The sequence below is a fragment of the Mobula birostris genome, chromosome 9 (assembly GCF_030028105.1).
Source record: "Mobula birostris isolate sMobBir1 chromosome 9, sMobBir1.hap1, whole genome shotgun sequence".
In the NCBI taxonomy this organism is placed as follows: domain Eukaryota; kingdom Metazoa; phylum Chordata; class Chondrichthyes; order Myliobatiformes; family Myliobatidae; genus Mobula; species Mobula birostris.
The window spans coordinates 113741492-113807417 of record NC_092378.1 but is presented as its reverse complement, the minus strand read 5'-3'; the positions used below and the strand labels follow the sequence as shown (position 1 = coordinate 113807417).

Below are 65926 nucleotides of genomic sequence, written 5' to 3'. Positions count from 1 at the left end.
ACCAGAGGATCTCTATCTCAAGTTCCAACCGCCCTCACTCCATTCCACCAGAAGTTCTACCACAACTAATCTCTTGCCAGCAGCCAAGAAAGAAAATGCTATGATCTGAAATAATTGCTCTATATAAAGGCAAGACAACTGTCAAATGCTCATGAAAAATGCTACTCATCAAGCTTGAGAGAAATAATTAGGGCAGCATTAGAAGCTAAGGATAAAAAATTCAGATTGGGAATTGAATTTATAAGGTGAACAGAGTTGCTCTTGAAGACAGAACAGAATTGTCTGAATAAGCAACCAATAGATCTGCTATTGACTTCCTTTGGATTTCTCGTACCTCAATACTTAATGCTCTTTCTGCTCGTCTTCCATCATCATTATTATTAAAAGTCATCTATAATGGACTTGATCCAGTTTTGTCCACTGCATGGAGGACGTTGTCCATTTCTCAGAGTGGTAGTCCTCTGAGTTTTAATTGAATTTCCTGGCATTGCAGAATAAAGACAAAGGTTCTGCTGAGTGATTTTGAGCAACTAGGGACTAAGTTAAAATGCAGAAACAAAAAGGTAATAATCCCTGGATTGTTACCTGAGTCACATGCAAATTGGCATAGGGTTAATAAGATTGGAAAGCTAAATGTGTGGATCAAAGATTGGCATAGGAGAAATGGATTTGAATTTGTGGTGCATTGGCACTCGTATTGGGGAAGGAGGGAGCTATTGTGATGGATCTAGCTAAACCATGCTGGGACTAGGGTCCTGGTGAATCACATAACTAGGGCTGTGGATAGGACTTTAAACTAAATAGTAAGGGGTTAGGTTCAACAGCTTGGAGAAGTATGGATAAAGTAAAAAGAAAAGAAAATACAGGAGATGTTACTGGAGTCTCGAGAATAAAGAATAAGGCAAAAAGTTTAGAAAGGGATAAGAACTTAACTTCAGATAGCGTGGAACCAAAATTGAAAAGAAGAATGGTGAATATAGGACTGAAGGTGTTACGCCACACAATGTATTTCATAAGGTATATTATCATGTAGCGCAGTTGGAAATTGGCAGATACAATGCTGCATGCATCACTGAGTCCTGGTTGAAAGATTATAGCTGGAAGCTTAACATCCAAGAATACACATGGTATTGAAAAGGCAGGCAGGTGGCGGCCAGAGTGGGGTGGTTCTGTTGGCAAAAAATGAAATCCAATCCTTAGAAAGAAACAACATAGGATCAAGAGATGTAGAATAATTTTGGGTAGAGTTAAGAAACTGCAAGAGCAAAAAGAAACTGATGGGAGTTAAATACAGATAAAATACAAAAAGAGATTAGAATCAGAATTGGGTTTAATATCACTGCCATATGTCGTGAAATCTGTTGTTCTGTGGCAGCAGCACAATGCAATGCATAATATTTTTAAACTATAAATTGCGATAAGAAATATAGGTAAAATGTTAAGTTGAATAAGTAGTGCAAAAAGGGAGCAAAAAAAGAAAAAAATAGAGGAAGTGTACATGGGTTCATTATTCTTTCAGAAATCTGATGATGGAGGGAAAAAATCAGTTCCTGAAACACTGTGTGTATGTGTGTGTGTGTGTGTGTGTGTGTGTGTGTTCAGGCTTCTGCACCTCCTCCTTGATGGTAGCAATGTGAAGAGGGCATGTTCTGGGTGATGGGGGTCCTTAATGATAAGATGTCCTCGATGCTGGAGAGGTCAGTGCCCATGATGGAGCTGGCTGAGTTTATAACCCTCTGCAGCTTTTCTGATCCTGTACAGAGATCCACCCCCCCCCCAACAATACCAGATGTTGATGCAATCAGTTAGAATGCTCTGCACGGTATATCTGTAGAAATTTGCGAAGAAATTCCTTTATTCCTCCAAAGAGAAAAGGTAGGATCACTAAGTGATGGTTTAAATAAATTGTTTCGCTAAATTAAACTAAGAAGGTTAAATTTTTTAAGATTAAAAATCTTACGAAACTGGTACCAAATTCGTAATGACTGCTTAATCATGGGATTTATATTTAAAATAGAAATTTTGGCTAGTTGTACAGGTAAAGAAGCTCCTAATAATGAACTTAAGTAAAATTGTTTCACAGCTTTCAATTCCAAGTCAACCCACGGTGGTCGTTCATTTTTATCAGTCCAAAATAACCAAGAACACGTATAGTGTATATTAACTGCCCAATAATACATTCTTAAATTAGGCAAAGCAAGACCTCCACCCTTTTTTAATTTTTGTAAATGACATTTGCCAATTCTTGGTCTTTTATTATTCCAAACAAAAGATGAAGTAATAGAATCAACCTGATCAAAAAAACTTCTTAGTTAAAAAAATAGGAATATTTTGAAATATTTATAAAAATTTTGGTAAGATCATCATTTTAACTGCATGAATTCGACCAACTAACAAAAGTGTAAGAGGATTCCATCTAGAAAATAATTGCTTCATAAAATCCACTAAGGGAACTGAATTAGGTCTACAAGGGTCTCCATAATTTTTAGTGATGGTAATACCTAAATATTTAAAAGAATCTATAACTTTAAAAGGAATATCATCATATATAAAAGTAGAATCATTTAAAGGAAATAATTCGCTTTTATGCAGATTTAATTTATATCCTGAAAACTTTCCAAATTCATTTAATAATTTCAATAAACTACGAATAGATTCTTCAGGATTTGAAATATAAACTAAGAGATCATCAGCATAAAGGGAAATCTTTTGAATACGTAATCCCATTTATGGAAATTCCTTGAATATCCTTAGCTTCACGTAGTGCAATAGCCAAAGGTTCCAGCACCAAATTAAATAACAAAGGACTTAACGGACATCCTTGTCTCGTACCCCGCGAAAGTCGAAAAAAGGGCGATCTACGGTTATTAGTAATCACAGTGGCAGTAGGCCTTTTATATATCATTCTAATCCACTTATTAAAATTAGTACCACAGCTAAATTTCTCTAAAACGTTAAATAAATATTTCCATTCAACTCTATCAAATGCCTTTTCAGCATCAAGAGGAACAACACGTTGGGGAGTTTTCGAAGGAACTTTTGATCCTCGGTTTGACTTTGAGAAAAGGTGGGGCTCTTTTGCCTGCTACTATCATTTGATTTGAGTTAATTAAGATGGTCTCCTTCTGATTCTTGGGTAAATAGATTTGGTTGGCGGATTGATGTCTTTTTTTTAATAGAAGCTTGTATAGCGTATAGCTCCAGGTTTGTACTCCAAATGGTCTTTTTTCCCTTGTGTTTTTTTTTTGTTAGCTGGGTTTTTTTTTTGTTTTAGTTAGTAAGGGCTTTTTTCCTTCTTTCTTTTTTCAAAAAAAATAACTTTAACATTTTGTTTTTTTTTAATTATTATTATTGATATACTGTTTAGTTTGGTTAATAGTTTGACTCTTATACATATTGATATATTGACTTGATTAGTTTAATGTTTTTTGTTGTCGATTTTCAATAATAATTAATAAAAAGATTTAAAAATGAAAATGAGAAATTTGCGAGAGTCTTGGTGACATACCAGGTATTCTCAAACTCCTAATAAAATTCTCTGGCCTTACTGACACTGAATGCAAGGTTGTTGTGGCAACACCCTTCAACCAGCAGATCTACCTCACTCCCGTACAGCTTCTCATCGCCATCTGAAATTCTGCTAACAATAGTTGTGTCATCGGCAGATTTGTGGACAGCACTTGAGCTGTGTGCCTAGCCACACAGTCATGTGTGTAGAGAGAAAAGCAGTGGGCTAGGCACGCATCCTTGAGGTCCACATTGTCTGTGTTTCCCAGTGAGGAAGTCAAGGATCCAGTTGCAGAGGGAGGTACAGAGGCCTAAGATTTGGAGCTTGTTGATTAGAACTGAAGGTATAACAGTGTTGAATGCTGAGCTGTAATTAATAAGCAGCAGCCTGACGTAGGTATTGCTATTGCCCAGGTGATCCAGGGCCGAGTGGAGAGCCAATGAGATTGCATCCACTATTGTGGTAAAAGGCAAATTGCAATGGGTCCAGGTGCTTGCCTGGGCAGGAGCTGATTCTGGCCATGACAAACCTCTCAAAGCACTTCATCACAGTAGATGTGAGTGCAATTGAGTGATATCAATGAGGCAGCTCACCCTGCTCTTCTTGGGTACTGGTATGATTGTTGCCCTTTTGAAGTAGGTGGGAAACTCCGACTGCAGGAGTGAGGGATTGACAATGTCCTTGAACACTCCTACAGTTGGTTGGCATACGCTTTCAGTCCCCTACCAGGTACATAAGATTAGTTTTATTTGTCAGATGTACATCAAAACATACAGTGAAATATGTCGTAATGCATCGTCATTTTTGCAATGTGCTTCTGGCACCAACATAGCACGCCTACAACACACTAAACTTAACCAGTTGTCTTAGGAATGTGGGAAGAAGCTGGAGCACCCGCAGGAAATTCACGTGGTTACAAGAAGAACATCCAGACTCCTTACTGACAGCAGTAGGAATTAACCATGATCAATGGTCACTGACACTGTAAAGCGACTGTGTTAATTGCTGTGCTACCTGCAAAAGGGGCAATGTTACAATGATCATGGGGGATATCAGTATATGAGTAGATTGGGAAAATCATATTGGTGCCGAATTCCAAGAGAAAGAACTTGTAGAATGCCTACAAGATGGCTTTATAGAGCAGCTTGTGGTTGAGCTCAAAAGGGAAAAAGCAATTCCAGATTGTGTGTGTGTGTGTGTGTGTGTGTGTGTGTGTAATCAACTAGATTTGCTTAGGGAGCTTAAGGTAAATGAACCCTTAGGAGACAGTAATCATAATATGTTAGAATTCACCCTGTTGCTTGAAAGGGTGAAGTTAAAATCAAATGTATTGGTATTATAGTGGAATTAAGGGAACTGCACAGGCATGAAAGAAGAACTGGCCAAAGTTGATTGAAAGGGGACACTAGCAGGGATAATGGTAGATAATCAATAGATGGAGTTTCTGGGAGTAATTCAGAGGATGCAGGATCAGTTTATCCCAAAGAAGATGCATTACAGAAGATTTTTTGGATTGAATCAATTTATTTTAGCAAACCCTATTGTATCCAACTTTCTTTTTCATCCCTCTTTATTGGATCAAGCCTAACTGGTCTGGAAAACAAAAGGTATAATACATTTTTCTGATTTATTTTTAGATAATTGTTTTATGTCTTTTGAACAATTATCTAATAAATATAATTTACCTAGATCCCATTCTTTTTCAGATATTTACAGATTAGAAACATTTTAAATACTATTCTTACTACCTTTCCGATTTCTTATTCTACTGATATAATGGAAAAAATTTTGGATTTAAATCTCTTTCAGAAAGGTTCAATAGCAATTATTTATAATATGATAATGAAAATAAATCCTAATGTTTCGAATACAATTAAGAATGATTGGGAAAGGGGACTTAAGCTTACCTTACCTACTGATAAATGGCAAAAAATTTATCAACTAGTTAACTCTTCCTCTATATGTGCTAAACATGCGTTGATACAGTTTAAAGTTGTACATAGGGCTCTTATGTCTAAGGATAAATTAGCTTGTTATTACTCTCATATAAACCCTATATGTGATAGATGTCATTCTGAGATAGTTTCACTAATTCATATGTTTTGGTCTTGTCCTTTATTGAAAAAATATTGGGACGATATTTTGATATTATTTCAACTGTCTTGAATATTGATTTACAACCTCATCCTATTACTGCCATCTTTGGCTTACCAATGATAGAAAGACATCATTTGACCTCTTCAGTTTGTCGGATGATCGCTTTTGTTACTCTAATGGCTAGAAGATCTATACTATTGAATTGGAAAGACATTAATCCTTCTACGACATTTCATTGGTTTTCTCAAACTATATCTTGTTTAAATCTAGAAAAAAATTAGAAGTGTCATTTATGACCCATCTATTAAATTTGATGAGACTTGGAGACCATTTATTCAATATTTCCACATGATGTAATTTGACCCTTGCCAAATCTATTTTGTGATTTCAATATATGGGGAGAGGAGCGGAAGTGGCGACACTATTAGTTCTATCTGAGGTATCATAATAGCCCTTTTCTTTTTCTTTTTCTTTTTCTTAGTCTTCTTTTAGTTTGGGTAGATTAGTTTTTTTAATGGGATATATTTTTTTTTCTTTTTCTGTCTTTTTATGATATTTTTGTATTTTTATGTATACTATTTATATACCCTATTGCTAATTTGTAAGATTTTGGGAGGTTTACTAACTATGTGTTACTTGACTGTACACTTGTATAACCTAATTATTATTAATTAATACAATCCCCATCGCTCTGTATTTATTTTTTGTAATGTGTATGATGTTGAAATTAATAAAAAGATTGAAAAAGAAAGAAGATGCATTTCAAAGGGAGGCTGAGGCAACTGTGGCTGATAAGGGAAGTCAATGACAGAATAAAAGCATAAGGATTTGAAAGCTTTTAAAACCAACAAAAGGTAACTTAAAAAAAACAATAAGAAGAGAAAAGATTAAAAATGAAGGTAAGCTAAACAATTTTTTCAGAAATATAAAGAGTTAATGAGAAGCTAGAGTGGACATTGGACCAACCAACACACACAAAATGCTGGAGGAACTCAGCAGACCAGACAGCATCTATGGAAAAGCGTACAGTCAATGTTTTGGGCTGAGTCCCTTCAGCAGGAGTGGAGGAAGAAAAGACAAGGAGTCAGAATTAGAAGGTGGGGGAGGGGAGGGGAGGGAGAAGCACAAGGTGATAGGTGAAACTGGGAGGAGGAGGGGTGAAGTAAAGCTGGGAGTTGATTGGTGAAAGAGCCTAAGGCCATGAATTGACATATCGGAATGGGAATAAGAAGTGGAATTAAAATGGGTGGCCATTGGGAGATCTTGCTTTTTCTAATGGATCGAGTGTGGGTGCTCGGCGAAGCGGTCTTCCAATCTATGCCAAATCTCACTGATGTACGAGAGGCCACACCAGGAGCACAGGATACATTAGATGATCCCAACTGACTCACAGGTGAAGTGTTGCCTCATCTGGAAGGACTGCTTGGGCCTTGAATGGTAGTGAAGGCAGAGGTGTAGGGGCAGGTGTAGCACTCGTTCTGCTTGCAAGGATAAGTGCCAGGAGGGAGATGAGTGGGGAGGTGAATCGTGCAGGGAGCGATCCCTACTGAATGCAGAAAGCGGGGGTAGGGAAAGATGTGTTTGATGGTGGGATCCCATTGGAGATGATGGAAGTTACGGAGAATTATGTGCCGGATACGGAGTCCGATGGGGTGGTAGGTGAACAAAAGAGGAACTCTATCCCTGCGGGGGTAGCGGGAGGATGGGGTAAGGGCAGATGTGCGTGAAATGGACATGAACTTTGGACTACCGGAAATTACGCTGGAGAAGTAGTAATGAGGAACAAGAAATGTCAGATGAACTGAATTAGTATCTTGCATCAGCCTTCACTGTGGAAGACACCAGCAGCATTCCAAAAATCTGAGTGTCAGGGGCAGAAGTGAAAGTAATTGCTCTCACAAAGGAGAAAGTGATTGGGAAGCTCAAAGATCTGAAGGTAGTTGTGTCACCTAGACTAGGTGGACTATATACCCCATCCTTAAGAATCACTAGATTCTGGAATGCTTCCAGAGGACTGGAAAATCACAAATGTCACTCCAGTATTTAGGAAGCTTAGGGAGGCAAAATACACTAAATTATAGACCATTTAGTCCAACTTCACACTTAGCAAGATATTAAGAGTCCATTATTAAGTCTGAGGTTTCTAGGTACTTGGAAACACATGATAAAAAGGCCAAAATCAGCATGGTTTCCTTCAGGGAAAACCTTCCCTGACAAATCTGTTGAAATTCTTTGAGGAAAGCACAGGCAGCATAGATAAAATAGAGCCATTACGTGGTATGTAGAACAAAGATGAGGAGGAATTTCTTTAGCCGGAGGGTGGTGAATCTGTAGAACCTGTGCCACAGGCAGCTACCCTATATCAGGGCAGGTCACTGGGTGCATTTAAGGTGGAGGTTGACGGGTTCTTGAGCAGTCGGGGCATGAAAGGTTACGGGGAGAAGGCAGAAGAATGCGGTTGAGAGGGAAATGGATCAGCCATGATGAAATGGAAGAGCAGACTTGATGGGCTGAATGGCCTGATTCTGCTCCTATGTCTTATGGTCTTACTTACTTGGAGTTTCAGAAAGCCTTTTACAAATTGCCACACATAAGACTGCTAAACAAGGTAAGAGCCCATGGTATTACCAGCATAGGCAGGAGATTGACTGGCTGGCAGATGGCAAAGAGTGGGAATAATGAAGACCTTTCCTGCTTAGCTGCCATTGACCAGTGGTGTTCTGCACAGTTCAGTGTTGGGTCTGCTATTTTTCACGTTAATATGTTAATGATCTGAATGTTGGAATTGACAGCTTTGCGGCCAAGTTTATAAATAGATACGTAGAGGGGCAGGTAGTGTTGAGAATGCAGGTAATCTGCAGAAGAACTTGGACAAATTTGGAGAATAGGCAGAGAATTGGCAGATGAAATACACTGAAGGGAAGTCTATGGTCATACACTTTGGTAGAAGGAATAAAGGAGTAGACTATTTTCTAAATGGGGGTGAATTCAGGAATCGGCAGTGCAAAGAAACTTGGGAGTCCTAATGCAGGATTTTCTAAATGTTAACTTGCAATTTGAGTCAGTAAGGCAACTGCAATGTTGGCATTTGTTTCCAGGGGGTTAGAATATAAGGAAAGGGTATAACGCTGAGGCTTTATATGGCATTGGTCAGTCTACATCCGGAGTATCGTCAGCAGTTTTGTACCTCATATCTAAGAAGGGATGTGCTGACCTTGGAGAGAATCCAGAGTAAAATTATGAGAATGATCGCAGGAATGTAAGGGTTATGTATGAGTACCAGTGATCGTAATCATAAATTAAAAAAGCAGAACTGGTTGGCTACATTGGACCTATGCTCACTGGACATAATTGTGCTGTTAAGAATGACAAGGAGCATCTGCCAGGCCTCAACACAGTGTTATAAAGTTTAGAATATTTTGGGCTCAGATCATGAGCAATAATGGCAATGGGCAGAGCAGCATGAGGTGGCTTTCCAAAGGGTAAAGGAGGTGGTGACATCAGACACTATACTCACACATTGTGATTCACATTGTCCAGTGCAGCTTGCCAAGCACTGTTCGAGATGCCAACACATCCGGAGGAAAAGCATCCAGAGCTGTCAGAAACACTTCCTTCAGTCACAGAGTCAACTCCTGTAATCACAACAGAGGAGGCCCCAGAACCAAGGATTGGTTCACAGCTGCAAGTCTCTCCTGCCAAGCAAAGTGAGTTACATTCTACACTGAGTTGGAGTTTATAGCTGAGCAGGGGGGAGTGTTGTGTATTTAATAATTTAGTAATATTGTAAATATATTGCTTGAGTAAGCATTCTTTATTTGTTTAAATCTTTCATTACAGATTATATGTAAAAACTGCTGGAAATTCTGAGAAACACACCCAAAATGCTGGAGGAACTCAGCAGGTCAGGTGATAGGCAGGTGATGAAAAGAGCTAAGAGGCCAGAGGAGGAAGTAGAAGAAGAGGTAAGAGGGAGGATAAAACATTACTGGAGGGTAATTTCTTGTCTCCTGTAACCTACCGATTCTCACAGCTATCTTGACTATGCCTCTTCTCACCCTATCTCCTGTTTCTCAGTTCCTTCATCTCCACTGCATCTGTTCCCAGGATAAGGCTTTCCTTTCCAGGGCCTCAGCGATGTCTTCTTTCAGAGAATGGGGCTTCCCTTCCTCCACCATTGTTGCTGTCCCCACCCACATCTCCTCCATTTCCCGGAAATCCACACTCACCCTATCTTCCTGCTGCCTTAACGGGAATAGAGTTTCTCTTGTCCTCACCTACCACCCCATTAGCCTCTGTATCCCACACATTATTCTCCACAACTTCCACAGCTTCAAGGGGATCCTGCCACCAATCATGTCTTTACCGAGTCTCCGTGATTCCCTTGTCCATTCATCCCTTCCCCCAGTCTCCCTCCTGACACATACCCTGCAAGCCACAGAAGTGCTACACCTGCCCATTCATCTGCAAGTCTGAGAATCTGTTAGGTTATCTATTGTATCTGGTGCTCATGATATGGCCTCCTCAACATTGTTGAGACCTGGCGTAAATTAGAATCAGAATCAGGTTTATTATCACTGACATGTGTTGTGAAATTTGTTAACTTAACAGCAGCAGTTCAATGCAATGCATAATATAGAAGAAATGGAAAAATAATAAATAAATAAACCAATAAATTAATTACAGTATATGTATGTTGACTAGATTAAAAATTATGCAAATATATATTAATAATATATATTTAAAAATTGGGGTAATGACCATTTAAGAATCAGATGGCAGAGGGGAAGAAGCTGCTCCTGAATCGCTGAGTGTGTGCCTTCAGGCTTCTGCATCTCCTACCTGATGGTAACAGTGAGAAAAGGGCATGCCTCGAGTGCTGGGGGTCCTTAATAATGGACGCTGTCTTTCTGAGACACCACTCCTTGAAGATACCCTGGGTACTTTGTAGGCTAATACCCAAGATGGAGATGATTAAATTTACAATCCACTGCAGCTTCTTTCAGTCCTGTGTAGTAGAACCTCCCCACCCCCCGCTGCCCCCATAACCAGACAGTGATGCAGCCTATCAAAATGCTCTCTACGGTACATCTATAGAAGGTTTTGTGTGTTTTTGTTGACATACCAAATCTCTACAACTCCTAATGAAGTATAGTTGCTGTCTTGCCTTCTTTATAACTGCATCCATATGTTGGGACCAGGTTAGATCCTCAGAGATCTTGACACCCAGGAACTTGAAACTGCTCACTCTCTCCACTTCTGATCCCTCTGTGAGGATTGGTTTGTGTCCCCTCGTCTTACCCTTCCTGAAGTCCACAATCAGCTCTTTCATCTTACTGATGTTGAGTGCAAGGTTGTTGCTGTGGCACCACTCCACTAGTTGGTATATCTCACTCCTGTACGCCCCCTCATCTCCATCTGAGATTCTACCAAACAATGGTTGTATTATCAGCAAATTTATAGATGATATTTGAGCTATGCCTAGCCATACAGTCATCAGCATAGAGAGAGCAAAGCAGTGGGCTAAGCACACACTCCTGAGGTGCACTAGTGTTGATAGTCAGTGAAGAGGAGATATTTTTACCAATCCGCACAGATTGTAGTCTTCTGGTTAGGAAATCGAGGATCCAGTTGCAGAGGGAGGTACAGAGGCCCAGGTTCTGTAACTCCTCAATCAGGATTGTGGAAATGATAGTGTTAAATACAGAGCTATAGTCAATGAACAGCATCCTGACATAGGTGGTTCTATCGTCCAGGTGGTCTAAGGCCATGTGAAGAGCCATTGAGATTGTGTCTGCTGTTGACCTATTGTGGTGATAGGTAAATTGCAATGGGTCCAGGTCCTTGCTGAGGCAGGAGTTCAGTCTAGTCATGACCAACCTCTCAAAGCATTTCATCACTGTCGATGTGAGTGCTACCGGGCGATAGTCATTAAGGCAGCTCACGTTATTCTTCTTAGGCACTGGTATAATTGTTGCCTTTTTGAAGCAAGTGGGAACTTCCACCCATAGTAGTGAGAGGTTGAAAATGTCCTTGAATACTCCCACCAGTTGGTTGGCACAAGTTTTCAGAGCCTTACCAGGTACTTCGTCAGGGCCTCTCACCTTGCGAGTGTTCACCCTCTTTAAAGGCAGCCCAACATTGGCCTCCGAGACAGAGTTCACAGGGTCACTGGGTGCAGCAGGGTCTTCACAGCTGTAGTTATATTCTCCCTCTCAAAGCGGGCATAGAAGGTGTAGAGTTTCATCTGATAGTGAAGCATCACTGCTGTTCATGCTATGTATTGGGTTTCACTTTGTAGGAAGTAATGTCTTGCAAACCCTGCCAGAGTTGTCATATATCCGATGTCGCCTCCAACCTCGATCAAAATTGTCTCTTTGCCCTAGAAATAGCCCTCTACAAGTCATACCTGGTTTTCTTGTGCAGGTCTGGGTCGCCAGCCTTAAATGCCACAGATCTAGCCTTCAACAGGTGATGTACCTCTTGGTTCATCCACAGCTTTTGGTTTGGGAATGTACAGCAAGTCTTTGTGGGCACACACTCATCCAAAATTAGGGGACTGCTTTGACAAGCACCTCTGCTCCATTCACCCAAAGTGGATTTTTCTGATGGCCAACTTTTTAAATTCCTGTCCTCATTCTGACATGTTAGTCTATGGCCTCACCTTTGTCCACTATGAGACCACTCTTAGGGTGGAGGTGCAACACCATCTAGCTAGCCTCCAACCTGTTGGCATGAACATCGATTTCTCCTTCCGGTAATTTTTTTCCTGCCCCTTTCATCTTCTTGTGTTCTCCACTCTGGCCCCTCCTCACTTGCCTATCATACCCCAAAGTGTCCCTCCTTCTTCCCTTGCTTCCATGGCCCACTGTCCTCGGCTATCAGATTCCTTCTTCTTGAGACCATTACCTTTACTTTTCCCACCCACCTGTCTTCACCTATCACCTTCAAGCTCATCCTTCCCCTCCGCACCCCTCGCACCACACCACCCCCCCGGCCACTTTTTTATTCAGGTGTCCTCCTCTTTCCTTTCCAGTCCTGAAAAAGGGTCTCAGCCTGAAACGTATTCTTTTGATCTTAATAACATAAGATCAGCAGGAAGTTCATACTAACGACAATTGTGATTCTTTCTTCTTCTTCTTCTTCTATTTCCGACAGTTTAGACGCATCTAGGCATATTACTGCCCTCCACAGGATGTATAATTAATTATAGAACTTCAGGGAACTCAAATTCTCGAACGTAGCCTAGTCTCACGTATAAACCGAATAATAAACTCTTCAATCAGATGTTGGTTCTCTTCATGGCCAAACAAAGATTTAATAGAAAACCAAAATACATTTAAGCCAGATAGCCTCTTGAACAACATGCTTCTTTCAAACTTGTATCAATTACAGCTCAGCAAAACACGCTGGACTGTCTCTGGACTACCACAGTCACATAATCCAGTAGGATGCTTTCCTATTATCTTTAAATAATAGTTTAGCTCACAATGCCCCAACCTAAGTCTTGTTAATTTTACCATATCTCTACAATTTAAAAGGTAACAATCTGGGACCTTTTTAACTAGTGGGTGACTAGATAAATAATGCCTGCCCTTTAATTCATTTTTCTAATCCTCCTGCCACTTCTTCTCTATACCTTTTTTAATCCTACTTCTCAATTCTGCTCTGCCTAGGGGAACTCTAATTTCTACTTGCCTGCTCTGTAAGGAAGACTTTGTAATGCCATCCACAATTTCATTTCCCTCCACCCCAGCAAGCCCTGGTATCCATGAAAATCTAACTGCACAACCCATCTTCCCTACGCTAAACAACACTAAGAGAATCTCAATAGCTATGTCAGGACGAGCTTTTGATGTACTCCTTTTATAGACTCTAAGGCAGTGGCAGAATCCAAACAGATGATAACCCTGCATGGTCGAGAGTCTTCTATCCACCATAAGGCCCAGAGGATTGCTAATAATTTTGTTGCAAAGACAGAAACCCCATCTGAAACCCTGTGACCAATCTTAACTCCAAGTTGAGACACATACATCCCAAATCCTGCCCTACTGCTCTCTGGGTCCACTGAGCCATCAGTAAAAATCTTCAGATAAGATCCCCATCTATTATTTAAATATTCATTTGTGATCAACGCTGATGAAATTGCTCTGCTTCCTTGAAGTTGAAAAAGGAGGAATAGGTCTACTTCTGGTTCCTGCAAGAGCCAAAAAGGGACAGGTGGCAAGCAAATTTGGTCAACTATTTCTTCCTCAGTCACTTTCAATTTCACAGCCCAGTTAGTAACCAAATCTAAAAATAGATATCTCTTAATTTTACTTTGGCGCTCCGACTTCCCCTGCAAAAGACACTTTAGCGGACAGCTGTGATTGAATCCATTTAGTTTTGCTCAATACTGCAGGCCCAACTGAACTCGTCTTAAATATAGAGGCACTTCTCCCATCTCCACACATAATGCCGGGACTGATGTTGTTCTAAAAGCTCCACAACAGAGTCTAAGTGCTTTGGACTGCACAGTGTCTAGTTTTCCAAGCACTGCCGTAGCAGTGGAACCATAAGCAATACAACCATAATCAGTAACTGATGTAATCATAGCTAGATATATTAAGTACATAGTTTCTCGCCCTGCTCCCCAGTCGCATCCAGCAATACTTCTCATAACATTTAAAATTTTCTCACACTTTCCAATTGTTTTATCTATATGAACCCTCCAAGTACGTCCTTCATCAAACCAGACACCTAAAGACTTGAATACCTTGACCTTTTCTAGTGGAGAATCATATGGATACAATTCACAATCAGGAATCTTTCTTCTAAAGCCAAAAATCATATATTTGGACTTAAGAAGCAGAAATCCTGAAACCCCATTTATCAGTGATTCTTTCTTTGTTTCGGAATGCAGAGCTTCAGGTCTACAACTAAACTGGGAAAATGCCAGTGAGACCAGGCTAACTAATGTATTTCAGGTGACATTTCAGAGAGTGGTTCCAATTTGATTTAATGTAATCAATAGAAAACAACGTCAGATTAAGATAGTAAACACGAGGAATTCTGCAGATGCTGGAAATTCAAGCAACACACATCAAAGTTGCTGGTGAACGCAGCAGGCCAGGCAGCAACTTTGATGTGTGTTGTCAGATTAAGATTTTTATTTTTTTTAAATAGTTTATTATATGGGGCGATAATTATTTCAGGAAATCTGATGTATGGCTTTAGTGTTGGCCTGTGTATTAAAGCAGAAGGAATCGAGTTATATTTAATAGAGATGTAATGAAGATATAAATTGTTGAAACACTCAACAATTCAGCCTACATCTGTGGAGAAAGATACGTAAAATCCGTTAAAAGGGCGTAACATATCATTACGTGGAATATGCTCAGAAAAAAGTTGGCTTTGCCTCCATGCTCTGTGTGTCTTTGTGCACGAGTTGTGCCATGTTGTGTGTGTCTTTATTTACAAGTGACGCCATGTTGTGTGTGTCTCTGTGTACAAGTGGCGCCATGTTGTGTGTGTCTCTGTGTACAAGTGGCGCCATGTTGTGTGTGTCTCCGTGGCGTGAATAGCAATACGTAGTGCGTCCTTTCGCACGAGGGGCGCTCCATACGCCGGTGTAAGTGCGCCTGCGCGGTCTGGTCCTGGTTCATTTACCAAGGTACTGTAGCAGCAATGCCGGAAGATGGGGACAAGGACGTTTACAAACAGCCTGCCAGTCGGACTCCGGTAGTGGACAAGCAGACCGCCCTGCCCAATCCTGCATTTATTGCTAGCAAGCTTTTTTACTATGCGGTGGATTTACCGGTTACAACCTTCAGGGGTGAGTGAGGGTTGAATGTGGATGAGGCCGACTTCTGTCCTGGGCCAGGGATGCCCTTCACTGAGCAGAAGTGTTTGCAATGGCAAGTGCTTGCAGTCACAGCGAGTGTTAGCACCTAAAGCACACGCACCTTCAGTTTTAGTTCCAAAGCAGATGCTGGGTGTCTGTTCAAGCAGAAAACGTTAGAAAGACTCATCAGGTCAAACAGCATCTGGGAGAGAGGAAGAAAAAACAGTTAACTTTTCAGTTTTACGGTTCATTAGAATTCTAGCAATTTAATTTATAATGTGCATATATAAAAGAGGGTTAATCTGTATTTCTTGTCACATTGTAAATACCCTGTGCAACAGATGCTGGAGATTTCATTTCCTACTGTGAATTTCAAAAAATTGACATAAACCCATCTTGTCCTGTGAGAATCAGAAGAATGTTACATTTTTAAAAAGTCAACATTTGCTTCCTTTCAGGTTTGAGACTTGGGCTTTCTGGGTGTGGACTGCATTGTGCTTTTTATTCACTTGTCAGTTTGTGCTCCTCACCCACCTTTTTATTATGACTTCTGCCCTCTTTTTTTAAACCAGTGTTGAGGAAACATCCACTCTTCATTTTCCACCATATATGCTGATCTGCTTTGTTCTTCCAGCATTTTGTATGTGTCAATTGTTTTTTTTTGTATGTCTCATTTCCACACCCCCCCCCCATGTCTGATGGGTTTGTACAAACTGTGCAGTTTTCCTCAACTACGATGAGAAAACTCAAATGTCATTTATGATGAGTTTTAGCTGTACAACACTGAAGAGGCACATGTGCAGTAGGGTGTTCATATTTAGATCCAAGACAGAACTGCCTGTTCTACTGTTGTACTTGCTGGGAAGAAATGGACCTTCTCTCCAAGCTGTGGATGAAACATTCCTTTGGTTCCATCTTCTTGCAGTACTTAGTTCAAGGATACAAAACTATGGTTAAGTTCACTATGGCCAGATAATGATGGTATATTAGTTAATTCAATAGACTTGTTGAATAGCATTTGTAATTTGATGAGATTGCCTGAAAGAGGGTGCCACATTCTGGATCACTCTGTTTCTACTTACTTATTTTAGAGTAAAATTGATGAACTTAGTGGAAACTTGTTCACCGAATCACCTGTCAGGCCTATGGTAAGGGAGATTTAAAAATTAGGCAAGTGAAGAAATACTACTATAATTGTAAAGTTTGTACAACAACATGATGTCCAGTTATTGCCTACTGTTCACTATAGTCATTAACAAAAAAAAGCTTAATAATAGACCCTTTGAGATAGGAAGACAAAAGATGTAACCACTCACAAAACTCATAATTATACTCAGATAGAAAAAGCCTTTGAAACAATGCACTGTAATTTATTTAATATCAGTATTTGCTATCTCCACAGTAGAAAAATGTGTTAACTGTGTTTTTTAAGATTGTTTCTTTGGAATGTTGCTATTGCCTGATGCTAATTACCTGTGAAAAGGTGGTGATGAGTTATCTTCTCAAACCACTTGCAGATGGTAGGGCTAGGCTAGGCTTATGCTAACCCTAATGCAAGTAGTTGTGTAGTGATTTCAGCAATTAGACCTATTGACAATAATTCCAAGTCTGGGAGGAATGGTGTGCAAATTAAGGTGGGATGCTGCTCTTTGTAGTATGGGCCGGATTGGGAGACAATTGGAAGTGTCGTGGTGAGTGACTGCAGGGCATTTTGAAATTGGTTCACAATGAAGTCAGTATAGTGTTGGAGGGGGGAAACGCACAATCATGGTAGTGGCCCTGATAATATGGGGCATCTTGAAATTTTTGAACTGTATTCATCCAGGCACATGAAGAGCATCCCATTAGGCTTCTGACATATGCATTGAAGATGGTGAAAAAGCTGAAGTGGTTGAGGAGATGATGTAAGCAAGTTCCAACTGAAGTTTTAACTTGCTATTGTAGTTACAGTATTATGGAACTGGCCCAGTGGAGCTTCTGGGCAACAGTGACCTCCATGATGTTGCTAATAGTGGAGTTAAAAGTAGTAATCCCTTAGATTGTAAAGGTTATGTGAATATCAGAATATAGATGTAGGAGAGGACTTTTCATCTCCCTGTCCCTGCTGTGCCATTTAAGAAGATCATAAGTGACCTTTTTACCGCAGTGTCACTTTATCTTGTTGGAAATAGTTACGGCCTGGCAGTTCTGGGTTTTTGCTACTTTTCAATCCATGCCTACAACTTTTGTCTAAGTTTTGCTGCATGCAGGGAGACTGCAAGTTTGTCTATAATCCATAAAATAGGTAGTCTTTTGATCTATTGAATTATTTCACTGCATTTCAGATGTCCTTTGAGCACAATAGGAAGCCACTTAGAACTGAGAAAACAAACTTATTTAATTGGAGGTACAGTCGACATTTTGGGCTGAGACTCTTTGTCAGGACTCACTGAAAAAAGAGCTAGTAAGAGATTTGAAAGTGGGAGGGGGAAGGGGAGATCCAAAATGATAGGAGAAGACAGGAGCGGGAGGGATGGAGCCAAGAGCTGGACAGTTGATTGGCAAAAGGGATATGAGAGGATCATGGGACAGGAGGCCTAGGGAGAAAAAGGGGGGGGGGGGAGGAAAGCCCAGAGGATGGGCAAGGGGTATAGAGGGACAGAGGGAGAAGAAGGAGAGAGAAAAAGAATGTGTGTATATAAAGAAATAATGGGTGGGGTACGAGGGGGAGGTGGGGCATTAGCGGAAATTTGAGAAGTCAATGTTCATGCCATCAGGTTGGAGGCTACCCAGACGGAATATAAGGTGTTGTTCCTCCAACCTGAGTGTGGCTTCAGCTTTACAGTAGAGGAGGCCGTGGATAGACATATCAGAATGGGAGGTGGAGTTAAAATGTGTGGCCACTGGGAGATCCTGCTTTCTCTGGCGGACAGAGCGTAGGTGTTCAGCGAAATGATCTCCCAGTCTGCATCGGGTCTCGCCAATATGTAGAAGGCCACATTGGGAGCACCGGATGCAGTATATCACCCCAGCCAACTCACAGGTGAAGTGTTGCCTCACCTGGAAGGACTGTCTGGGTCCCTGAATGGTGGTAAGGGAGGAAATGTAAGGGCATGTGTTGTTCTTGTTCTGCTTACAAGGATAAGTGCCAGGAGAGAGATCGGTGGGGAGGGATGGGGGGGGACGAATGGACAAGGGAGTCGCGTAGGGAGCAATCCCTGTGGAAAGCAGAGAGGGTGGGGGAGGAAAAGATATGCTTAGTGTTGGGATCCCGTTGGAGGTGGTGGAAGTTACGAAGAATTATATGTTGGACCTGGAGGCTGGTGGGGTGGTAGGTGAAGACAAGGGGAACCCTATTTCTAGTGGGGTAGCGGGAGGATGGAGTGAGAGCAGATGTGCATGAAATGGGGGAGATGCGTTTGAGAGCAGAGTTGATGGTGGAGGAAGGGAAGCCGCTTTCTTTTAAAAAAGGAGGATATCTCCCTTGTCCTGGAATGAAAAGCCTCATCCTGAGAGCAGATGCGACAGAGACGGAGGAATTACGAGAAGGGGATGGCATTTTTGCAAGAGACAGGGTGAGAAGAGGAATAGTCCAGATAGCTGTGAGAGTCAGTAGGCTTATAGTAGACATCAGTAGATAAACTGTCTCCAGAGACAGAGACAGAAAGATCTAGAAAAGGGAGGGAGGTGTCGGAAATGGACCAAGTAAACTTGAGGGCAGGGTGAAAGTTGGAGGCAAAATTAATGAAGTCAACGAGCTTAGCATGTGTGCAGGAAGCAGCGCCAATGCAGTCGTCGATGTAGAGAAGGAAAAGTGGGGGACAGATACCAGAATAGGTTTGGAACATGGATTGTTCCACAAAGCCAACAAAAAGGCAGGCATAGCTAGGACCCATACAGGTGCCCATAGTTACACCTTTAGTTTGGAGGAAGTGGGAGGAGCCAAAGGAGAAATGATTAAGAGTAAGGACTAATTCCGCTAGACGGAGCAGAGTGGTAGTAGAGGGGAACTGATTAGGTCTGGAATCCAAAAAGAAGCGTAGAGCTTTGAGACCTTCCTGATGGGGGGTGGAAGTATATAGGGACTGGACATCCATGGTGAAAATAAAACGGTGGGGGCCAGGGAACTTAAAATCATCAAAAAGTTTCAGCGTGAGAAGTGTCACGAACATAGGTAGGAAGGGATTGAACAAAGGGGGATAAAACTGTGTCGAGGTATGCAGAAATTAGTTCGGTGGGGCAGTAGAACACCTACGCTCTGTCCGCCAGGGAAAGCAGGATTTCCCAGTGGCCACACATTTTAATTCCACGTCCCATTCCCATTCTGATGTGTTTATCCACGGCCTCCTCTACTGTAAAGATGAAGCCACACTCAGGTTGGAGGAACAACACCTTATATTCCGTCTGGGTAGCCTCCAACCTGATGGCATGAACATCGACTTCTCAAACTTCCGCTAATGCCCCACCTCCCCCTCGTACCCCATCCGTTATTTATTTTTATACACACATTCTCTCTATCCCCCTCCCCCTCTCCCCTTTTTCTCCCTCTCACTATACCCCTTGCCCATCCTCTGGGTTCCCCCCCCCCCCCCGTCTTTCTTCCCGGACCTCCTGTCCCATGATCCTCTCGTATCCCCTTTTGCCTATCACCTGTCCAGCTCTTGGCTCCATCCCACCCCCTCCTGTCTTCTCCTATCATTTTGGATCTCCCCCTCCCCCTCCAACTTTCAAATCCCTTACTCACTCTTCCTTCAGTTAGTCCTGACGAGGGGTCTCGGCCTGAAACGTCTACTGCTCCTCTTCCTAGAGATGCTGCCTGGCCTGCTGCGTTCACCAGCAACTTTGTGTGTTGCTTGAAATTCCAGCATCTACAGATTTTCTCGTGTTTGAGTTTTTAAACTTCTTTAATTGGTGGTTTTGACTATTTGATTTAAATATTGAATGAGGTAGAAGATTTATCTGTGATTGAATTGATTGATAAAGTAGTCTCAGGAGCCATATCACTTGCTCCTGTAATTCCTTATGCCATTTCTCTCAACTGTGTGCTTAGGAAGTATGATTGTCCATCCCACTTTGATTATGGACTGAACAACTATAATCTCACCTGGCTTGAATCAAATATATTCCTTGTTTGTATCAGATGTTCCAGCATTTGAAATCCTTTCTACAAAAGAGGCTGTTGCTGTACTTCCATTATTAATGGAAGAGTTGTGTAGTTGTAGGTTGAACATTTTTGCATCCATGTTATATCTTCCTTTTCAACATGGGCAGTACTGCTTCGAGATTGTGAAACCAAACTTGACTCGTGTACAGTTGTCTAACACTTCATAGTAATGGTTGAAGCTCAACCAAAGATTCACATGGAAACAGTCACCTAAACTGCTAACTGTTTCATCCCCATGTATTCTGGTAAATACCAAAATCAACTGCAAATCCATTGGTTAAGAAAAAAGTTTCCTTGAGAAATTTTGAATATGGACTTGCTTACAAACTGAATGTAGTGTTTTTATTTTTGCAGAATGGGTGGAACGGCAACAACAAAAGAATAAATTTTACTACTACCATCAGAATTTCAGACGAGTGCCAGATTTGACTGACTGTCAACTGGGTGATTACCTGTGCTATTATGAGGCAGAGATGCAGTGGAGAAGGGATTAGTATGTACCTACTTCTTATTTTTAATTTTGAAAGTACTGTTTTGCTGGTGAGACAAACATGGTTGTTCTTATGGAATGGAGACAGACAATGATTTCAGTTAAGTTATTCAGGTTGGTTTCCTACTCACATACCAAAGTACATCAGGAACTAGAAAGTGTTTCCCTGAGCTATTTCCTTCATTCTTCTGGCATGGGGTAGCCAATCTTTTGAAGCCCAGCAGGAAGGAGAGAAAACTGTACACTAGCAAAATTACAAGCATTTTATCTAGGTAGATACTCATAATCTCTGTAATGTAGTGCCAGTAATTTTCAAGAAAGCCACTTCAAAAGGAATATTAGTGACTTTTTTTTCCAATAGTTTACATGAGATCTGATTCTCCTGTGCATTTCTCCCTTGGTTTTGTCTCCCTTTCACTTTTTTCAATAACTTGTACCTTCTGTCTTTCTTGACTTGGTTAAGGTACTGACTGGAGCAAAGCAGTAAACTAAACCAGGATACAGTTACACAAATCCTAAAAATGAGCAAGACTGTTTGTTTAATGTAGAAAAAGGAGAGTCGAAAAGCATAAAAAGCATATTAAATTTGTATTAAACTTCAACAGTTTGGGTTTCTTTTTTTTAGCCCTTTTCTCAGCCCTCATTATTTTGGACCTAATCTGTACTCTCCCTGAGCAGCATCTATTCAGCTAGAGGATTGGGGTTTTAGAGAATATACATGTTCTCAGACAAAGGGGGAAATCTATCACACCTTATAAAGGTCAGGCCTGTTGCTAGTTTCAGTTCTTCTTCATTGCTGTCTTTTGTAGGCAGGGTTATGTGTGATTTTTGTTGTATATTTAATGTACTTAGTTCATTGAAAGTCAAAGCAAACAAGTAATGAAGTCTAGGGTTAAGCCATGGATAGAGTTGTTGGAAATCGAATATTGAGTGATGGCTAAACCACATAGATCATACCAAACCAGTAAATCTTCTAAAATCAAGTAAAACTTTTCTTTGTTTTAAATAAACCTGCACCTTTTACTTCAGCAAAGTCGATCAAGAAATTATTAAAATTCTCCAGGAGCGTCTGAGGGCCTGCCAGCAACGGGAAGGTAACAGCTACGTACAGAACTGCGCCAAAGAACTGGACCAGTTCAAGGAAGCAGCTAAAGGCTACGAGTCAAGATGTAAGTAACTCTTACGGCGTAGTTATTTGAATGAAAATTCCATTTTCAATTTTGGCTCAGCTCGTTTCCTGAAATTTCCATTTCCATCAGCCCTTTCTTCCAAAGTAAAGTTTGTTGGGTACATAATATTTATGCACAGATGCAATGAAAATCCTACTTGCAGTGACATCAGGGGCATGTAGCATGAGGTACAGAACATCCTCAAGACACACATTATTCACTTGCCTCATTGGCTGTCCTCCCGTATTACAGTCAATGTTCATAAACTTGCTCATTGAAGCCTAATGTCCAAATCCTAACCCACACAGTTCTGTTCAGCTGTTAGATTGTCAAGATTGTCTCTGAAAATATTTTTAAAAATTAATTAAGAATAGAAAATACTGGGAAAACTCAACAAGCCAGGCAGTATCTGTGGAGAGAGGAAAAGGCGATGTTTCAGGTTTGTCACACTTCATCTGAACTTCTGCTCTGATCTGGCAATAAAATTATAAGACATAGCAGCAGAATTAAGGCATTTGTCCCATTAAGTGTCTTCTTCTGTTCCATCATGGCTGATTTATTATTCCTCTCAACCCCATTCTCCTGCTTCTCCCTGTAATCTTTGACACCCTTACTAATGAACCTATCAACCTCCACCTTAAATATACCCGATCACTTGACCTCCACAGCTGTCTGCGGCAATGAATTCCACAGATTCACTACCCTCTGGCTAAAGAAATTCCTCCTCATATTAGTTCTAAAAGGATGTTTTTCTATTCTGAGGCTGTGCCCTCTGGTTGTAGACTTCCCCACTATGGGAAACATCCTCTCCATGTCCCCTCTAACTAGGCCTTTAAATATTTGGTTTCAATGAGGTCTCTCCCCACCCCACCCCCATTCTTCTAAACTGCAGTGAGCTCAGGCTCAGCCATAAAACACTCCTCATACAATAACCATTTCATTCCTGGGATCTTCCTCGTGATCCTCCTCTGAACCCTCTCCAATGCCAACACATCATTCTTTGGGTAAGGAACCCAAAATTGCTTATCAATTTCGGTCTGACCAATGCCTTTGTGTAATAATTCTTGGTGTAAGAATTCTCTTTGCATATATAAATATGATGAAATGTCTTCAACTAATCTTGGAAGTAATTTGAGAATATTTCTGGTAGAATAAATTGATTCAAAGCTGAGAATGTATTCATATTTTCAAAAGACTTTTGATAGAGTACCACTTAGTCTGGTTAATGTATTGAATTGGGGCATGGTTTATAAACTGGTTACTTGACAGAAGCAAAAATTGGGAATAAACAGGTTTTTCCAGAATGGCAAGTAATTGAGTTACAGCAGAATTAGTGCTTGTAACAGTGATCTGCAAGAGAGAGTCATGTGTCATGTGCCCAATTTCCTGATGGTAACAAATTTGGCGGTATTGTTAATAATGAGAATGTTCAAAAGCTTAAGGAGGAGGAAGATGAGCTAATTGAGTGAGAACATGGCAGATAGAACATAATGTGGAAAAATATGAAGATTCCCTTTTGGTGCAGAGAACAAAGCATAATATTTTTAAATCGCAATATGCTACGAATTGTTCATTTTCAAAGAGATGTTCTTCTAAGTAATTGAAAGCTAACATACAGGTGTAACAATTAGTTAAGAGGGCCAATGGTATGTTAACTTTTATTGCAAGAGATTTTGAATAGGAATAAAAAGAATTCTATAATTATATAGGCCATTGGTGAGAAAGTACTGTGTATAGATTTGGTCTCTTTACATTAAAAAAAGATATATCTGCTTTAGAGTGATTACAGCAGAGAGTCTGGGAACCAGTTTAGCATCTAAAGGGTTTGCTGTATGAGGAGTCAGTGTGTAGAGAGCCAGTGTTCTCTTAATTTAGACTGGGAGAAGAGCTTATTGAAGCTTACAAAAATCAGACCGGGTTTGGCATGGCAGATACAGAGAGGATGTTTCTCTTGGTATGAGGAGTTTACAATTGGGTCATGGTTTCAGGCCAGTTTAAGCAGTTAAAATGGAGATGAGAAATGTCTTCAACCAGAGGATAATGAATGAATCTGTGGAATTCCCTGTGGTGGTTGGGGGGGGCGGGTGGCAGAGACTTTTATCATTGTGTTTATAGATTTCTGAATATTGTGAGAGTCAACGAGTATAGCGATAGTGCAGGAGAGTGGTATTGAGGTAGAAGATTGGTCATTATGTCGATGGAGGTACAGAAATTTGAAGGACCAAGTTACTTATTTCTTCCTCTAACTCTGACATCCTTATTTGAAGATAATTTCTCACTTTCTCACTGATGCTGCTCAACCTGCTTTGTAGTATTTTCATCTTTTTAAATGTTGCCCTTGTCTGTACATGACCTCGCTTCACATTTTTCGAGCCTCCTTTGTCTCAGTTAGTTTAGTCCTTGTCACCTGATACATCGAACATCTCTGTAAAGTAATTGTTTGAGATTTGGCTTTGCTAATTCTGACCTCGTGCTTACTCCTGATTTTTTTTTTAAATCCTTCCTATGTTGATGACCATAATTTCAATTGCATACTCCTGGTGTGGTGTCACCATTGGCCTGTACAATTACAGTATGTTCATTCCCCTTCTCAAATTCTCTTAAAAGCTAGTGTAGTATTTGCTATCCTAGCTGATGATCATTGCACCTGGATATTGGCTTGCAACACAAAATCTTTCCATTAGCTTTAGGTCATTTATCTTAATGTCCTTTTATGGATCTGTATCAATATTTTTGAGAAAGCTCCAATTAAACATCTGATCTTTTACTGGATCTTAGAGTATTAGATCAGTTGTATAAAATAGTATTGAATCTTGTGTAGCAAAGTCTTTTTGAGCATCCAAGTTGTATACCCTGCTGAAATATATACGAACTTGCTCACATAATGCATTATAACTAGTTTGCAGTGGTATAGTGGACAGTACAGAAGGTTTCAATATTACAAAAGGATTTAAATGAACTAGAGAAACAGCATAAGGAATAACAGATGGAGTTTAAATTAGACAAGTTGAGATGTTGCATTTTGGGAAGTCCCACTAGAGCAGGACTTGCACAGTAAATGCTAGTCCCCTAGGGAGTGTTGTAGAATAGGTAGACCTGGGGTATAGGTACATAGTTTCCTGAAAGTGGTGCCACAAGTAGACAGATTAGTGAAGAAGGCAAACACACACGCACAAAATGCTGGAGGAACTCAATAGGTCAGGGTCATCTATGAAAATAATTAAACTGTCAATGTTTCTGGCCAAGACCCTTCTCATAAGGACTGGAATGGAAGTGAAAAAGGCCTTTATTGGTCATTATGTTGAGCACAGGATTGCAGTGGCTAGACATGTTTCCTTGGAGCGTTAAAGTCAGAGAGATAAGTACCTTAGAGATAAGTAAAATCTGAGAGGCACTGCAGGGGCATCTAAAACTATAAGTGAGAAGGAAAACATTTATAATGGACGTGAAGGGCAACTTTTTGTGCACATTGTGTGGTGGGTGTATGGAATGAGCTACCAGAAGAAGCTGTAGACGCAAGTTTGATTAGAGCTATTTAGAGATTTGGACAGGTGCGTGGATTTTAGAAATAAAGGTTTAGAGCAGGGGTTCCCAACCTGGGATCCATGGACCCCTCAGTCAATGGTAGGAGTCCATGGCACAACATTGGTTGGGGTGCCCTGATTTAGAGGGATATATAGACTAAATTCAGGCAAATAGGACTAGCTTAGATTGACATTCTGCATGGCATGGATGAGTTGGGCTGAACAGTCTGTTTCCATGGTGTATGACACTAGCAGCCTTTTCTAGTTTGAAATCATACATACACTTTACTAAAAGATTTCAAAGTTGAAAATGAAGAGTGTAATTTATTGGAAGAATTCCTTGCAGTAGGTAACTGGATGTGCCATGTTTCTTTTCCACTTTTTCCCCCTTGAGATGCATATAAATAGTTGAGTAGATGGAATTTTTTTTTAAATTGCATTCCCTTGCTGATGGTTTCCCCCTCTTCTTTTAGATGGTGATCTTGGGGCTTATGCTAGTTCCAAAAAATGTCTAATGAAGCAGAAACATCGAATGATTGAGGAAAGAAAAAAGGCAAAAGGTGAAGCATGAGAGCCCTTGCCAAACATGCCTGTGGTCATTTTTAAATGAAATGTGTGATAACCATCACTCGTGTATAGTCTGAATATGTTCAAATTGTGCAGAATGCTAAATTTCACATGAATGTGATTAAGATACATGGACCTTCTAAATAATAAATAATGTCTAATCTGTAACCTATGCTTGTCAATACTTTGGATGTTTTGGTCCTTGTGACCCTCGGAAAATGCAGGTAATATTTGCACTTTATAGATTAGAAAATTAGCTCTCACTTCAGTAGTGTTCATTTGGAAAAATTTTAGCTTCTCCACTCACAAGAGTTTACCAGTGTTTTGGTTAAACATATCCAGCACTACCTGACCTTCTCAATTATCCTGGTATTGCAAAGGTATTTTTGTGATTCAGTTAATGCTATGCCTAACAATTTCCAAAGTGTAAATGAATTTGGAACATCATCCTCAATTTTATTTGTATGAAGTTTGCAAGGGTAGGATATTTCCACAAAATCCTAATTTGTATTTGATATCACTGTGTATGTATATTGCACCTCAAAATTGGTTTAGAGTAACCTGATCAGCAAAGTAAATTATTACAATCTGTTAACTATGGTGGAAAGCTGCTAAATTGTAAACAGAGGTTGGATGGCCATATGCCATTTTTCTTTTGAGGTTTTTATCTTTATTCTATAAAAACTAAGTCAGTTGTTGAAACTTAATTTTCTTCAGCTACTGTCCACCTTGCATATTACTTTGTCCACCTTCCTTCTAGATACCAATGAGCGTGATTTTAAATTTGGTTTTGGAGAGAAAGGTATGGCTCTACAACTGGTATTTTAAATGTTAAATGAACAATTATTGGGCTAGACTCCATAATTAACTGAAGTAAACAAAGTTGGCATTCATCATTAAGGATCCCCACCACCCAGGATATGCCACCCTGAAAACAAGCACTCATTGTTTTAGAAACTTTCTTCCCCTCTACCATTTGTGAAAAGCCCATGAATTGATGAACAGTACCTCTCCTTTTTGCACTACTTTAATATTTTTGTAATTCATAGTATTTTAATATATTGCACTGCTGCTGCAAAGCAAGAGATTTCACAATGTATTCCAATGATAATAAATCTGATTCTGAGACGGTTTAGCAAATTGTGAGAACGCAGCAAACAAATGTGTAGGGAAAATTGGGTCATCAACATTGGTGGAAAAGTTAAAAACTTAAAGTTAAAACAAGGGAGATTACAACTTTCAGTAGTAGAAAGGGGGGGGAAGGGATGAAATAAAGATTGGTATGAAGTTATTGAAGTAAATAGGATGTTAAGAGGGGTGTTAGTATATCTTGCAAAGGGAAGTTTTTATACAATTCTAAACAGTGCTGGTGAAACCACAGTTCAAGTATGTTTTTTTTAAAAGCACAAACAGGAATTCTGCAGATGCTGGAAATTCAAGCAACACACATCAAAGTTGCTGGTGAACGCAGCAGGCTAGGCAGCATCTGTAGGAAGAGGTGCAGTCGACGTTTCAGGCCGACGAAGGGTCTCAGCCTGAAACGTCGACTGCACCTCTTCCTACAGATGCTGCCTGGCCTGCTGCGTTCACCAGCAACTTTGATGTGTGTTGCTTCAAGTATGTTTTTGTTGTCTTAAAAGGAAGGATAAATTTGCATTGGAGAAGGTTCACTTGACTAATTCCTGGGTTGAAAGGGTTAAGAATTGGAGGTTCAACATATTGGATTCACTAGAGTTCAGAAAAATTGTGATTTTATTGAAACATACAAGATCTTGGTTATTGACAGAAGCTGGCTTTGAATATATTCGAGACCATAAGACATAGCAGAATTGGGCCATTTATCCCATCAAGTCAGGTCCGCCATTGCATCATGGTTGAACCCAGATCCCACTGCAAGACCGTAAAACATAGAAACAGAATTAGGCTAGGTAGACTAACGTTTATTCTGTGAGGAAGTCAAGGGCCAAGGGGATAGAGTAGAAAATTGATAGTAGTTGGATGCATTCTTTTCATATACCACCTTCCAAACACTGCACCAATATTTCCAGATGCCATTTTTAAAAATTGTTAAAATACTACTATTTCTTCTGGACCTGCATTCCAGTTGCCAGTGTCCTACACATTCACAATATCCTTTGGCACCTGCCTCACAACTACCTTCCCACCCTGCTCTGTACAGTTTTTTATCTCAGTATACTAATAGACTTATCGCTAACACAAGATTCTGCAGATACTAAAAATCCAGAACAATACTCCCACAAAATACTGGAGCAATTCAGCAGGTCAGGTAGCATCTATGGAAATGTTGACTATTTATTTCCATAGGTGCTGCTTAACCTGCTGAGTTCCTCCAGCATTTGATTGTTTTATTGTATTTTGTAAATTAAAATCATCACATATAGGGACTAATGGACCTCATTACTTAGTGGCACACAAAGGTTTGGGCACCCCTGGTCAAAATTCCTGTTACTATGAATAGTTGAGTAGAAGATGAACTGATTTCCAAAAGTCATAAAGTTAAAGATGAAACATTCTTTTCAACATTTTAAGCAAGATTTTGTACAATTTTAGGGTGGAAAAAAAGGAAAGGAACAATTGCAAAAGTTTGGTGTTTCCTCCTATCGTCCAAAGACATACCATTTGCTGGGTTGATTGGTCCTGTGAATTGTCCTGTGATTAGGTTATGATTGGGGGGGGGGGTGATAGTGGGCAGTTTGGCTTGACATTGTACGTCAATAAATATCAATTGAATATATTGAATTCTACATTGCACAATAAAGATGAACATACATAAGCCAAGGAACGTATGGATCCATTAAGAATGCTGATGCAGGGCACCTGGTCATGGATCTATTATAAAATACAATCTATAAAATAATAATGGCTTATTATTAAAGATTTGCAAATTCAGTAACTGCCATTCAACTAAAATAAATGTAATCACGTGAAAATTCACAGCACAAAAACCATGGAGCAATGTAAATAGGAATTTTCTGAAGCAAAGGCAGGATCTAAGGAACAGCCAATAGACTAGTCAGGAAAGGGAGAACAGATTTGTGGACAGGAAATAGTTTTTATTTAGCAGGCCCTTAAAGCTATGCCACCCAATTAACCCTAACCTATTTACAGGACAACTTACAATGACTAGTTAACCTACCCAGTACGTCTATGGACTGTGGGAGGAAACTGGAGCACCTGGAAGAAACCCATACATTCCACAGGGTGGACATACAAACTCCTTAGAGGATGCCAGGATTGAATGCTGAGCTGTAATAGTGCCACCCAAAAAGCAGTAAAGAAAAATAATACAAGAATGAATAGACCCCCTATCCCACTGCACTTTACAGTATGTTAACTTCTTGTGACTATGTACCCTCTGTATACCTAGTATGTTCATAATTATTCTGGAGGGGGTTGTGGTGACTGATTACAACTGAGCCACAAAGCAGCTATAACTGGGAAATGCAGCAAACCTCAAGAAGAACAAGAGATCAGAAGAATCCAAGAAACTTCCTGTTTTACACTTCAATTAACTAGTTTTGATTAATATCATCTAAACATTTTGAATATACTCAAATTAATACAGTATTGCATATGTAAATAAAACATGGTAGAAGGTAGCACATCCCAGCTAGCAGAACCCCTTCAAAGGACACACACCCAAAATACATCCTTTTGTTAGTATTGCAGGAGGCTCCATGAATATACAACTGACTAGCTTAAGTAACTGAGTCTTTGTGTAGTTTCACATTGATTCTATTGTCTCTGTTCTACTGTGAATGGCTGCTAGAAAATGAAACTCAAGGTAATATACGATGACTTATACATGGATAATAAATTTAACTATGCCTTGGGTAACTGAAACAGCTTTAACAGTGGGCTAGTAGTGGAAACATTCATTTTAGAAACACATACATAATGCTGAAGGAACTCAGCCCAGAACACCTTTCCCATAGATGTTGCCTGGCCTGCTGAGACCCTTCATTAGGACTGGAGAAAAAAGATAAGTCAGAGTAAGGTGAGGGGAGGAGAGCAAGTAGTACATGGTAGTAGATGATGAGTGAAACCATAAGGGGAGGGATGAAGAGCTGGGAAGTCAATTGCTGAAGGAGATAAAAGGCTGGAGGAGGCATCTGATAGAACTCAGGACAGGGAAGAGGAGCATGGACTGTCAGTCCATGGCCTCTATTGCTATGACGATGCCACATTCAGGTTGGAGGAGCAACACATTTCACCTGGGTGGGTAGCCTCCAACCTGATAGCTTGAACACTAATTTCTCAAACTTGATAATTCCACCCCCACCATTCCCCTCTCTCATCTCATCTGCCCATCACCACCCTCTGGTGCACTCCCCCCATTTCCCTTTCTTCCATGGCCTTCTGTTTATCAAGGTTCCCCCTTCTTCAGCCCTTTAATCTCCTTCACTCTTCCCCTTCTCCCAGTTTCACCAATCCCCTACTTGGCTTTCCAACATCTGCAGGTTTTCTCTTCTGATTGGAACCAGTCATCTGTTGTCTTTCCCTATGAGCTTTCAGTGGGACAGAGTATCCCACACCCAATTGATTTCACAAACCACAAAGTATCAGTTGGAAGTTAAATTGTGTACAATTATTATTTCCTAAAGATTGGTTATCATTTTTAATTCACTACTATTTTATTTTAGTGATACAAAGTAGGCCCTTGGCGTCACACCACCCCAGCAACCACCAAGAAACCCAAATAACCCTAACCCAATCATGGAACAATTTACATACCAATTAACCAGTCCGACAACCCAATAGATCTTTGGTCTGTGGGAGGAAACTAGAGAAAACCCATACATTCCACAGGGAGGACAGACTCCTTTCACAACTCCTGATCAATACCTAAAATTATATCAAACTTGGTATCAAATGCATTTGCATTTGATATTACCTATACACCCATGCCATATAAAAAATAATTTGGCAAACAATTTATACTTCATTCAAAACCTATGTCATCATAACAGAACACAGTAACACAAGATCATGAGAAAATGATTTGATTTTATTTCATTCTTTCATAAATGCTTATGTTGCTGGAGCAACAGCAGACTGGGACCTCTGAACAGACACACGGGTGTGAGTTTTGGCCAGGTGATCAGTGAATTCCTGAAAAGGAAAAACAAATATTTGAAAGCTGGCAACACTGACGAACAAAACAGATACCAGCACTAAATACAAACTAAAGTGTATTACGTAGAAGTTAATTTATTATAGATAGTTCAATTTAGTACTGGCATTGAAGTTAAAATGACTGAATTAAAATCATTTGCAAATCATTTCACTTTTATAATCAGAATCCAAATAAATTGACTGGTTACCTGGTAAGGAGCCTTGGTAAATACAGTCTCTTTCCAAAGATCTGGGGTCAGATAGCTGTAAGTCTTAGAGATGGCATCAAAGGTAGCTTTAGCTGTAAATAAGCAAAACAAATTATGCCAATTCAGTTTCAAAAATGAAACTTGAAATTCAGTGTTCACCTTAAAAAAAACACCCATTTTTTTTCCCATTTACCTCTCTATTACATACCAGCAGGTTAAATTATGCAGAACAGAGAACAAAAAAAATACTTTATACTGAGCACAACTAAGTTATAAAGTCACATAATTTATACTGGCCTCCAACTAACTAACTTTGGTATCAGTAAACAAATAATTTCATATTGTTCTAGCTTCAAACAATTACACAACTCCAATTCCAAGTGATTCACAACTTTTCCCACAAAAGTTACACATAAAAGTAAGCAGAAAGGCTTCTGCCAAAATCAGGATTCTGACTTACCAAAGTTGCCCAGTGTAGCTGTGCAGCCTCTGGCTGAGGTGTAGCAATCATCAATACCAGCCATCTGGAGTAGTTTCTTGGGTACTGGTGCTGAGACTATACCAGTACCACGTGGGGCAGGGATCAGGCGGACTAAAACTGAACCACATCTGCCTGTCACCTGTATAGAATACATTTTCAAAATGTAAATGGTACACTAAATTTTTTTTAATCTAACACTTAATTTTACAAGATACTCAATGAAAAATGGACAGTTCAATTCTCAATGACAAAAACAGAAATCATTTTTATAATACAAAATGCTTGTTCAAGTTAGTGGGCTCCAGAAAATTTATGCAGCATTGTGTAAAAGTTTAATATCACAAACAAAAATGGGTAATTTGGCCAAACTGCACTGAGCAAGATTGCTCCAAGTAACCCTGCTCAGTACTAGTATCTTTGGCCTTGACATCAGTGACGCTGTAGAGTTGGAGACCTGACAACTTTGCAAATAAATGCAAGATCAGAATAGGGTTTATCAAACAATCTGAAGAACTCAGCAGTATTGGTGGGGAAAGAGAATTGTCAATGTTTCAGGTCAAAGTTGTACATGAGGAGAATCAAGTTTATAACCCAAAACATCAACAATTCCTCCCCAACCCCCATACATGCTGCTCAACCCAGTAAATTCTTCCAGCAGATTATTACCACAGATTCAGAATCTGCAATCCCTTATGTCCTTCAGAAACTGTTTAGTCTGATTAATGACACACCCCGGGGAGATGGGAGCTTCTAAGGAGGAAATAAAAAATTAAGGGGGTGGTGAGTATGTGCTTGGTAGCAAGGGAGCAACTGAAGGATTACAGGCTTATTTAAGAAGTGAATGACTTGAATATATTTGATCTTCAGTGCCCCAATTGATTACAATGAATGTGCAATCACCCAATCTCCTGCTAACCCACCATTCTCTTAAGACTTCGGTCAAAGCACTTTACAGTTAAAAAAGGTGTAAATGATAAATAAACTCTTATTCAGGGATGAAGATGGCAGAGTTTGCCATCAAAACATTGGTTATAATCAATACATGTCTCCAGCTGAAAGTCCAAGAAGAGTTTATTCACATTATAGTTGAAAAACAATGCGACTCTTCAGTATTTGACATCATGAGGAATCCGGTCTGAAGATATTATCTTTTTCCAGGCCTGGCCCATGCTTTCTTACTGTTCACTACTGTACTACAGTACAATATTTGAGGTTCCTTAAGGCTGTCATAGCAGTTTGGGGGGGGGGGGGGGGAGAGAGAGGAGAGAAGAGATAAAACTATTGAATCTTTCCAATGGAGTGTCTTCAATAGCCTCTGATAACCAAGTCCAGTTCCCAGCCTTCATGTGTGGCTTCGCTACTAAGCTTGGCAAAACCATTTCTACTGAAAGGGCAAAGGCAGGGTACTAGCATCTTAAAAAGTAACTGGGCAGATAGAGCTCATCAGCCATGGCTGGTAGCTCATTTAGAAGGATAACATTGGATCTCAAACCACTGCTGCCTTGCGTTTATATCCACTCATGAGGTTTTAGGAATACATTCCAAGGAAAATCTCAGGCAGTCCTGTGTTGAGTTCAATGCCAATTGGCAACTCCTATATCGCTGCTGGTGCCAAACTGTATGGGTCTCTGCATTCCATTGGATTCATCAGCTTGCTCGCCAGATCATACTGCCCTGGCTTGGGTTATCGAATATAGATAGCTAGGATTTCCATGGTTGACCTTGACTAGCAGAAGCGCCAGAACAAATTGATTTGAATTATTGCAATTATTTGCCACTGCTTTGAATTTTCTTCCACTGTATCATAAATAAAAATACTTTATAGTATTTACATGATGTCCAGAAAGGGAGAAGAAAACACTGGGGATGTGGTCTGGGAGCAAGGAGCTGGCAACCCAAAAAGATTTGGGAACCACTGATCTAGAGGAAGAGAAAGAACCTTGGCTGAACTGTTTTAAATTGCTGGTTTATCAAATATATTGAGGCTCTTGGAGTGAGGAAAAGGAAGCATGGTATGACAATTTGAGAAGCTTTCATAATTACAGTATCTTGTCAACAGATCTGAAAGTCCCATTCACTATACCTTTTTACAAGTAGACCAAAGACATAGGAGCAGATGAAGCCATTCAGCCCATCAATTCTACTTCACCATTCCGTAATGGCTGATTTACTATCCCTTTCAACGCCATTCTCTGCCTTTCCCCGTAACCTTTGATGCTCTGACCACCAAGAACCTATCAATCACTACTTTAAATATACTCAATGACTTGGCCTCCACAGCTGTCTGTGGCATAGCATTCCACCACCCTCTGGCTATAGAAATCCTCTTCTGCATCCTTCTATTCTGATGCTCTACCCACAAGTCCTAACTCACTCACAAGAGGAAACATGCTGTCCACATCCACTCTATCTAGGCCTTTCAATATTCACTAGGGTCTAACAATAACCTGCAGTTCTAAACTCAAGCAAGTACAGGCCCAGAGCCAAACATTCCTCATATATTAACCTTTCATTCACAGAATCATTCTTGTGAACCTCTTCTGCACCCTCTCCAATGCCAACCCATCTAAGGAGCCCAAAACTGCCCACAGTACTCCAAGTGCTGTCTGATCAATACCTTATAAAGCCTCAGCATCACATCCCTGCTCTTATATTCTAGTCCTCTGTACATTGCATTTGCCTCTCTTCACTGACTCAACCTGCAAATCCTGCATGCAAACTCTCAAGTCCTTTTGAACCTGATTTTTGAATTTTCTCCCCATTTTATGCCTTTATTCCTTCTACCAAAGTGCATGACTATACACTACCCTGCACAATATTCCATCTACCACTTCTTTGCCCAATCTCCCTATCTGCTCAAGTCCTTCTGCAGACTTCCTGCTTCCTCAGCACTAGAAGCCCCTCCGTCTATCTATGTATCATCTGCAAACTTGGGCACAAAGCCATCAATTCCATCTAAATCACTGAAATACAAGGTAAAAAGTGACCCCTGTGGAACGCTAATCTCCTGCAGCAAACCAGAATAGCCCCTATGTTCTAACTCTTTGGCTCCTGCCAGCCAATCTTCTATCCATGCTCATGTCTTTCCTATAAAACCATGTCAAAGGCCTTCTGAAAAAGTAAGCAACACCACAAACTCTTTGTCGACCGTGCCTGTTATTTCCTCAAATTCCAACAGATTTGTCAGACCACCAGCATGGAAAATTTCCCCTCAAGGAAACCATGCTGACTTTGGCATGGCATGTTATCATACCTCATTGTACCCCAAAATCTGATGCTAAATAATGAACTCCAACATCCTCCCAACCACTGAAGTCAGGCTAACTGGCCTCTAATTTCCTTTCTTCTGCCTACCTCCCTTCTTAAAGAGTAGAGTGACATTTTCAACTTTCCAGTCCTTTGGAAACATTCTAGAATCTAGTGCTTCTTGACAGATCATTAATAATGCCTCCAAAACCTCTTCAGCTACCTCTTTAAGAATCCTGAGGTATAGTCCTTACAGACCTCTCAAGCTTCCCAAGTACCTTCCCCTTAGTATTAGCAACTACACTGTTCTGCCCCGACACTCAAATTTCTCACATACTGCTCATCTTCCATAGTGAAGGGTGACACAAAATACTTATCTGCCACTTCTTTGTCCCCTGTAACAACTTCTCCAGCATCATTTTCCAGCAATCCAATATGCACTCTTGCCTTTATATATCGGAAGAAACTTTTGCTATCCTCTTTTGATATTATTGACTAGTTTACCTTTATATTTCTTGTTTTTTCTCCTTGTTTTTAGTTGCCTTCTGTTGGGTTTTTAAAAGCTTCCCTATGTTCCTAGTTCCCACTAATTTTTGCTATATTACATGCTCTCGTTTGCTTTAATGCTGTCTTTGACTTCCCTTGTCAGCCATGGTGCTCATTCTCCTTTTAGAATATTTCTTCATTTTTGGGACATACCCTGTGGCTTCCAAATTGTCTCTAGAAACTCCACCCATCATCCATTAGTGTCCCCTTCTAAACAAATTTGGCAAACTCCCCTCTCATGCCTCTTCAATTCTCTGTACTCCATCAAAACATTAACTGTAGGGTAAACTGCAAACTGCAGGATGAATTCTATATTATAATCACTGACTCCTAAAGGTTCCTTTACCTTCAGCTTTCTAATCAAATCTAGCTCATTACACAACACCAAATCTAGAATCAGTTTTCCCCTAGTGGGCTGCTCTGGCGTCAGCATATGGAATAGTTCAAGCCATGTAGAAAGTACATTTGTTTGGAAAGACGCAGTTGTTATTACTTTGGACGTGAGGACCTACATTTTACAACAGACTTTTGAGATTTTGCCTATATTTTGTTAACCACTGCCACATGGCAACTAGCATTTGGGATAAGCAGATGAATAAATGACTAAGAAACATTGTGACACTGGCCTTCATTCTGGAACAGGCAGAAAGTGCACCACAAAAACAGGTTCCACACAAATTGGACTCAATTTGGTGCAATTCGCACCAGGGCCACAGCAAGACAGATACTGTTTGAAAACATGCAACTTCTACAGACTAAAGGCTGATTTATATTTGTGCGACCAACGGATGCCATAACCTACGCAAGTGGCCTACGTGCGTTATGAGCATTTATACTTGTGCGTTGGTGTGTCTGCATCACTGCTTTGCAATTCGGGCACGTCGCGCATGCGCACACACCTGCCCGTGCAAGGCTTCATGATCATGGTAGTCTTTCCTGGGGTAAACAAGTTTAAAGCAAGCGTCTTTTATCGTAAAAGCAAAATGTGTCCTCCATAATTTCAGAGGTCTGTAAAGCTTTATGGAAAGCATTGCAGCCAGAGCTCCTTCCCTGCCCTTCAGTCGCCAATGGGAAGCTATTGCAGTGTAGGAGGAAATGCGATGCTACCAAGCAGACCAATCGCAGTTGTTGCGGTCTGTGTTGCCATGTGTAGTTACATTTTGGGAGAGGTGCGCGTCAGACTATAGCGTAGGGGTCCGTGTAGGCCCTGCGTAGGGTTCGTGGCTACGCCGTACCTACGGCATCAATTTGATGCATTAGTATAAATCAGCCTTAAGAGTCCTTGTCAGAAGACAGCACTTTTATATGCAGGACCAATGCAAGTGACACACCAGAAATAAAACCACAAAATACTCCCGTAAGGCTGCATACGTGGCAAGAGCAAAAAGGTTAACATTCAGGGAAAAGTTCCTTCATCGGAACAGACTGCAGAAGGCAACCACTAAGGAACTGGAAAGGGCAGAAGTCGTCCATTTTAAAATGGACTTTTAACATGCATACACATTAAAATGTTGGTAGGGACTGAATCAAACAAAGCCAGAGAACCTAAGGAACTAGCATTAAGCAAAGTTATACAAAGTTCTGTTCAGAATACAATGAAAATGGTGAGCAATATATTTGCCTGTAATATGGAGTACAAAAGATCCAATGGCTTTGGACAGAGTGCTGCATAAAAATAATATGCAGCTTAACATTACATTATCAGACATGGAAAACCTATTATCTTTCCATACTAGAATGCCTTTCCCTTTCTCTGTCCTAAAGGGACAAAGTACATGCAACTCTCAATGGCAGAACGACTTGGATCCATACATACCCCTTTATTTGCCCCTATACATACACTTATTCATCTTAATACAGCCAAAATACCCAACAATTGTCTGAATTATTTATGTTGTGCCAGCTATTTGCTATATCACTGTCTTCACAGAACCACAAATATAACTGAAACCTTACCACATTAAATGAAGAATTAAATCAGTATGTGAACTTGCCTTGCAAGGTACAGTGTGTGGTTTTCCAATTTTGTTACCCCAATAACCACGTCGCACAGGAATGATAGACAGTTTTGCCAGAATGATAGCTCCTCGAATGGCAGTGGCTACTTCTTTTGAACATTTGACACCCAATCCAACATGGCCATTATAATCTCCAATAGCAACAAAAGCCTGAAAATTTTAAAAAGGAAATTTAAAATTTACTTTTCAAACAAGTAACAAAGTAACACTCTGTACAATGGTGATCTAGAGACAAAAGCCCTGACCTTGAACCTTGTGCGCTGGCCAGCACGGGTTTGCTTCTGCACAGGCATGATCTTGAGAACTTCATCCTTCAAAGCTGAACCCAGGAAGAAGTCAATGATTTCAGACTCCTATACAAAAACAAGCTTCAAACTCAGGACAATGTTTCACATGAGTAATTATAAAAATGTGTCATAGTAAGAATATAAAATTGTCAGGACTTTGCCTTAATAGGAAGGGAGAAAAGGTAAATTTCTTCCAGAGTCTTGATCTTCATATCTTTTACCAAGCGCCCAAGCTTTGTTACTGGTACCCACTGCGGAGATTTAAGGAACACATTTCAGAACTAACCCCACAACAAGTTTGTGCATATACACAAAAAAGTCAAGAACTATTTCATTTACTCAATTGTGAATCTTACTTCTTTATCCTCAGCTTTACCACCACGTGCACCCCGGCCTCGACCACGACCCCTACCGCGGCCTCGACCACGCCCACGGCCGCCAGAACCAAACCCACCACGAAATCCTCCTCTACCACCGGCGTCGTCCGCCATTTGCTGTAAAGCAAAAAATAAATCAGTGTGTAGTAGCAACACATTCAGATTTCAAAAGCAGAGTAAAATCTACATTCTAGACAGATCTAAATCAATAATTGCCCACAGCAGTAAAACAATAAATATGCATCATTACATAAATGAAATTGTTCTTGTATAGCATCCCCTGATTTTATTATAAATCACATCCTGGTACCTCACTATCCAATCATCACCCACTATTACAAAACTCTAGTTACTATTCCTTCTTTTTTATGTTTCTCACTAAAGAAACAGATTCAAACCTCCCAGATGCTAAGGGAGGGTCTCTACAGTTGGTGTACAGTAAAAAAATACAAGGGGTTGGAATTTTCAGTCACCAAGGGATGAAGTACTGCCCTACTCTTAATGGACCTCAAAGAATTTAATGAAATAACTTTTAAAATTATTTGCCTGTCACTATCATTGACAACAGCAGCCAATTTACTTACTGAAAATTCCGACTCATTACAATAAATACACAACCAAGCTGGGGTTGCACCATCAATAACACGGAGGGCTAAACATCGAGCATGACACCAATACCAATTCCACCTGTAATCACTGCACTTTGTACTCGAATACGCTGTTGTATTTTTAAACAAAATGCTAACTGCAAAAGTATAAAGCGTCGTCTCATCACACTTCCTGAATATGTTAATAAAGGCGTGGATGTGAAGTCGATTCAAGTGAAAGCAAAGATTTTACAGCTTAATTTCCTTAGATGCATCTTTCTACCGAAGCCTAGTCACATAAATCTTACGTGAAATTTGATTCCCTTTAAGTTAGGGCTGTGAGCTATTTTTCATGCAAGAAAACCGATACAATCCACTACTGTACGGAAATCAACGCGGTTGCTCATCCAGTCCGGCTCTTGGCCTAACCGGGGTATAGAAGCCCCAGAACTCGGTCACTATTAAACACCTCACCATCAATTAGATCCTCATCGGACACGAAAAAGACTAACAAAATAAGTTTATTAATTGGAGAAGAATGCTTCCCAGCCTAGACAGGAAGCCTGAAGGGCAGATGGCTGGGATATGGCACCGATTACCGAGGCTCCCCCAACAACCCACTTACGTGATAATTTTCCACAGAAGGCCGAACTCCGGCCCGCGCGTCTATTAAAGCTTCCGAGATCTCGCGAGATTAACCAACAGATTATCAGGCCCAGACCGAGCATGGAGCAATTCATCGGCCTCAAACAAGCTTGTATTAATGTGTTATTCAGTGTTGGGGTGGGGAACGAGGTGTGGTGACGACGCTGTAGCGGTATAAATCGGTAGCTCGGCGGTGCTGCGGCCTCTTGTGTCGCAGTCTAAGGAAGGTGAGGTAAATGTCTGATAATTCACGGGATAAAACTACAAATTGTGGTTTTGCAGCAGTGCACCTCATTATCGAAAACGCTTATTTGCAGTATCAGGTGTTGCGCATACAAATATGTTTAACATGTTAGACTATAAAATAGATGGTGCAGAACGATATTGACGAGCGGTTCAAAATTTGATGGTGGGGGAGAATTTTTTTTCTAAATCATTTTTAAGGTTACAGTGTGAGCGTTTGCACCTGTTGAGCTTTAATTAAAATAATCTGTTCTCTTTGTTATCTATAATGTAGTTGTGAAAGCCATTTTACGGGAACAGTGTAGTTTAAAGGTACAGAGTGTTGTTCTGAACTACAAAATAGTACAGCACAAAACGAAGTTATATCCATGAATTTTGGATATCTGATAGTGTGGAGGGGGGAAGGGGGAGAGATTGTTTCTAATTGCTGAGTGTGGGCCTCTCCCCGATGGTAGAAATGAGAAGAGGGCACATCCCCAATGATGAGCCCTCATTAATTAGATCATTAATGATGGTCCTTAATGATCGATACCACCGCCTTCGGCAGCAATCTGTTGGAAGAGTGATAAAGGATCTTGAAGGGTGGTGGTTTCTTTTTTTCTCCCAGGCATTCTGCATGAACCGCTGAGTTCTTCCAGCATTTTGATTTAATATGAAGTACGTTAAATGGAGTGCTATCATTTGGTACCTTCCTGTTGGTGTTGCTTCCTTTTCACAAGGTAGTGTGTATATAGATACTTCAAAGTTTGTTTTGATATCGGCAGTGACTAAAAGGACAACAAGCAGTGTTTCATGGTGCTGTCATTGTTTACAGTTGAGTGGCTTACCAGTTTGAGTGTGGCATACTCTGAAAGTTACCAACAGCATTATCTATTGTTGTTGGTAAGATAAGTGTGCCAAAATTAACTGGTATGCTAAGCTTATTGTCCACTGTTCTTATTTGTGGCTGATAAAACCCGCATACCAATAAATGGACAGTAAGGAAGGATGTTGAAAGGTCAAAAAATGTTAAAATCCAAGTGATATCTTGATAGGAAAATGGCTTTAATGTTTTGGATTGATGACTTCTGTCAGAACTGACAACAAATGTTTTACATAATTGGCAGCACAGAAGCAGCCCTTTTGATCTATTGCTGATCAAATATTCTTCTTTCCATCTAAATTTCTGAACTTGCTGGACACTGTCCTGGTTGTGGGCCTAATTTTCTCTTGGTTGTCCAGCCCTGTTCTTGTCCCTCATACTGTTCTTTTGTGTACAGTCGCTTAGTTCCTGGCTTTCACAGCTGACAATGGCTGTAAGTCCTACAATCTTAGTGCCACCTTCTGAACTGGAGTGTGAGTCAGGATATCTAAATCCTATATGTTTATTTGAATCAAATTCTATATTTTTAAAAAAAACCTGTATTCTTTAAAAACTGCACTATATATTTAAAGCAATGATCCTGAGATCCTTTCTGCAAAATACTGTTAGTGTTCTATTCTGTAATAACTTTAAAATCAAGCATCCTGTTGATAATATTGATACTATTAGTACATACTTAACTGTTGATTACAGTACTTGCACCTGCCATTTGTTTATTAGAAACAACAGAAAACGCTGGAGCAACTCAGCAGGTCAGGCAGCATCCAAGGAAATAAACAGATAGTTGACATTTGACTATTCATTTCCATAGATCCTGCCTGACCAGAGCTCCTCCAGTATTTTGTGTGTTGCTTTGGATTTCCAGCCAATGCAGACTTTCTTGTGTTTCTTTATGCACCCAAACCTCAAGCTCAATATTAACCCCGTCCTGCATTTCTCAACCTTCCCACTACTTGATATTATAAAGATGTCTTTCTGTTCTCTTCATTCCTTTGTTTTATCTACTTATTTGTTTCACTTTTAATGATTTTTGTTTCACCTTTACTGTAATTTAGATATACACTTCTCATCTTGTTGCCTGCTTTGCTGTTTTATTGTCACGTTTGCTGCTTTGTAATGCCCTTGTAGGTTTGCCCGGTATGTTAATACAAACTGTGTTCTCTGTTCCAGAGGTGTGACTCTTCAATCCACCTGCATTACTACCAATAGTGTTGACCTTATTGCACTGTCCCACACCAGGATAGATTATCTGTTCACCTTTAAAATGTAATGGTTAATCCCCCACTTGGAAAAAAAATCACTATTTTGCAACTTGTGCTTTGTTCTTGCTGCCCTATTCATAGCTTCTGTGCTCTTTCTAACTGCACCTGTTAATTTGACTGGGTGGTCTCTTAGAATTTCAAAGACCTGAGCCTTGTACTATTAGAAACAAGGGTCTATTGCCCTTCCATCCTCTGTAACTTTATTTTCCCTTCCCAGAGTCATGTTAACTCTGTTCTGATTTTCCTTGACCTGCTGAGCACTTCTGTTGCAGTTTTTTATTCAGCAGTTTAAAGTGGTTTATTGTCACGTTTGCTGTTGGAGGCTATCTATACAGGCAAGTCCATGGCATAATTACATTAAATTAGTACAAGGGAAAAGCAATAACAGTACTGATTAGTGTTGTGATTACAAGGTGCAGTGCAGGTAAATAAAGTGCAAGGTTATAAGGTCATTTGAACTTGGGATTCCATTGTACATAAGGTCTGATTAATTGTTAAATTGTAATTTGAAGAGAAGTACTTACCTTTTTTCATTCTTGTTACAGGTCTGAAGTTTAATGGATTGAAGTGTGCCCATTGTTTTCACAAGAGCATGATCACACTCAGTGGCCACTTTGTTAGGTACAGTGGCATGCAAACATTTGAGCACCCCAAGAGATCTGAGCTCTCAGATAACTTTTACCAAGGTCTCAGACCTTTTAGCTTGTTAGGGCTATGGCTTGTTCACAGTCAGCGTTAGGAAAGGCCAGGTGATGCAAATTTCAAAGCTTTATAAATACCCTGACGCGTCAAGCCTTGTCCCATCAATCAGTGGCCATGGGCTCCTCTGAGCAGCTGCCTTCCACTCTGAAAATTAAAATAATTGATGCCCACAAAAAAGGAGAAGGCTATAAAAAGATAGCAAAGCGTTTTCATGTAGCAGTTTCCTCGGTTCGTAATGTGATTAAGAAATGGCAGTTAACAGGAACGGTGGAGGTCAAGTTGAGGTCTGGGAGACCAAGAAAACTTTCCGAGAGAACTGTTCGTATTATTGCTAGAAAGGCAAATGAAAACCCCCGTTTGACTGCAAAAGACCTTCAGGAAGATTTAGCAGACTCTGGAGTGGTAGTGCACTGTTCTACTGTGCAGCGACACCTGCACAAATATGACTCATGGAAGAGTCATCAGAAGAAAACCTTTCCTGCATCCTCGCCACAAAATTCAGTGTCAGAGGTTTGCAAAGGAACTTCTAAACAAGCCTGATGCATTTGGGGGGAGTCCTGTTTTGACCTGGGGTGCCCAAACTTTTGCATGCCATCGTACATCTTTTAATGGTCAAGAAGTACAGTTCTCACCAAACAGCAGCACGGAGAAGAAATGTGATCTCAGTGACTTTGAACGTGAAATTCTTATTGGTGCCAGGCTGAGTGGTCTGAGCATCTCAAAAACTGCTGACCTGGGGTTTTCATGCACAACAGTCTCTAGAGTTTATAAAGAGTGGTGTAAAAAAAACAGAAATCCTCCTTTGAGCGGCAGTTCTGTGGGTGAAAATGCCTTGTTAATTAGGTCTGGCGTTTGGCCAGACTAGTTCAAGCGGATGTAAAGGCAACAGTAACTGAAATAGCTGTTACAACAGTGATGTGCAGAAGGGATCTCTGAACATGCAACACACTGAATCTTGAAGTGGATGGGTTACAGCATCAGAAGACTACACTGGGTTCCACACCTGAGTGGATATTGAAACAGTATATTTACCATTCCTGAATTGTATAATGCTCTTAAAACTAAATTAGAGACTTGTACTGAGATTAGGTGAAATATGTTAGCTGTTAGAAGTGAAATAAAATAATAGTGGACATGTTGAATAGCTTGATGTTTTTGTCATTATTCTTTCAATTAAGCACTATCTTTTGACTACATTAGAAAACAACCTTGAATTAATACTTTCATTGCTGCTGGTTTTCTGACTAATGTGGGAAGGAATGATTGCACTTTGTCTTGATGATCCCTTTGTCGCTCTGTTCTGACTTTTTTTAATAATATAAAGAACTGCTCATAGTCTGAGAAAAGGTGTTTGTCGAGATGTCAGGTGTTTCAGATATAAATTGAGTGTTGCTTGACCATGATGTTTCTGATCATTTTCTGCTTAATTTCAAATATTGGGCACGTGAAGGTTTTTTTGCTTTGCACTAATGCAATGGAATGCTTGACAATCACGATGATTTTGCTATAGCTTGGGAATGAAATTAAACTTTGGTACTTGACAGTTGAAAGCCAGGTGTCTAAATCTGTTATTAGATCATGCAGAACTGGGGTGATGGAATAAATGGACTTCAGCCTCTGAAGTGCCTGTTGGATCTCTTTCCAAGTGTTCTAAACTTGTCAAACCACAAGTTTTATCGGTAATATCTTAAGTATTGATTCTTGAACAAGAATGTGAGATACAGATGTTCGGAAGTAGTGCTATAACACTTTAGAGCACCAGTCTTTTAGAGCTATTCATTGTGGTACATGAAACCAGCTTTCAAAATGTAGTTGGCATATACATGCTGTTCAGAAGTAATTCTATCACAATAGACGAGAAAATTAGTGGGCAGTGTGGCTAGAAGAGCCTGCTCCACATCGTAGGTCAATAAATAATTAAATGGAGCTTCAGTGGGTTTGCAGATCAATTCAATACACTGAATTCTACATTTTGCACAGTAAAGATGAATATACATAAACCAAGGAACTTATATGGATCATAAGGATGCTGATGCAGGGCACCTGGTCATGGATCTATTACAAAATACAATCTATAAAATTGTTTTATTAAAGTTTGCAAATTCAATAACTGCCATTCAACAAAAAGAAATATAATCACATGAAAATTGGATTTCTAACAATTTGTTTATTGATAATTACAGGATGCCTCTGGTGCTTCCCACTCTTTTCCCCTTTTCCCAACCATGATTCCCCTTTCCACTCAGTAGAAAAAAAGAGACCCATATCTGAATCAGGTTTATCATCACTTGGTCAGAGGGAGGGCAGAGACTCCTTTCACAACTCCTGATTGACACCCAACAGAGCCAAAGGGTATTATATAAAATGCAACTATATTTGATATTACCTGTATACCCATGCCATATAAAAATAATTTGGCAAGTAATTTATAACTTCCTACATACTTCATTCAAAATCTATTACTCATCATAACACAACGCAGTAACACAAGATCAGTTCTTTCATACATGCTTATGTTGCTTGAGCAACTGCAGACTGGTACCTCTGAACAGACACACGGGTGTGAGTTTTGGCCAGGTGATCAGTGAACTTCTAAAAAGGAAAAACAAATATTTGAAAGCTGGTAATGCTGACCAATGAAACAGATACCAACACTAAATACAAATGAAAGTGTATTACCTAGAAGTTAATTAAAAATGTAATTTATTATGCATGGTTCAATTTAGTACTGACATTGAAAAGTTAAATGACTGAATTTTTTTAAAAATTGCAAATCACTTTATTTTTATAATCATGTTCCACTACATTCAGTTTAAGTCAATAATACTAAAACAAACTTGTGACTTTATACACATATCAGAACCTCTCAAAGGTCTTTATAGATGACTTTGGTTACCTGGTAAGCAGCCTTGGTAAATACAGTCTCTTTCCAAAGATCTGGGGTTAGATAGCTGTAAGTCAGAGATGGCATCCAAGGTAGCTTTAGCTGTAAATAAGCAAAACAAATTTGGCCAATTCAGTTAGTTTCAAAAATGAAACTTGAAATTCAGTGTTCACCTTTTTTAAAAAAAACTTTTTTTTCCATTTCCCTCTCTCACTATTACAGACCAGCAGGTTAAATTATGTAGAACTGAGACACACAAAAAACATTTTATACCAAGCATAACTAAGTGATAAAGTCACATAATTTATAATGGTTTCCAACTACTACTAGCAGTGGTGTCAGTAAACAAATAATTTAGCAGAATTCCTGTTGTTTGCTTGCATTTCATATTGTTCTACCTTCAAACAATTACAACTCCAACATAAAGTGATTCACAACTTTTTCCACGAAAGTTACACATAAAAATAAGCAGAGATGCTTTTGCCAAGATCAGGATTCTGACTTACCAAAGTTGCCCGGCGTAGCTGTGCAGCCTCTGGCTGAGGTGTAGCAATCATCAGTACCAGCCATCTGGAGTAGTTTCTTGGGTACCAGTGCTGAGACTACAGGCATCTGGGTTATGAACGGACTGCTATAAAGCCTATTATATTAAAAATTTTAGTTAAATACAATGGTTCGTAACAATGAATGCACGCACTACTTTGTGATGCTCATGAAGACAATGTGTGGCTTCAGCAGTTCGTTGGCCTGAGGAAGGAGAAAGCCATCTGCTATTTTAAGTCAGATCATGTTGCCGTTAACACTGTGTTGAGTGTGTAACTTTGATTTGGCTTAATTTTTTCTCTTATTTACACTTGTGACCATGCTTCCAAAGCGTAAATCCGATGCAAGTGCTGGTGATGCAAAGAACAGGAAAACGATCACAATTGAAAATAAAGTGGAAATAATAAAGCGATCGGAAAGAGGTGAAACACCATCGGTCATTGGAAAAGCATCAGGCTACAGTCGGTCAATGATCGGAACAATTTTAAAGGATAAACTGTTGATAGCATCTGAGGAAGAAGACTGGACCTAAAAACTCCAGAACTGAAAAAGTTTTTGATAGCTGAAGCCTTTCGTCTCATTGAAGCAGGGATGGCAAAGTTAGAGGAGCAAGATCCTAATACAGAAAGGTTCACTAAAGTTTACCATACAGTTACTAAGGGCCTCAGCTGCTACAAGGCCATTTATGATGAGAAAAAGAAAAGCTCTGCATGGAATGGTAAAATACATACTATATACTAAGACAAACATTTGACTAACTGACGCTAATTAAGAACTGTATGTACCTGTTCCGACTTACCTACAAACTCAACAAAGACAGACTTAGAAACAGATCTCGTTCGTGACCCAGGGACTGCCTGTACACCAGTACCACATGGGGCAGGGATCAGGCGAACCAAAATTGAACCACATCGGCCTGTCACCTGTATAGAATACATTTAACAAGTAACATTTTATTTTCAAAATGTAAATGGAACACTAAATTTTTGTTTTTAAAAACACTAAACTCTAACACTTAATTTTACAAGATACTCAATGAAAAATTGACAGTTCACATATTAGTCAATTCTCAATGACAAAAACAGAAAACACTTTTATAGTGCAAAATGCTTGTTCAAGTTAGTGGGCTCCAAGAGATTTTATGCAGCATTGTGTAAAACTAAGTTTAATATCACAAACAAAAATTCGACTGAACTGCAGAGAGCAAAATTGCTCCAAGTGACCCTGCTCAGTACTAGCATCTTTGGCTTTGACATCAGTGATGCTGAAGAGTTTAATTGAGACCTGTCACACTTTGCAAATAAATGCAAGATCAGAATAGGGTTCATCAAACAATCTGAAGAACTCAGCAGCATTGGTGGGCAAAAAGAATTGTCAATGTTTCAGGTCAAAGTTGTACATGAGTAGAATCAAGTTTATAACCCAAAACATCAACAATTCCTCCCCAACCCCCATACATGCTGCTCAACCCACTAAGTTCTTCCAGCAGATAGTTTATTGCCACAGATTCAGCATCTGCGTCCCTTGTGTTCCTTCAGAAACAGTTTAGTCCGATTAATGATCTAGAGCAGTGGTTCCCAAAACAGGTGATGACACATCCCTGGGGGAGGTGGGAGCTTCTAAGAAGGCAATAAAAATTAAGGGGGTGGTGAGTGTGTGCTTGGTAGCAAGGGAGCAACTGAAGAATTACAGGCTTAATTTAAGAAGTGAATGACTTTAATATATTTGATCTTCAGTGCTTCTATTGATTACAATGAACGTGCAATCACCCAATCTCCTGCTAACCCACCATTCTCTTAAGACTTTGGTCAAAACACTTTACAGTTAAAAAAAGGTGTATATGACAAATAAACTCTTATTCAGGGATGAAGATGGCAGAGCTTGTCATCGAAACATTGATTATAATCAATAGCTGCCTCCGGCTGGAAGCCCAAGAAGAGTTTATTCACATTATAGTTGAAAAGCAATGCGACTTTTCAGTATTTGGCATATCACGAGAAACCTGGATTGAAGAGATTAGATTAGATTATGAGGACACTCAGTCCTCGTTTATTGTCATTTAGAAATGCATGCATTAAAAAATGATACAATGTTCCTCCAGAAAGATATCACAGAAACACAGGACAAACCAAGACTAAAACTGAAAAAACCACATAATTATAACATATATTTACAACAGTGCAAAGCAATACCATAATTTGATAAAGAGCAGACCATGGGCACGGTAAAAAAAAGTCTCAAGTCCCGATAGCCCCATCATCTCACGCAGACGGTAGAAGGGAGAAACTCTCCCTGCCATGAACCTCCAAGCGCCACAAACTTGCTGATGCATTGGAAGCATCCGACCACAGCCGACTCTGAGTCCGTCTGAAAACTTCGAGCTTCGGACACCGAGCACTGAGCACCATCTCTGCCGAACGCTTCAACCCCGTCCCGGCCGCCAAGCAACAAGCAAAGCCGAGGACTCGGGGCCTTCCCCTCCGGAGATTCTGGATCACACAGTAGCAGCGGCAGCGAAACAGGCATTTCAGAAGTTTCACCGGATGTTCCTCTGTGCTCTCACGGCTGTCTCCATCAAATCAAAATCATGCATGGCATCCTACTTGACAGATAACAGATGTCATTCACCGGGGTGGCCACTGCAAGCTGCGTTGCGCCGCCATCTTCTCCTCCCGACCTCCCGAGATCTGTCTTTTTCCAGGCCCAGCCCATGCTTTCTATCTGTTCACTACTGTAGTACAGTACAATATTTGAGGTTCCTTAAGCTGTCATAGCAGTGGAGGGAGATAAACTACTAAATGTTTCCAATGTAATGTATCTTAAATAGCCTCTGATAACCTAGTCCAGTTCCCGGCCTTCATGTGTGGCTTAGCTACTAAGCTTGGCAGAAGCGTTCCTACTGAAGGGGCAAAGGCAGGCTACTAGTGTCTTAAAAGCAGTCACTCTGGGCAGATAGAGCTCGTCAGCCATGGTTGGTAGCTCATCTAGAAGGAAAACACAGATCTCAAACCACTGCTACCTTGCATGTATATCCACTTAGATTTTTTAGATTAGATTAGATTATGAGGACACGCAGTCCTCTTTTATTGTCATTTAGTAATGCATGCATTAAGAAATGATACAATGTTCCTCCAGTATGATATCACAGAAACACAAGACAAACCAAGACTAAAAAAAACTGACAAAAACCATGTAATTATAACATATAGTTACAACAGTGCAAAGCAATACCATAATTTGAGAAACTCTCCCTGCCATGAACCTCCAGCACCGCAAACTTGCCGATGCAGCACCCTGGAAGCACCCAACCACAGCCGACTCTTGAGTCCGTCCGAAAACTTCAAGCCTTCGATACCGAGCACCGAGCGCTTCGACCCCGGCCCCGGCAACAGGCAATAGGCAAAGCCGAGGATTTGGGGCCTTCCCCTCTGGAGATTCTTGATCACACAGTAGCAGTGGCAGTGAAGCAGGCATTTCAGATGTTTCTCTAGATGTTCCTCCGTGCTTGTCACGTCTGTCTCCATCAAATCAGGATTGTGCACGGTACAAATACTGATATTATTTCGGAGCGGCCGCACAGGCTGTGTCGCGCCACCATCTTCTACTCCCCGTCCTTACTTGTGGTAAAAGTTTTGGGAATATATTCCAAGGAAAATCTGAGGCAGTCCTGCATTGAGTTCAATGCCAATTTGCAACTCCTATATCGCTGCTGGTGCCAAACTGTATGGGTCTCTGCATTCCATTGGATTCATCAGCTTGCTCGCCAGATCATACTGCCCTGGCTTGGGTTATCGAATGTAGATAGCTAGGATTTCCATGGTTCACCTTGACTAGCAGAGGCACCAAAACAAATTGATTTGATTATTTGTCACTACTTTGAATTTTCTTTCACTGTATCATAAACAAAAATATTTTATAGTATTTATATGATGTCCAGAAAGGGAGAAGAAAGCGCTGGGGATGTGGTCTGGGAGCAAGGAGCCGGCAACCCAAAAAGATCTGGGAACCACTGATCTAGAGGAAGAGAAAGAACCTTGGCTGAACTGTTTTAAAGTGCTGGTTTATCAAATATATTGAGGCTCTCGGAGTGAGGAAAAGGAAGCATGGTATGACAATTTGAGAAGCTTTCATAATTACAGTATCTTGTCAACAGATCTGAAAGTCCCATTCACTATACCTTTTTACAAGTAGACCAAAGACATAGGAGCAGATGAAGCCATTCAGCCCATCAATTCTACTTCACCATTCTGTAATGGCTGATTTACTATCCCTTTCAACGCCATTCTCTGCCTTTCCCCGTAACCTTTGATGCTCTGACCACCAAGAACCTATCAATCACTACTTTAAATACACTCCATGACTTGGCCTCCACAGCTGTCCGTGGCATAGCATTCCACCACCCTCTGGCTATAGAAATCCTCTTCTGCATCCTTCTATTCTGATGCTCTACCCACTAGTCCTAAACTCACCCACAAGAGGAAACATGCTGTCCATATCCACTCTATCCAGGCCTTTCAATATTCTCTCGGGTTTAAACAATAAGCCGTCATTCTAAACTCAAGCAAGTACAGGCCCAGAGCCAAATATTCCTCGTATATTAACCCTTTCATTCACAGAATCATTCTTGTGAACCTCTTTTGGACCCTCTCCAATGCCAACATATCTAAGGAGCCCAAAACTGCCCACAGTACTCCAAGTGCTATCTCATTAATGTCTTATAAAACCTCAGCATCACATCCCTGTTCTTATATTATTGTCCTCTGAAAATGGATGTTAACATTGCATTTGCCTTCCTTACCACTAACTCAACCTGCAAGTGAATCTTGTATGAGAACTTTCAAGTCCTTTTGAACCTGATTTTTGAATTTTCTCCCCATTTTATGCCTTTATTCCTTCTGCCAACGTGCATGACTATACACTTCCCTGCACAATATTCCATCTACCACTTCTTTGCCCAATCTCCCTATCTGCTCAAGTCCTTCTGCTTCCTCAACAATCCATGTATCATCTGCAAACTTGGCCACAAAGCCATCAATTCCATCTAAATCATTGAAATACAAGGTAAAAAGTGCTCCCAATATTGACCCCTGTGGAACACTAATCTTCCGCAGCAAACCAGAATAGGCCCCTTTGTTTTAACTCTTTGGCTCCTGCCAGTCAGCCAATCTTCTATCCATGCTCGTATCTTTCCTATAACACCATGTCAAAGGCCTTCTGAAAATCTAAGCAAGCAACATCTACAGACTCTCCTTTGTCCACCGTGCCTGTTATTTCCTCAAAGAATTCCAACAGATTTGTCAGACAAGATTTCCCCTCAAGGAAACCATGCTGACTTTGGCATGTTATATGCCTTCGAGTACCCCAAAATCTCAGCCCTAATAATGAACTCCAACATCTTCCCAACCACTGAAGTCAGGCTAACTGGCCTCTAATTTCCTTTCTTCTGCCTATCTCCCTTCTTAGAGTGGAGTGACATTTACAACTTTCCAGTCCTTTGGAAACATACCAGAATCTAGTGCTTCTTGAAAGATCATTAATAATGCCTCCAAGACCTCTTTAAGAACCATGGGGTGTAGTCCATATAGTCCAGGTGACTTACCTACTTACAGACCTTTCAAGCTTTCCAAATACCTTCTCCTTAGTAATAGCAACTACACTGTTGTGCCCCGACACTCAGATTTCTCACGTACTGCTTTTGTCTTCCATAGTGAAGACTGACACAAAGTACTTAAATTAATCTGCCATTTCTTTGTCCCCCATTACTACCTCTCCAGCATCATTTTCTAGCAATCAAATATGCACTGTTGCCTTTTATCCTTTATATATTCTTTATATAAAAAAAACTTTTGGTATCCTCTTTTGATATTATTGACTAGCTTACCTTTATATTTCTTGTTTTCTCTTAGTTGCCTTTTGTTGCGTTTTCAAAAGCCTCCTAATCTTCTAAATTCCCACTAATTTTTGCTATATTACATGCTGTCTCATTTGCTTTTATGCTGTCTTTGATTTCCCTTGTCAGCCATGGTGCTCATCCTCCTTTAGGATACTTCTTCATCTTTAGGATGTATCCTGTGGCTTCCAAATTGCCTCCAGAAACTCCACCCATCATCCCTTAGTGTCCCCTTCCAAACAAATTTAGCAAACTCCGCTCTCATGCCTCTGCAATTCTTTTTATTCCATTGAAGCATTAACTGTAGCTTCTCCCTTTCAAACTGCAGGGTGAATTCTATCATATTATAATCACTGACTCCTAAAGGTTGCTTTACCTTAAGCTTCCTAATCAAATCTAACTCATTACACAACACCCAATCTAGAATCACTTTTTCCCTAATGGACGACCATAAACTGCTCTAGTGTCAGCATATAGAATACTTCAAGCCATATAGAAAGTACATTTGATTGGAAAGACACAGTTGTCATTACTTTGGATGCGAGTTCCTACATTTTACAGCAGGCTTGAGATATTGCCTGCATTTTGTTAACCACTGCCACATGGCAACTAGCATTTGGGATAAGCAGATGAATAAATGGCTAAGAAACATTGTGACACTGGCATTCATTCTGGAACAGGCAGAAAGTGCACCACAAAAACAGGTTCCGCACAAATTGGACTCAATTTGGTGCAATTTGCACCAGGGCCACAGCAAGACAGATACTGTTTGAAAACATGCAACTTCTACAGACTAAGAATCATTGTCAGAAGTCAGCGCCTTTTATGTTTAGGAACAATGCAGGTGAACAGCCAGAGAGTGACACACCAGAAATAAAACCACAAAATAATCCTGTCAGGCTGCATGTGTGGCAAGAGCAAAAAGGTTAACATTTCAGGGAAAAGTTCCTTCATCGGAACAGACTGCAGAAGGCAACCACTAAGGAACTGAGAAGGGCAGAAAAAGTCCATTTTAAAATGGACTTTTAACATGCATACACATTAAAATATTGGCAGGGACTGAATCAAAAAAAAGCTCGAACTGCTGGCCTTTCTACCCAAAGACCTGGCATTAAACAAAGTTATGCAAAGTTTTGTTCAGACTACAATGAAAATGGTGAGCAATATGCCTGTAATATAGCGTGCAAAAGATACAATGGCTTTGTACAGAGGGCTATATAAAAATAATATGCGGGTAACACTGCTTAAAATTACATTATAATACATGTCATGTCAATTATTATCTTTCCATACCAGAGTATCATTCCTTTTCTCTGTCCTAAAGGGACAAAGTACATGCAACTCTCTTAATGGTAGAACAGCCACTTGGATCCATACACACCCCTTCATTAACCCTTATACATACACTTAATGCAGCCAAAATACCCAACAATTGTCTGAATTAATTATTTATGTTGTGTCAGGTATTTGCTAAATCACTGTCTTCACAGAACCACAAATATAACTGAAACTTTACCACATTAAATGAAGAATTAAATCAGTATGTGAACTTGCCTTGCAAGGTACAGTGTGTGGTTTTCCAATTTTGTTACCCCAATAACCACGTCGCACTGGAATGATAGACAGTTTTGCCAGAATGATAGCTCCTCGAATGGCAGTGGCTACTTCTTTTGAACATTTGACACCCAATCCAACATGGCCATTATAATCTCCAATAGCAACAAAAGCCTGAAAATTTTAAAATGGAAATTTAAAATTTACTTCTCAAATAAGTAACATAATTCACTTTGTACAATAGTAATCTAGAGACAAAAGCCCTGACCTTGAACCTTGTGCGCTGGCCAGCACGGGTTTGCTTCTGCACAGGCATGATCTTGAGAACTTCATCCTTCAAGGCTGAATCCAGGAAGAAGTCAATGATTTCAGACTCCTATACAGAAAAAAAGCTTTAAACTCAGGACAATGTTTCACATGAGTAATTATAAAAATGAGTCATAGTAAGAATATGAAATTGTCAGGACTTTACCTTAATAGAAAGGGAGAAAAGGTAAATTTCTTCCAGAGTCTTAATCTTCATATCTTTTACCAAGCGCCCAAGCTTTGTTACTGGTACCCACTGCGAAGATGTAAGGAACACATTTCAGAACTAACCCCACAATAAGAGTTTGTGCATGTACACAAAAAAAGTCAAGAATTATTTCATTTACTCAATTGTGAATCTTACTTCTTTATCTTCAGCTTTACCACCACGTGCACCCCGGCCTCGACCACGACCCCTACCGCGGCCTCGACCATGCCCACGGCCGCCAGAACCAAACCCACCATGAAATCCTCCTCTACCACTGGCGTCGTCCGCCATTTGCTGTAAAGCAAAAAATAAATCAGTGTGTAGCAACAACACATTCAGATTTCAAAAGCAGAGTAAAATCTACATTCTAGACAGATCTACATCAATAATTGCCCACGGTAATAAACCAATTAATATGCATCATCACATAAATAAAATTGTTCTAGTATAGCATTCCCTGATTTTATTATAAATCACATCCTGGTACCTCTCTATCAAATCATCACCACTATTACAAAACTCTGATTACTATTCCTTCTTTTTTATGTTTCTCACTAAAGAAACAGATTCAAAACTTCCAGACTCTAAGGGAGTGTCTCTATGGTTGGTGTACAGTAAAAAAATACAAGGGGTTAGAATTTTCAGTCACCAATGGATGTAGTACTGGCCTACTATCAATGGACCTCAAAGATTTTAATGAAATCACTTTAAAAACTATTTGCCTGTGTCACTATTCTATCATAGCAGTGGCGGCGCCAGAGGTTTCTTCTTGCTGGTGCTACGGAGGGGCTGAATTATTCAGTGATGGTGCTGAGGGATGCACTGTATGGTAATATGTATTCACAAGGCCAGATGCATGGCATTAAAAAGTCAGTTTCAAGTGTTATGTGCCTACTATAAATGCCTCTGTTGATTCACAAGCAACAGCAATTGATAGATCTAATACAGAAGTGAACTGTTACAGTGTCAACAGCATTGGAGACAACCTGGGCTACACGGAGCATAAACAAAAAAAAACAAACAGAGCATCCGAGCAACAGCGGACCACATGAATCACGCACCAATCCCGCAATCAGCGTCAAATGCGTGCTTTTCAACTGACAGACACAACACGAAGCCACTGCTATTCGCATTAACATAGACAGCAATGCCACAAGATACACCGTTATTAAAGTCAAATAAGGCAAGCAACAGATGCAAGGCTTTACCAGGAGTTGGTCAAATCATACTCTGACCATGCAATACCTCAATTAATTCGGCTACTGAATTTAAAACAAAAATCAACAGAATCACCGCTTGGAAGTCTAAGCAAAACCAGTAGGCTTAATAGCAGTAAACGTAATATTTTAGGATTTGCAGGAAACGTAAGGACTATGGGGTATCCAACACAAAATAATAATAATAATCAGCATTAGTCTTGGCCCAAATTTTAAAAAAATCAACTGCATTCACCATTAATGTTTTCAGAGAAGCACAATCTGTCTGTTGTTGTGATTGGTGGCGAAAGCATCAGTGATTTTCTGGATGTCAAGTGCCTTGGTCCTCCGGCTGTTTATGGCCAACACGGCCAACTTGCTGTTCCGAGCATCGCCGCTGCTATTTCTTAAGTAGTTTTTGACACGTCTGAGGCAAGAGAAACTCCGTTCGCATGAGGTAGATGTAACAGGCAGAGTCAATGATATGCAGATTAGTTTGTATAAATCTATAAATGCATCGTGGTAGGGTCTCATTAGAGCTAGAAATTCCACTGTGTCCTTGCTTTTGTTTTATTTCCAGCAGACGCCTAACCTGATGTAGCTCTGCAGTCAGGTTCACTTCAGTCACTCCATAGTATTGGGCCATTGGCCAAGGACAATTCTTGTCTAGGGAGAACTTGCGCTTGGGACTCAATGCTGAGACTCCAGTCAGAACACTCCCAGTCTCAACTGAGAACTGTCTTTTCATTTCAGTCAGAAGTCTGTCTATAACTTGATAGAAACAGTGGTTGCGAAGGTTATCAGAGGATGTGACAGGTGTGCGTTCAGTTTGGGCCTCAACAACAAAATCATGTAGGCGGCGGGGTGGCTGGGCCTGTTTCCTTTCATATGTTCTGCTCTGTATACCGGCCTTGACGCACAGGTCCCTAGCTCTTGACTGAATTTCACTCCATGATTCCTCTCCCCATTTTGCTGAGAGTGCATCGATAACAGACTGAGCCAAGTCCACAGCGGATGAAATTTCCAAACTGGGAAATTGTAGCTGGTCTGACATGAACTTGGTGACTCGGAATAAATCCTCAAACAGAGTGAGAGGTAAAGCAAACTGCTTGTCAATCAGTCCATTTACAGCTCTAGCCTCCGTTTTCCTCCATGCATTTGGTTGACCCATAATATCCGGTAGTGTAGCTAGATTAGCAGGGAGTGATTTCCTTATAGCCCACAAAGCTGTATACTGCCATGCCCAGCGTATATCTGACAATTTCTTCAACTCCACGGGTTGATTCCAGTTCTCTCTGTTTCTTCATGAAAAGTTCGTGGGCAACAGAGTTTGAAAAGAAGTGGTAAAGCAGCTGCACAGTTTCAAAAAACTCACCCGCTTGTGGTACATTGCTCAAAACATCCACTAAAACAAGGTTAAGTCTGTGAGCATGGCAGTGTGTATATAATGCCTGCGGGATGCGGGACCTCTTTCCTGAACCTCTCTTGTACCCCGTTATTGCACCCGGATATCACTGCTGCCTCGTCATAACACTGACCTATACACGCGTTCTTATCAATAACACACTGGGCGAGTGTCTGTTCAATGCTTTTAAGAAGCCACTCTGCGTCCAACCCTTCTGCTGGAGTGAAGTGCAAGAATTCTTCAAGCACTCTTTCGTTATTCAAATACTGCACCACCACTTATATTTGCTGCTTTTTACTCAAGTCTTTACTTTCATCCACCATGATGGCAAAATGTCCAGCCTCCCTGATTTCTGCACTTATTTGACGTCTGACCATATCTGCCATAATGCCCATAATTTCATTTTGGATATCGTGATGGGTGTTTTTTTGCATTTCCAGGATTGTCCTCTATTTTTTTTTTAGCTACAGTCTTATCAAATTTCCCAATTACACTGAGCAACTCAACAAAGTTTCCCCTATTGCCAGATCCATCATTCTCCCGGTGTCCTCGCTGGGCAATACCTTGGCACGCAGTATAGCGTAGAGACTTAACCACTGCTCTCATATACTCACGATTTTCTTGGACAATTTTTGCATGCCCTTAATCAAGCACATTTCCCAATCTTGAACTGTCTTGTTTTCTAAATCTGAATTCGGCCTATGCCTCCATAGCAAACTTATGAGCTGCACTTACATGGTGGGTTTTGAAAGCTGTTGTAGCTGTCTGCCAGTTGCGGTAACCGGTGACAGTGAAGGTAGACTCAGAATGGAACCCATGTCCTCCACACAGGAAATGCCTGCATGCGAAGCAGAATGTAGCATCTTTTGTGATTGAATATTCCAGCCAGGAGTACAGGTCAAACCGGCCACGCATACTCCTTTGCTGATTGCCAAACTGTTGCGAAGGGTACTTTTTCAATGCTGGCCGACAGGGTCCTTCCTCAGACTGCTGGCTAACATCGCTAACAGTATTCCCACTCGCACTAAGAGCAGCTTCATGCATGTTCTCTTCCGAATTCCGCTCCATTTCTTGTTCCTCTACTTCGCCCTCACACTCCTTCAATGAACTGCTGTCGTCCTCATCCCAACTTACTTCTTTCTGCATGTCACTTTCAATTAAGACAGGCTCAGGCTGAGACACCACTGATTCCTCTGGATGAGGTCGTTTTCTGACTAAAAATCGATCCATTTTTCACGCTGGCCAAAATAATGCACGTGCCAAGCCCACGCTCGCTTGTAAAAGCACAATGTGCGCGTGCGGCATCCGTTAGCCTCGCGAGACCATGGATCTGCGCCTGGATGTATACTATCAATCTCTCGCGTGAGTGAGAGTGAGTGACATCACCACCTTAAGTGATCTTAGATCAGCTTAACTGATCTGAGGACAGCAATGGCAAGACATTGACAACGAACGAATAAGCAGAAGTGTAGTGTGGATCTGACAGAGTTTATAACTTTATTGCTGCGTGGGTGCTATGGTAATTGGGGGGCGCTGTTTCACTAGATCAATTGGAGAAACAAGCTGTATTCAAAACTATACAGAGAAAGCAAAGCAGCTGCAGTTAATTTCTTGGTGGTGCTATGGTGGTGCCATTGCAATTTCTGCTGAGGCTGTAGCCCCAGCTAGCACCACCTTAGCGCCGCCCCTGTATCATAGACAACAGCAGCCAATTTACTCACTGAAAATTTACCCACTCATTACAATAAATACACAGCCAAGCTGGTTGCTCCATCAATTATCACGGAGGGTTAAACATCGAGCGCGACACCAATACCAATTCCACCTGTAATCACTGCACCTTGTACTCAAACACGCTGTTGTATATTTAAACAAAATTAGACAACCGGGTGACCCGTTGGGGCACCCTTTGAGAGAAAGGTAGTGCAGTCTGATGTGATGTGCTCTAGAAATTAAAGAAGAAAAACTCAGTTTATTAAAGAAGAAAGACGCGTAGCAAGACAAATATAGCTCCTCCTTGTTTAATGAAGGACACTTTTGATGACAACATTTCTGGTTGATCTGCCACCCTTCAAGAGTACTTGAATGTTTTCATTTCTTTTTCCCCGGCTTAAAGCCACATACAGCTGACCATGCTGGAATACTGGTTGCTCCAGATAAATCAACACATTCTCCATGGTTTGGCCTTGGGCCTTACGTATAGTCATTGCAAAGCATGACGGTATCCGGAACTGGCTCCGCTGAAGAGGGGCATCTTCCCCTTCTGATAAACTGAGAGTAATTCTTGGGATCATGACAATGTCTTTTTTGAACGCACCAATGTTTATCTTTGCTGCAATGAGATTGTCGTGCAGTTCTTCCACCATCATTCGCGTTCTATTGCAAAGCCTTGGTGGATCCAAGTTCTTCATTGAAATGATGGGAGATCCCCTCTTTAATTCCAGTTTATGTGGTGACAATCCAGGTAGTTCGACTGAATCAAGGAACTCTGTTGGAAAATGAGTGGTGTTAGCTCCTTCACTTACGGCATTGAAGGAACATTACTCTTTCATGATTCCAAGGAAGCGTCTAATGCACGTGAAGGTTATTGTTTGCATCATTTCTTTGAGAGGAACCAAGATTGAATTCCTCGTGAACAGTTCTGCAGGATTGTCGAATGTCAGAAAGATGAAATTAATGCGTTCTTCCATAGTTTTTGCTGGCAGAATCATATCTTCAGATAATTCGATTTTATCGTTTTCATTTTCTCAATGTTGTCTTTTCCAACATCCAATAAGAACTCAGAACATCATCCTTCTCCCTCACTCAATCGCATGTTTCTCTTCAATTGAAACTTCATGAAGCTTCTCCATAAGTAGGATTTTCTTATGCATGAATTCTCCACATCAGCATCATTTCCGCATTTCACAACTGCTAGAAGCTGATGGAAATTGCCACAGCAAATGGTTAAAATACCCCCGAAGGCTTCATTCTTGCCACATACATCACGTAGGGTCCGGTCCATGGCTTCGAAGCACTCCCTGCTAATCATGGGGCTCTCATCCCAGACAATAAGCTTGCATTTTGGAGTAAATTTGCAGTATTGGTGTTTTTATCAATGTTACAAAGGGCATCTTCATTGACTTTGAGGGGTATTTTGAATCTTGAATGTGCTGTCCTACCACCAGGCATCAATGTTGCTGCAATACCTGATGATGCTACAGCAATAGCAATACCTCCATCTCCCCTAATTTAGCGAGGATCAAGTTGATGATAAATGTCTTGCCCGTTCCTCCTGGTGCATTAGTGAAAATCATTGAAGAGATATTCCTTTCCATGCGGTCGCACACATATACTGTCTTTGCTCATTATTCAATAGGGTACTCTTTGCCGCATATTCTCGAGTTGATCTTTCCTTTTCTCCTCTGTCTCTTCCTCTCTCCTCCTTCTCTGCCTGTTTTTGTCATTCTGGAGAAGCGCAGCACTTTCATCCTTCGTCTCTTCATCACTTCTACCATTTGTTCTTCCTCTCTGATCCTGGAGTCGTGCGGCCCTGGCCTGATCCGATTCTTGTTCTCTCCTCCTTTCATGCCTATTGTCATTTTGGAGACATGCATGCCTCTCCTCCTCTGTCTCTTCTTCCCCTCTCATCTTTTTTGTCCTGACTCTTTGAACCTGGAGTTGTGCGGCCCTGGCTTCATCTGATTGTCATTCTCTCCCTCTCCTTGCTGCTTCCCGACGTTTGGCATCATCTCTTGACCATAATGTCCCCCTTCTCTTTCCACGCAGCATAATTAGGCTGTCCATAATTTTTTTTACCCTAATGCTTGATAGAAGATACGAAGCAGTTAACACCAAAGTCTCCAGGATGCTGATTTTTCCTGATGGTGTGGTTGGCACTCTCCTAAGTAGACATGATAGCCCTGCCCTTTTGGTGCGGTTGGTGTCGCTGCTGTGAGCATCATGAGGCGCTGCTGAGGCTGGCCTTGCGCATGCATCGTGGTGTTGTGTCGCAGTTTCCATGAAGGGTGGAATCAGCTCGGGTTGTGGAAAGTGGGGCCTGTTGATTGACGAGTGAGCAATTTTATATGAATATATAACCCTGAACTTCGCATACATTCTGTAAGTTAGTGCATTTTAAGTCGATTTAGTCAAAAAAAATGCTGCTGTAATGCACCATTTGGGCTAATTGGAGGTCACAAACAGACAAACAGAGCATGAGAATTTTAGTAGTACATAGATGCTAACAACTGCAAAAGCATAAAGCTTCTTCTCATCACAGTTCCTGAATATGTTAATAAAGGCATGGATGTGGATGTGAAGTTGATTCAAGTGAAATCAAATATTTTACAGCTTAATTTCCTTTGATGCATCTTTCTACTGAAGCCTAGCCGCATGTGAATAGCTCAGACTCTCTTCATAAGCCTTAAGTGAAATTTGATTCCCTTTAAGATAGATAGATAGATATGCTTTATTAATCCTGAGGGAAATTTGGTTTCGTTACAGCTGCACCAACCAAGAATAGAGTGTAAATATAGCAATATAAAAAACCTCCAACAATCAAACAACAAAATGCAAACTATGCCAGATGGAAAATAAGTCCAGGACCACTCTATTTGGCTCAGGGTGTCTGACCCTCCACGGGAGGAGCTGCTCGTTCGATGGCCACGGGCAGGAACGACCTCCCGTGCTGCCAAGTGTTGTATCACGGTGGAATGTGGCCGAAGTCCAACAGTAAAAAGTTCAATATCTAGTCTGCAAACACGTTCCTCAATCATAATATGCCCCAGATTGCACCATCCATTGTTAACCAGAACAATAAGCACCCAACTCCTTTATGCTTACCGCTCTCAGTGCAGGGCTGGGAACTGTTTTTCACACAAGTAGACAGATACAATTCACTATTGTACGGAAATAAACATGGTTGCTAGTCCAGTCTGGCTCTTGGCCTAATCGGGGTATAGAAGCCCCAGAACTCAGCCAGTATTAAATTCCTTGCCAATGATTAGATTCGCATTGGGCACAAAAAGGGCTGACAAAATAAGCTTTATTAATTGGAGAAGGGTGCTTCCCGGCCTGAAGGGCAGATGGCTGGGATGTGCCAGGGATTATCGAGGATCCCCCAACAACCTACTTACGTGATAATTTTCCACAGAAGGGCGAACTCTGGCGCACGTCTATGAAAGCTTCCGAGATTATCTGGCCCAAACGGAGCAGAAGGGATGTGAAGGCCCAGACTGAGCATGGAGCAATTCATCGGCCTTAAACAAGCTTCCTTTTTTAAAGCAAGGGGCTTCCCTTCCTCCACCATCAACTCTGCCCTCAAATGCACCTCTCCCATTTCACGCACATCTGCTCTCACCCCATCCTCCCGCCACCCCACTAGGAATAGGGTTCCCCTTGTCTTCACCTACCACCCCATCAGCCTCTGTGTCCAACATATAATTCTCCGTAGCTTCTGCCACCTCCAACGGGATCCCACCACTAAGCACATCTTTCCCTCCCCCCCACTTTCCGCAGGGATCGCTCCCTACGCAACTCCCTTGTCCATTCGTCCCCCCCATCCCTTCCCACTGATCTCCCTCCTGGCACTTACCCGTGTAAGCGGAACAAGTGCTACACCTGCCCTTACACTTCCTCCCTCACCACCATTCAGGGCCCCAGACAGTCCTTCCAGGTGAGGCAACACTTCACCTGTGAATCGGCTGGGGTGATATACTGTGTCCGGTGCTCCCGATGTGGCCTTCTATATATTGGCGAGACCCGACGTAGACTGGAAGACCGCTTTGCTGAACACCTACGCTCTGTCCGCCAGAGAAAGCAGGATCTCCCAGTGGCCACACATTTTAATTCCACATCCCACTCCCATTCTGATATGTTAATCCATGGCCTCCTCTACTGTCGAGATGAAGCCACACTCAGGTTGGAGGAACACCACCTTATATTCCGTCTGGGTAGCCTCCAACCTGATGGCATGAACATTGATTTCTCTAACTTCTGTTAATGCCCCTCCTCCCCTTCTTACCCCATCCCTAATTTATTACTTATTTATATTTTTCTTTCAGTGTCCCTCTCACAATAACTCCTTGCCTGTTCTCCATCTTCGTCTGTTGCTCCCCTCCCCCTTTCTTTCTCCCTAGGCCTCCTGTCCCATGACCCTCTCCCTTCTCCAGCCTTGTATCCCTTTTGTCAATCTACTTTCCAGCTCTTGGCTTCAATCCTCCCCCTCCTGTCTTCTATCATTTCAGATCTCCCCCTCCCACTTTCAAATCTCTTTCCATCTCTTCTTTCAGTTAGTCCTGACGAAGGGTCGCAACCCAAAATGATGACGGTATGCTATAGATGCTGCCTGGCCTGCTGCATTCACCAGCATTTTGTGTGTGTTGCCTGTATTGATGTGTTATTCAGTGTTGGGGTGGGTAACGAGGTGTGGTGACGACGTTGTAGTGGTATAAATCGGTAGCTCGGCTGTGCTGCGGCCTTTTGTGTCGCAGTCTAAGGAAGGTGAGGTAAATGTCTGATAATTCACGGTATAAAACTACAAATTGTAGTGGTTATTCAGCAGTGCACCTCATTATCGAAAACGCTTATTTGCAGTATCAGGTGTTGCGCATACAAACATGTTTAACATGTTAGACTATAAAATAGATGGTGCAGAACGATATTGACGAGCGGTTCAAAATTTGATGGTGGGGGAGAATTTTTTTTAAGGTTACAATGTGAGTGTGTGCACCTGTTGAGCTTTAATTAAAGAATCAGTTCTGTTTATTATCTATGACGTGGCCGTGCAATGGCGCAGGGACGGGGAAGCCAGGGCGCATTGCACCCCAGCAATATAACAATATAAAAGTAAGCCAACTCCTGCAAAAAGTATCAACCAAACATCGATTTGTAGAAAAAAACTGTAACAGGAATTAAAGTAGCTTAGAGCTAGAAATGGGTTTTACTGAGAATAAATCTAAAATTTAGCAATTATTTTTAGCGATTTAATTATTTTGTGCACATCTTTTGGCGAATGCTATCTGTTTTCACATTAATCTGTTTTAAGTTTTTAAAAAAAATGTTCAATGAGTCAAACTAGGAAAGAAGAACTTTTGTTCTTCAGTCGTTCCATACCTATTCAATACACGTTTGATACTGTACTTGCTTGATCCTAAGGCGCCAGGTGTCTGCACCAGCGGTACGTCGCAGGTTTTTGCCGGTCAGTTTACAATTGACACTCGTGCGTTGCGGAGTTGTGCTTTGTTCGTCCTTTGTGAACATTTGCACTTTTGTACTTTTTCGAATTAAGCCTTGATTTTACATTCAGTTACCCATCACAGTGCAAAAGAAAATGAGCAAAAGAAAATCAGGAAGTTATCGTAAGCGTGAATACAATAAACAGTGGGAAAATCGGTTCTTATTTATAGCGGGTCCGTCAGGAAAACCCTTGTGCATTGTTTGTGAAAACACTTTCCCACAATAGAAAACATGATCTTACTAGACACTATAAAACACAATATCAGACTGAAATAGAAGGAAAACTGAAGCTAGTGCTTGGGTCTGAATTACGGAAAGAATATGTGATTTAGAAAAAGGAAGAAATCAAAAGAAGACAAAATATTTGTTAAAAGTCTCATTAAGGTAAGTAATGTTTATCTTTTTATATAAAATCAATATATTATGTAAAAATGTGCTAAATATGTCTATATTAACATTTTTACAAGAATTGAATGGGGGTACAAGAGTTGTATGGCGCATCTGAACTCGTGCTTGAAAAAATTAATGCATGGAATGTAAGGGGTTGTTTACCCTTGGTTTAAAGGTACAGAGTATTGCTCTGAACTACAAAATAGTGCAGCACAAAACGAAGTCATCTCCATGAACTTCGGAAATCTAATAGTGTGTGTGGGGGGGGGAATGCGATTGTTTCTAATTGTTGAGTGTGGGCCTCTCCCCGATGGTAGAAATGAGAAGAGGACACATCCCCAATGATGAGGGTCCTTAATGATCGATACCACCACCTTGAGCAGCAATCTGTTGGAAGAGCGATAAAGGATCTTGACCTGAAAGGTTGTTGGGTTTTTTTTCTCCCAGGCGTTCTGCATGAACCGCTGAGTTCTTCCAGCAAATTCCTGCTCCAGATTTCAGCATTTTGATTTAATATGAAGTACATTAAATGGAGTGCTATCATTTGGTACCTCCCACCTGGTGTTGATACCTTTTTACAAGCTACTGTGTATGTGGATACTTCAAATTTTGGGTTGATATCAGCAGTGACTAAAAGGACAACAAGCAGTGTTTCATGGTGCTGTCATTGTTTACAGTCGAGTGGCTTACCAGTTTGAGTGTGGCATACTCTGAAAGTTAACAACAGCATTATATACCAATGAAGGGACTCTGCCTGAAACGACAACTGTACCTCTTCCTAGAGATGCTGCCTGGTCTGCTGCGTTCACCAGCAACTTTGATGTGTGTTGCTTGAATTTCCAGCATCTGCAGAATTCCTGTTGTTTGTGTTATCAACATTTGACTATTCATTTCCATAGATCCTGCCTTGCTGGAGCTCCTCCAGTATTTTGTGTGTTGCTTTGGATTTCCAGCAAATGCAGACTTTCTTGTGTTTCTTTATGCACCCAAACCTCAAACTTAATATTAACCCCCTCCCACATTTCTCAACCATCCCACCTCTTTCTGGATATTATAAATATGTGTTCCTGTTCTCTCTTCATTTCTTTGTTTTTTCCACTTTTTTTATTTCACTTTAAATGGTTTTCATTTCTCCTTTGCTAATTTATATGCTTGCTTCGTTTTCTCCACACCCTTGTAGTTTTACCCAGTATGTTAATACAAGCTGTGTTCTCTGTTCCAGAGGTGTGACTCTTCACACCACCTGCATTACTGCCACTAGTGTTGACCTTATTGCACTGTCCCACACCAGGATAGATTATCTGTTCACCTTTAAAATGCAATTGTTATTTCCACACTTGAAAAAAATTCACAATTTTCCAACGTGCTTTGTTCTTGCTGCCCTATTCATAGCTTCTGTGCTCTTTCTAA

The 65926-nt window shown here is 40.6% G+C and overlaps 3 protein-coding genes, 1 long non-coding RNA gene and 1 other non-coding gene across 6 annotated transcripts; 3 read left to right on the top strand and 2 right to left on the bottom strand.

Annotated features, from left to right (window-relative positions):
• The first annotated feature begins 15215 nt into the window (after positions 1-15215).
• ndufb10 (NADH:ubiquinone oxidoreductase subunit B10) lies at positions 15216-26489 on the top strand. Its single transcript, XM_072268639.1, has 4 exons — positions 15216-15419; positions 20926-21064; positions 22091-22230; positions 26228-26489. Exons 1-4 carry the CDS (start codon positions 15272-15274, stop codon positions 26323-26325), a joined length of 525 nt encoding a protein of 174 aa, XP_072124740.1. The 5' UTR covers positions 15216-15271; the 3' UTR covers positions 26326-26489.
• Positions 26490-31329: 4840 nt separating this feature from the next.
• On the bottom strand, positions 31330-38761 carry LOC140202982 (small ribosomal subunit protein uS5). Its single transcript, XM_072268638.1, has 7 exons — positions 38601-38761; positions 38406-38495; positions 38203-38310; positions 37934-38107; positions 32127-32286; positions 31667-31758; positions 31330-31454 (listed from the first exon to the last, which is right to left on the bottom strand). Exons 1-7 carry the CDS (start codon positions 38733-38735, stop codon positions 31374-31376), a joined length of 840 nt encoding a protein of 279 aa, XP_072124739.1. The 5' UTR covers positions 38736-38761; the 3' UTR covers positions 31330-31373.
• Positions 38762-39949: 1188 nt separating this feature from the next.
• On the top strand, positions 39950-44064 carry LOC140202983 (uncharacterized). 2 transcript variants are annotated; one of them, XR_011887251.1, is made up of 2 exons: positions 39950-40080; positions 42766-44064. It is a non-coding gene; the product is annotated as an uncharacterized lncRNA (long non-coding RNA). The 2 variants fall into 2 exon arrangements; XR_011887252.1 differs by lacking the exon at positions 39950-40080 and adding an exon at positions 40092-40815.
• On the top strand, positions 40939-41068 carry LOC140203520 (small nucleolar RNA ACA64). Its single transcript, XR_011887390.1, has one exon. It is a non-coding gene; the product is annotated as a small nucleolar RNA ACA64 (small nucleolar RNA).
• A 1369-nt stretch (positions 44065-45433) lies between the features above and the next one.
• LOC140202438 (small ribosomal subunit protein uS5-like) lies at positions 45434-54599 on the bottom strand. Its single transcript, XM_072267305.1, has 7 exons — positions 54464-54599; positions 54266-54355; positions 54062-54169; positions 53794-53967; positions 47135-47272; positions 45819-45908; positions 45434-45514 (listed from the first exon to the last, which is right to left on the bottom strand). Exons 1-7 carry the CDS (start codon positions 54596-54598, stop codon positions 45434-45436), a joined length of 816 nt encoding a protein of 271 aa, XP_072123406.1. The 5' UTR covers position 54599.
• Positions 54600-65926: the final 11327 nt, after the last annotated feature.

Coding starts and splice junctions, on each gene's coding strand:
- ndufb10 (XM_072268639.1), top strand. CDS start 15,272: ATGCCGGAAGATGGGGACAAGGACGTTTACAAACAGCCTGCCAGTCGG. Junction 15,420..20,925: donor ACCGGTTACAACCTTCAGGG/GTGAGTGAGGGT, acceptor TTATTTTTGCAG/AATGGGTGGAACGGCAACAA. Junction 21,065..22,090: donor ATGCAGTGGAGAAGGGATTA/GTATGTACCTAC, acceptor CTTTTACTTCAG/CAAAGTCGATCAAGAAATTA.
- LOC140202982 (XM_072268638.1), bottom strand. CDS start 38,735: ATGGCGGACGACGCCGGTGGTAGAGGAGGATTTCGTGGTGGGTTTGGT. Junction 32,287..37,933: donor CACACACTGTACCTTGCAAG/GCAAGTTCACAT, acceptor TATTCTATACAG/GTGACAGGCAGATGTGGTTC. Junction 31,759..32,126: donor AGCTACACTGGGCAACTTTG/GTAAGTCAGAAT, acceptor GCTTATTTACAG/CTAAAGCTACCTTTGATGCC.
- LOC140202438 (XM_072267305.1), bottom strand. CDS start 54,598: ATGGCGGACGACGCCAGTGGTAGAGGAGGATTTCATGGTGGGTTTGGT. Junction 53,968..54,061: donor GCCAGCGCACAAGGTTCAAG/GTCAGGGCTTTT, acceptor TAAAATTTTCAG/GCTTTTGTTGCTATTGGAGA. Junction 45,909..47,134: donor TTGTAGGTAAGTCGGAACAG/GTACATACAGTT, acceptor GCTTATTTACAG/CTAAAGCTACCTTGGATGCC.